Source organism: Triturus cristatus, chromosome 4_2 (genome assembly GCF_964204655.1).
Source record: "Triturus cristatus chromosome 4_2, aTriCri1.1, whole genome shotgun sequence".
Taxonomy (NCBI): domain Eukaryota; kingdom Metazoa; phylum Chordata; class Amphibia; order Caudata; family Salamandridae; genus Triturus; species Triturus cristatus.
This window is the reverse complement of record NC_140586.1, coordinates 921598902-921670990: the sequence shown is the minus strand read 5'-3', so window position 1 is coordinate 921670990 and position 72089 is coordinate 921598902.

The window sequence follows — 72089 nt, the reverse complement described above, 5'->3', positions numbered from 1 at the left end:
AGGTTTAGAAAGGGGGCGGGGTCGCCGGCGACTTCCCTGGGTCTAGCCATTTGTAATTTTTTTTATTTTATTAGAGGAGGGCGGCAGAATGGCCCCCTTTCCCTGGCCAATTTCGGCCCTGGAAAACCCATCCCTCAGTGCCCGGGCTATTTGAAATAGGGGAGGAGAACCGGCAGGCCCCTCTCCCTGGGCTGATTTTGGCCCCGGGGACCACATCCCATGGGCCCGACCTGTTAAATTTTATATTTTTTATTGAGGAGGGGAGCCACAAGGCACCCCTCCCCAGGCTGATTTCAGCCCACAGACCCCATGCCCTGGGACCAGGCCATGTCTGCTGGGTGCCCACTGAGACTCCGGGGGGAGCCCGAATGCCCCATGGTCCCTGCCAGCTTCCCGTCTCCTGTGGGAGCCGGCATTGCTTTCATACATAGGGAGCTGCTAAACATACAGCTCCCTATGTCTGAAAGAAATTCAATCAAGAGCATTTTGTCGAGCTCTCGCTTGCTGGAAGAAGTGCGTTTGCTGTGACTTGGCGGTAGCAGTAAAGTTCCTGCCAAGCCTCAGTAAACAACTATGTCCCAGGGGTGGGCAACCTTGGACATCGCAGGAGCCAGTCCTTGGGGATGGGAGTCCCCAAGGCCATTTTTGGCTCTAGGAGGGGGGCCCCGTTATCAAATGTAATAATCATGGGAGGTGGTGGTCCTGTGGGCATGGGGGGGTTCCATGAGGCCCCAAGATTTCTTTTGTATTAGCCTCAGGCAGGTGGCAGTCCCTGGGGTTTCATGGGGGCTATACGGGTCCACCTGCATTCTTTTGACAATAACCCCGTGAGACCCACCTATTACTTATCTATAAGCCCTGGAGTGGTGCTAGTCCCTGGGGCATGGGGGGTACATGAGACTCCCCCATTTCTTTAAATTAATAATGGTTGCATGCCCCGGGACCTGGCCCACCCAGGGGTTTAATAATAGATATGTGTGGGAGCCCATGCTTCTCTTTGTCTTATTTTTCGGCAGGAGCTGTGGCTGCAGTACAATTCCCACCAAAATTTCATTTTTTTGCCCTGGCGGGGTCCCTCTGGGACCCCCCCAAGAGGCCAAGGGGTCAGTATATTCCTACCCTGTCCCCTTTTCCTTTTTTTTACATTTTTTGGGGAGCTCGGTTCAAGCTGAGTCCCAAGATGGGTGCCAACACTTCCTGGATTGAACTGTTGGCAGCCAATCAGATCTCAGCACAAGATCGGGAGGGTTCGCAGAGCCTTCACGTCCCTATATATACAAATTTGTTTTTTCCTTAATATTTTAAAGACTAATGAATGGATTTACCTTCCTGCCAAATTTAGTGTAAGTCCGTTCAGCAGTTCTGGCTGTAGTAATGTCTTAAAATCTCACTGGGAATTAACATGGGGAAAACAAGTTTTGAGATCCCCTTTCCTCACGGCCCCCGCTCGACGGATCACCACAAAACCTTTAAGACAGCAGCTAGAGTGAGCATCATACTAGGTTTGAAAATTTGGTGAGGATTTGTCAAATGGTGCTAAAGTTATTGGCAAATGAAAAAAACACTCTTCCTATGGAAAGTAGGTCCTAACTATAACTACTTTCAAGAGGTAACTACAGGTAATGCTGGGTTCCAATAATAGAGATGGACGGTTACTTTGTCTTGATGAAGTGTTCTTTAAAGAGACATATCTTTAGCTATTTTCTAAATTGGAGCAGGACTGTGGTACCCCGGATAGATTTAGGGATGTTGTCCCAGAATCTGGATGCCTGTTGCCTTGTTTTTTTCTTTTTTTTCACTTCTTTGTCTTCAGTCTAATGGCTCCTGATTTTGCTTTGCATCTCAGTTGCCTTCAACACCATCGCTCATCCCACCCTCATCCACACCTAAGGATTCACTGTTAACATCTTTCAATGGTTCTCCTTCTACCTATCCAACTGAGATGGAAGGGGTAGTGATGAAGTCTGACAATTCTTCTGTGAAGTTCTTTTTCTGTCAAGGAGGCATGTAGGTGAGGGGGAATGTAGCAGACTGAGAGGTTGAGAGTGGGAAGTGGTTTGTAGAAGACTTTATGAATTTGCCGGTCACTTGTCTCGGAATGAGGACCAGGAGGACTTGTGGATGGCAGTGAGTCCTCCTCCCTTTTTACGTGTATGGTCCACAGTCCAGATGCTGGAAGCAGTAGCCTTTGGGAATGAGGACATCTAGGATATGTGGGAACTTGGGGAAGAGTCATGTTTCTGTGACAACATAAATCTTAAGATAGGGGATGAGACATGTGTTGTCTGGAGTACTGCAGATCATGTTTTAATGGGTCAGATTGTGGTTTCAGTAGTTTAATTCCTGGTGGTGGTTACTGAGATGTGTGCTAGGATTGGGTATATGTTTGTAAATGGACACAGTGAAGTTGGGTTAGGTGTTCCAACACCTAGTAGTTTTGAGTGCAGGAGCTCTAACGGCACCCATATTCGTCTCCCATATTACACAGAAAGGGCCACATTGTGGGGTACATTTTAATTGTGTTGAGCTGATAACAACAGGTGCAACCTCCATCAGAATTATGAGATCTGTGGGAATAATCTGGATCTTTTGATGAAAGAAGGCAGAATCCTCTGACAGATGTTTGGGATGTAAGGATAAATGACCCCTCCAATGAGCTTAAATGGAACAGTCCATATCATAGAATCCCCAGAAGCTTCCACTCCAGCAATGATCTCAATAGAAGGGCCCTTTTCATGGAGACTTACAGAACCCCTCACACAAGAAAAGGTTTTAGATGAAAGGGTCCAATCCATGGAAACACCGGAACATGCTGCACCCCTGTTGGGAACTCAAAGAGAAGGGTTCATTAATGAATCGTCAACCTTCACTCAAAGTATGACAAAGAATGACATGCAAGAGACATGTCCTTTTCATTGTTCCCTCATATAGAAGGGTCTATTTAATGCAGTCACCTGAGCCCTTCACCCCAGCAATGATGTTGAATGGAAGGGTCCAATTAATGGTATCGGGGATCTCTTCATACCCCTTATGATCTGAAAGGGACTCATCTATCATTGGAAAGCCAGTAGAACCCTTGGAATCTTGGAATGGCTGGTTCTCAGGTGCAAATAACACCTCACTAGTCTAAATATCAAGTTAATTTGACCTCTGAATTTACTTCAGTGGCATTTGGTTTAATTATGTAATTTCGAGTGATATACCAATGCCCAGATGAACAATTTGTACCAATGCTCGTCTAAGGGTTGAGTTCAACCTTCTAAATACCTACGCGAGAATCACAGGGTGCAGTGTGTTTATATGGCTAGAGGGCTGCCCTTTCTGGGGAGCTGTCCATCAACAGAAGACCAGTGCTGAGGGCTCCAGAGAACAAGGGCACACACAACATCACTCATCACATCACATACAACACACGTGTGGTTGGTACATGAAACCAGGCTAGGGAGATATCTTGAGGTGAAACAAGGTGAGTGATCACTTATTGGGGTGTGGGGAGGGGCTTATGTGATCACAACAACCTCCAATCACACAGTGCATGTGACACTTACCGAAGTCCCGCGACTTGTATCTCTTGCAAGATGTCCCCAAATTGCTTTTTTAAGATTTCTGTCAGCTGTTGAGAGAGAGATGAAATATGATTGATATGTCAGCGATCATACTGTACCCTGCAGGACATGGGCTATGCCCGCAAGTCAATGAGGTTTATTAGCATAGCCAGTCCACTACATACTACTTACCTCTTGCAGTGTGAAATGTGTCTGTGATTATTTACCATCTCTGGGAAGTTGCCTGTCAAGGTCCATGTAAAGTACTATTAACACTGAAACAACCTGGGTCTCAAGCTGAGTAAAGATTAAACACTAATGGCCAAAGTATACCCCATTCTTAATCTGACAGCTCTATAAGAGAGAACCTCCTTGAACAGGACCCATCAATCACTTAAGGTGGTTAGTTTTTCTTATCATTTGGGTCTGTGCACTTCAACATGCCGAACCAGTTCATGAAGCAGCGATCTGGTCACTTGCATAAAAGAAGCAACAAAAGAGGGTTGTCATCAGATCTCTCAAGGGTTTTATCTGGAATGGAATTTTACCCATAGATCCAAAACGGGAGATCCTAAAGTCAGCAGTATTAAATAATAATGGTGTGAACTAAAAATGGCTAAGGGTTCTCAGAAGTTCTTTATTGATAGAGGACCCCTATCATATTTAAAAAGCAAAATGGCAATACGGCATAAATAAGTTTGACATTATGCTATTGTCCATAGCAAGATCGGTCAACATGTTTCTGCCCTTAATAGATCAAAAGTATCAGGGCTTTCATCAGGACCTATGATACTGCTGTGGTTCAATGTGAAAAACGTGAAAAAAGAATCCAAAAGAAGGGGTGTATGAATAAAATATTCCTACCGCACCGGTCAAGTCAGAAGCAATCAAAACCGGATACCTGTGGACAAAAGAGAAATAAAAACAAAATAGCCCAGTGTCTAAAAAAGTACTCAGCCAGAGGTCATTAATCCTAAATGACTTCGAAACACGCATATAATAATGCTGTGAAGCATTCAATATAATAAATTGAATTGCACTTACCCATGTCAATTGGGTGTTGCCCTCACCTCCACCTGGTCTCAACTCAGGGAAAGGGGCCCCGTTCTAAATCAGAAGAACAGTAGGAGAAAGAGAAAACAGGTTGCACCTTGTTATACCTGAAAAAACTCCCCTCTTAGTAGCATGGCTTAAAAACATGAGAAAAGAACCCATGTATTGCAGTGAATGGCAATCTGGTCAATAAAAACCACCATAAATCAATGGTAGTACAGAAAGATGGAATGTCCGATATAGAGAAATGTAAAAAACCGGACAAAACTATCAATATGTAAAGAACGGTTAAGTGTGCGCAACCGTACTCGCTCTATTGTAAATATAGACCATTAGTAGGGCAGCATAGAGACCAAATACAAGCATAAAAGGAAAGCCTTAGAGCGTTTAAATTCTTAAGTCAAAGAGAAGTGAACAAAGGATGGCCTCTACACCCTCCCATTGGTTACGTATACTTGAAAAAGTATAATGCAGATTAAATCAAAGAGCCTAACTCGCTCGAAGTTACAAGTAGAGAAGAGTGCTCAGAAGAAACTCACCTATCCGTCGGTACCCCGGGGCGGTCTTTGAATTAAGACCGGAGGTGTCGGCGGTAGGATCTGTAACCACTATTTTTCCATATTAGGACCACAGTTGACGCAGGTGAGACAGACAAGCAGAGGTGGCTAAGCAAGTGCCTATAACGGATAATGCCGAAAACTCGCATGTGCAGTGGAGTCAATACTAGCTCTCACTCACTTGCTTACACTGCGCGTGTGTGGCATCCAGCCACTGCTTAAGACTGAATACCATACCTGCCACTTGTAATCATCTACGGTATGGAAGGGAAACGCTTCCCACGGTGGAAACAATGTGAATAGCTACACCACAAATAAAGTTTTAAAGTTTTGAAAAAAGGTTTGAGGATCGCTCGGGAATATATTAAACGAGCTATAACGCAATGTACTGTTCTATAAGTGTATAGACAGAGACAGCCAGTTAGGGCAATATCATATTTATTAGAGCACAAGAAAAGTGTAAATACTGACTGGAAAAAGTGCCTCACGTTAAAACAGTAATCGTCTCAAAGCTATTGTAACATCAAGGGGGAACAGAGCTGAACCTCATTTACAATGCCCATACCCTTGGTACATTATGATGTCATCTGCCTAGCAACAACAAGTCTATTTCATGCGTCACCCATGAGGGCTGCAAAGGCAATATCTTACAGCAACAGCCAAGGAATATCATCATTCAGACCCTCAGTATCAGAATTTAGTCTGTGCACCCATCTCTGTTCTCTGCGTAGCAGGAACTTCTGGATATCAGTTATATGAGATGGAATATGTGGTTGTTCTAGAATGACCCACTGTAGCTCATTCTCTTTGTGACCCACTTTTATAAAGTGATTGGTGAGCTTGGTCGCACTTTTCTTGCACCGGATGGTGCTCTTGTGTTCCGATATCCTCACTTTAATCTTACGTGATGTCATGCCCACATAGTTTTTATTACAGGGGCACTTTATCAGGTAGATCACCCTCTCACTATTACAATTCGTGTGTGTTTTCAGAGACCAAGGTCTGCTCGTACCTATATCTACCTCGGTTGTATGAAAGGTTTGGGGACACACTGAACAAGTCCCACACGGGAAATGACCCATGACTGGCGGTAAGCCCCATAGTGTGGTAGAGTCGGGGTTTCTCATTACCCTGGGACGTGTATGCACAAGTTGATCTTTCAAGTTAGAGCTCCTTTTGAAGGCAAAAAGGGGAGGAGGTAGAGCACTGCCCACTATCTTGAGCACTCTCCAGTTTCTCAGGATGCTCTTTTTCAGTGCATTTGAGTAATTGCAGTAGGTGTTAACACAAGTGATTCTCTTGTTATCTTTTTCATCGGACTCCGGGTCCTCTTCTCAAGCAGAGCTTCTCTATGATTGTTTATAGCTCTTTTCATGGATGTCTTTATAATCTTCATGGGGTACTGCCTCTCTTCTAGTTGTATAGAAAGAAGGGAAGCATGTTTACGGTATTTGGACAACTCAGAACAATTTCGACGAATGCGAAGAAATTGTCCGAATGGAAGGTTCTCCCTAAGGGCTCTGGGATGAAAGCTTTGAAAATGTAAGAGGGAGTTCCGTGCCATTGGTTTCCTGTAGAGTTCAGTGTTGAGAGTTCCATTGTTAGAGCCAATTCGTAAATCCAAAAAGGATATGCTTTCTCGCGAGAATTCGCAGGTGAATTTCAGGAATTTGTTCTTACTATTCAGCCAGGAATGAAAATTCCTAATCGTCTCAGTGGAGCCTCTCCAGATGACCAGAATGTCATCAATATAACGTTTCCAGGTCAGAATATGACCTAGAAACGGATTGGTGGTAGAGAGGATCTCGGTCTGTTCGATCTGATGAACATACAAATTCGCTAGGGAAGGTGCGAAAATGCTCCCCATGGATGTACCGGAGACTTGTAAAAAGAGATCCTCCTCGAATTTGAAAAAGTTTTCTTTCATGGCTATGGTTGCACATGTCATGATAAAGTCCACTGGTGTAGGGCTCTCCAGAACGGCACCTTCCAACAGCATTCTTACAGTAGATAGTGTCTCATCTTGTGGAATGCAAACACCCAGCATCATTGATTTACCATCTAACATTATCACTACCAAAGATGAGGACTGGAACAAAGTGCTTTTTCTTAAACGGACACATGCACGCACACAAGTCCATGGTGCAATTATGACCGAGTATTTGCGGTCAGATTGTGCACCGACAGGTCTAATAGTAACCAACGCCCCTAGGCTATTTTTGGACGATAAGGGTTTCCTTAGAGATTGGTCTCTGGTGGCTTGGCGCTGCACACGCGACTGGCTTATCTTGATTATAACAACAGCCAAGAGAATACCAGATAACATCCTAGTTGAGATCCAACTCCTTGAGTCCCAGATCAAATCAGTTTTAGTGACATCAAGCTTCAACAAACAGTCCAAAGAGACAGACAAAACGACTAAAGAATTCAGGGATACTATACTGGCGAGTAAGATAGTCAAATTTAAAAAAGATTTGGCTAAATTCTCAATGACCAAATTATATCCTTACACTAGTGATTCCTATACTCCCCCGGTGTTCAACCAACAAGGTAGACGACCCGGCTCGAATTATTCAACATCAGGGAGTTAGAATAACTCCTCAGACTCAGATCATGGGGGTAGTTTTCCATCCAGAGGGCGGAATTGGAACAAGAGGGGTCCCAGAAGAGGCAACTTCTATGGAGGTCCCCAACAACCACAATGGTGGCCTCCTGGTCCCTATAATTATCCACAGCCTTTCTTCCCTCATCCTGGTTTTCAGGGCCCGTTTCATCAGGACAATTTTCAACAACAGCCTTTTTTAGGGCAGGGCCAACGCCGTTCCAGAGGCCGGAGAAGATCAGCACAGCCCAGTGTTCATTGGAGTCCTCCATCATCTCGAACACGGAGCAACCTGAAAGATCCTCCAATAGCAGGCCCAAGCAACGCGACAGCCTGATTGTGAATTAAGTAAACGGATACTTAATAAAGACGAGACCATGGTCCTTGAAAAAGGACTTGGGTATGTTCCCACTTATAGGGGTGATCCTTTTCAGACCAGACAAGAACTAGCTGGGTTCTTTAGGAAAGTCAGACTACGTGCTTTCTTCAAAGATAAACCACTTGAAGATAATCAAGAGGACGGGTCCAACACTGGTCTACGTCCTAAGTCGACATTTACTCCACCAGTCCATATGATTCCGCCAGAAATACTCACTTTTGAGAGGGCAGTTCTCAGAGATGCTGAAACCATCTTTCAAACTGATAATCGCTCCTTTTCCAACTTATCGAAGAGTGAACACTTTGCCCTTCGTTCTTTAGCAGATGACAAGTCGATCACCATAAAGCCTGCTGACAAAGGGGGTGCGACGGTCATCATGGATTCGGAGGCATACAAAACTGAATGCAGGAGACAACTAAATAATACAAGATTCTATCATCCTATCAAGTTGGACCCCACAAGACTCATGGCGACCATTAAGAATCTGACAGATGAGGCCTTAGAACAGGGTTGGATCACTGGTCATGAGGCACAGTTTCTTTATACAGCATACCCGATCATTCCATATTTCTATGTATTACCAAAAATACATAAGGGGGTCTTTCCTCCTCCGGGCAGACCCATAATATCAGGGATAGGGTCTGTTCTTGAACCTCTATCAACTTTTGTAGATTTTTTCTTGAAACCGCTTGTGAGAACTATGCCCTCTTATGTTGAGGACACTAAAGATTTGTTACGCATCCTGGATGGGATGCCATTTGATGTCACCCAAGATTTTTTGGTGAGCTTTGACGTAGAGTCATTATATACATGCATTCCACAAGATGAGACACTATCTTCTGTAAGAATGCTGTTGGAAGGTGCCGTTCTGGAGAGCCCTACACCAGTGGACTTTATCATGACATGTGCAACCATAGCCATGAAAGAAAACTTTTTCAAATTCGAGGAGGATCTCATTTTACAAGTCTCCGGTACATCCATGGGGAGCATTTTCGCACCTTCCCTAGCGAATTTGTATGTTCATCAGATCGAACAGACCGAGATCCTCTCTACCACCAATCCGTTTCTAGGTCATATTCTGACCTGGAAACGTTATATTGATGACATTCTGGTCATCTGGAGAGGCTCCACTGAGACGATTAGGAATTTTCATTCCTGGCTGAATAGTAAGAACAAATTCCTGAAATTCACCTGCGAATTCTCGCGAAAAAGCATATCCTTTTTGGATTTACGAATTGGCTCTAACAATGGAACTCTCAACACTGAACTCTACAGGAAACCAATGGCACGGAACTCCCTCTTACATTTTCAAAGCTTTCATCCCAGAGCCCTTAGGGAGAACCTTCCATTCGGACAATTTCTTCGCATTCGTCGAAATTGTTCTGAGTTGTCCAAATACCGTGAACATGTTTCCCTTCTTTCTATACAACTACAAGAGAGGCAGTACCCCATGAAGATTATAAAGACATCCATGAAAAGAGCTATAAACAATCATAGAGAAGCTCTGCTTGAGAAGAGGACCCAGAGTCCCATGGAAGATAACAAGAGAATCACTTGTGTTAACACCTACTGCAATTACTCAAATGCACTGAAAAAGAGCATCCTGAGAAACTGGAGAGTGCTCAAGATAGCGGGCAGTGCTCTACCTACTCCCCTTTTTGCCTTCAAAAGGAGCTCTAACTTGAAAGATCAACTGGTGCATACACGTCCCAGGGTAATGAGAAACCCCGACTCTACCACACTATGGGGCTTACCGCCAGTCATGGGTCATTTCCCGTGTGGGACTTGTTCAGTGTGTCCCCAAACCTTTCATACAACCGAGGTAGATATAGGTACGAGCAGACCTTGGTCTCTGAAAACACACACGAATTGTAATAGTGAGAGGGTGATCTACCTGATAAAGTGCCCCTGTAATAAAAACTATGTGGGCATGACATCACGTAAGATTAAAGTGAGGATATCGGAACACAAGAGCACCATCCGGTGCAAGAAAAGTGCGACCAAGCTCACCAATCACTTTATAACAGTGGGTCACAAAGAGAATGAGCTACAGTGGGTCATTCTAGAACAACCACATATTCCATCTCATATAACTGATATCCAGAAGTTCCTGCTACGCAGAGAACAGAGATGGGTGCACAGACTACATTCTGATACTGAGGGTCTGAATGATGATATTCCTTGGCTGTTGCTGTAAGATATTGCCTTTGCAGCCCTCATGGGTGACGCATGAAATAGACTTGTTGTTGCTAGCCAGATGACATCATAATGTACCAAGGGTATGGGCATTGTAAATGAGGTTCAGCTCTGTTCCCCCTTGACGTTACAATAGCTTTGAGACGATTACTGTTTTAACGTTAGGCACTTTTTCCAGTCAGTATTTACACTTTTCTTGGGCTCTAATAAATATGATATTGCCCTAACTGGCTGTCTCTGTCTATACACTTATAGAACAGTACATTGCGTTATAGCTCGTTTAATATATTCCCGAGCGATCCTCAAACCTTTTTTCAAAACTTTAAAACTTTATTTGTGGTGTAGCTATTCACATTGTTTCCACCGTAGGGAAGCGTTTCCCTTCCATACCGTAGATGATTACAAGTGGCAGGTATGGTATTCAGTCTTAAGCAGTGGCTGGATGCCACACACGCGCAGTGTAAGCAAGTGAGTGAGAGCTAGTATTGACTCCACTGCACATGCGCGTTTTCGGCATTATCCGTTATAGGCACTTGCTTAGCCACCTCTGCTTGTCTGTCTCACCTGCGTCAACTGTGGTCCTAATATGGATAAATAGTGGTTACAGATCCTACCACCGACACCTCCGGTCTAAATTCAAAGACCGCCCCGGGGTACCGACGGATAGGTGAGTTTCTTCTGAGCACTCTTCTCTACTTGTAACTTCGAGCGCGTTAGGCTCTTTGATTTAATCTGCATTATACTTTTTCAAGTATACGTAACCAATGGGAGGGTGTAGAGGCCATCCTTTGTTCACTTCTCTTTGACTTAAGAATTTAAACGCTCTAAGGCTTTCCTTTTATGCTTGTATTTGGTCTCTATGCTGCCCTACTAATGGTCTATATTTACAATAGAGCGAGTACGGTTGCGCACACTTAACCGTTCTTTACATATTGATAGTTTTGTCCGGTTTTTTACATTTCTCTATATCGGACATTCCATCTTTCTGTACTACCATTGATTTATGGTGGTTTTTATTGACCAGATTGCCATTCACTGCAATACATGGGTGCTTTTCTCATGTTTTTAAGCCATGCTACTAAGAGGAGAGTTTTTTCAGGTATAACAAGGTGCAACCTGTTTTCTCTTTCTCCTACTGTTCTTCTGATTTAGAGCGGGGCCCCTTTCCCTGAGTTGAGACCAGGTTGAGGTGAGGGCAACACCCAATTGACATGGGTAAGTGCAATTCAATTTATTATATTGAATGCTTCACAGCATTATTATATGCGTGTTTCGGAGTCATTTAGGATTAATGACCTCTGGCTGAGTACTTTTTTAGACACTGGGCTATTTTGTTTTCATTTCTCTTTTGTCCACAGGTATCCGGTTTTGATTGCTTCTGACTTGACCGGTGCGGTAGGAATATTTTATTCATACACCCCTTCTTTTGGATTCTTTTTTCACGTTTTTCACATTGAACCACAGCAGTATCATAGGTCCTAATGAAAGCCCTGATACTTTTGATCTATTAAGGGCAGAAACATGTTGACCGATCTTGCTATGGACAATAGCATAATGTCAAACTTATTTATGCCGTATTGCCATTTTGCTTTTTAAATATGACAGGGGTCCTCTATCAATAAAGAACTTCTGAGCACCCTTAGCCATTTTTAGTTCACACCATTATTATTTAATACTGCTGACTTTAGGATCTCCCGTTTTGGATCTATGGGTAAAATTCCATTCCAGATAAAACCCTTGAGAGATCTGATGACAACCCTCTTTTGTTGCTTCTTCTATGCAAGTGACCAGATCGCTGCTTCATGAACTGGTTCGGCATGTTGAAGTGCACAGACCCAAATGATAAGAAAAACTAACCACCTTAAGTGATTGATGGGTCCTGTTCAAGGAGGTTCTCTCTTATAGAGCTGTCAGATTAAGAATGGGGTATACTTTGGCCATTAGTGTTTAATCTTTACTCAGCTTGAGACCCAGGTTGTTTCAGTGTTAATATTATTGTTCTTTAGGGGAAACACAACCTGCTGGTCTATCTTTTTGTAAAATTTTCCCTTAGACCTCCCCCCCACATTGATATGTGTTATCCATGTAAAGTACTATCATCTTTATATGAACACTCCTAAGGGCCTGTAAGCTGACACCTTATGTTACAAATATTCCTCACGTTCAGGATTTCCAGAAGCACCCTGTGAAGATGTGTGACATGCACAGGTTTTCAAGAGCACTTCTAGAAAATATGCTTTGCAATTCCTATTTCTAACAATGCAGAAGCATCTCTATGAGCGAAAGTAAACACATTGTTGCATTATGCTTGGGAAAATGTCACCCCCATCGTATAATGGCACACTTTATCTCCACTGAGAACATAATGTTCTCTGTAGAAAAATCACCACCTTTAGACCACCAATAATTTCAGGGACATACAGGGACAGGGTGCCCTTTGCATAATGCTGCCCCAGGAGCTCCCAGAAATCCTAACCTCTGCTGGACAGTCAGGAAAGATGGATAACTAATTGGATCTGGGAGCTTAATGGAATCTCTCTTGAAGATGCAGTCCTGATGTTGGGAGACAATCTCCTATACTTACCTTTGCGTCTTCCTGCTTTCCTTGTGGTCCCTGCTGGGCTGAGGTAGGATGAGTGGCTAATTATGGAGAAGCCGTCAGAGGCTTTAGGTGTAGCACTACTTTGAAAGTAGTATGAAGGAGTGGTCGTAAGTAGTCGCTATTTGGAAGAGGCATGTTCAGGGGGTCCCTTCCAAACAGTGATTCCTCATGAAATGTCTTAATGTTTTGTGACTGTATTCCAGTTTCAAACTAGTAATACATTATCACCTCGTAAAAGGAGGTGGTGGTAAGACCTCCTTAAAGTAGGTGGTAAGCCATTCGTTAATGAGACAGGGTCCCCCCGGTGCCCCTTCCCCTTTGAGAATGTTAAAAAAGCGAATAGTAAAAATGCCTTTTTAAGAGTAGAAAGGTCACAGCCTACTCTTAAAAAAAAATCAAAGTTCCACTTTTCGGGGCTTATTTTCAAGCCCCTCGCGCCACTTTAGTGTAATTTTTAACATGGGAAAAAGGACGAAAAAGTGGCGCAAGAGGCTTGTAAATAAGCCCCTTCATTTTTAGGTCGAGCCTAGCGGCAACGTGCATGCACTGCTCGTTCTGCAAGACTGCTGTAGTAGAGAATGGGAGAGAAGCCACGCCCACTCCCCCGCCCATATTTTTCATTAGCTTGTGTCATTGTCTTTTGTTCGAAACGGGTAGCCTGGTGCAGAGCGGGCGGGCCAAACTCCGGAGGAAATGTGCAAAGCATCCATGCAGTACACACAGGCGACACACAAGGCACACTACAAAAAGAGACACTACACCAGTTTAGGTAAAAAGAACTTTTGTATTGTCCAAAACCACAAGGTGTCAGGTAATCTCTACACTGCGCCAACTGGCGCTGGGTCAAATTTACAGGGGGGAATTATATACATGGCAGGGCCAATCGGGCCGCTGCCAGAACCATTGCGAAGCACAGATAGAATAAATGTACGTGAGAGGAATAAAGGTAAAATCCATCCACATTAATCCTGCAATAAAATACATCAGGGCATGACGTTAGACATTAGGCCGGAACACCTGTAACGGAAACCTCACGGCATCACAATATACATGACCGTCCTGGGCATCCCCTGAGGCAGGAAATTAGGGTAGGCAGTGCATCAACACATCAAACCCTGACATCTAAAACTAGCGCTGTACAGAGCAAAACAATAGCGCTTCCCATAGCCTTTTAACATAGCGCTGCCCATAGCACGGCGATAGCGCTTTAAAACATAGCCATTGACATAGCGCCGCACATAGCAACTCAATAGCGCGTTAAAACATAGCCTTCAACATAGCGCTGCACATAGCACGGCAAAAGCGCTTCAAAACATAGCCATTAACATAGCGCTGCACATAGCCAGGCATTAGCGCTTCAAACCATGGCATTCGACATAGCGCTGCACATAGCCACTCAATAGCGCGTTAAACATAGCCTTCAACCTAGCAGTTGACATAACGCTGCACATGGCAATTTAATAGGGCTCCCAAAATCATGGCACTTAAACATAGCGCCGCACAGAGCAATTCATTAGCTCTTCAACACAGGGAACACCTAGTGCCATCTACAACCCATATCCACTAGTTGCAACTGCCCGCTGTCCGGTGGGGCAGTTGAGTCAAGGTAAGTCGGTCCTGCACAATTAGAAGCCCCACACAGGGTATTGGTGATGTTGGAGTCCCTCTCTGGGACTCGGAAGCTAAGTCTGCCCACCGTCGCAGACCTCCCTGTCCGGTGGGGCAACTAGGGAAAGTACAGTTAGCAGAGTTACTGGGGGTGGGCACCGATAGTGTGCCCCGACACCCCCCCCCCCACCAAGGCAAGGCTGAGCCCCACTCACCGGGCTCACTGACTGACTCCGCTCCTCCCTGGGTTCCTCCTGTGGCCCTCAGGGGCTTCCACGCGGTGGGGGCAGGCACCGACAACGTGCCTCGAAGCCCCCACCCTTTTTCTCCACATACCCTCCAGGCAGCTGCTGGTAGTGCAGGGCTCTCCTCTACACACGAGGGCTCCGTCACACCGGCGCAGGGCACATGCAGGGCTCTCCGGGCGGCCTCAGTTGGACTTCACCCGGGCCGCCCCTCCTGGGACCCGGGGCTTTGGCAACGATCCCGCTTCCTCGCGGGCTTCAGACACGGCAGTAGGCGGCGCTCCTCCCGTCTTCACCCGGGCCCCCTCCTGGGACCCGGGACTTCGAGGCAGCTTCCGCAAGGCTGCAGACGTCACCTCCCCCTCGCTGATGTGCCAGCGCGGGGTAGGCTCCCGCCTGGCTTCTTCCCGGTCAGGGGAGGCAGGTCCCACCTTCCGACTTCGGTTTCGGGGTCGTTGGAGGCAGCGCGGCGGCCCGCTCCTCGGCTGCACCCTGGGCGGTGGCGATGATTTACGGCGCAGTTTGGAAGTGCGGGGTAGGCTCCCGCCTTCAGCTGAGGACACTGGCGGGGTAGGCACCCGCGTTGGGCACCAGAACCGCGGGGTAGGCTGCCGCTGGGATAAGTAAAGCACTGCGTGGCAGCACACACGCGGGGTGGGCTCCCGCTATGAGTTTAAATATTCACAGGCGGCACACACGCGGGGTAGGCTCCCGCGGGGCTCCTAATTAGGCTGGCACGCGGGGTAGGCTCCCGTTATATCTTTCAGCGCCCAGCTCTCCCTGGCCACACGCTCCTCACCTCCTTTGGGCCAGGATGTATAGCGCTTTGCCGGCGCTAGGCGGTCCCACCAGCTTTAGGGGCAGTGTGCAGTCCATTCAAGGATAGCGCTCACCAAATCTAGCGCTCTCCTTCCAGGGGCAGCTTGTGAATAGCGCTCTCCTTCCAGGGGCAGCTTGTGAATAGCGCTCTCTGGTTCCTGCCCCTTGATTGAGGGTTTCTTGAGGGGGGAAGTTGCGTTGGTGGCTGAAGGCAGACTAATTAGTCTCTGCCTGTCATCCCTGGATTCTCCTCTCGCCGCGCCAGATCAGTGGGTAGTTCAGGATCCCTCACTCACTTGAAAGGCAGCACCTAAGCCCTGTCACTTTCAGAGGCATAGGTCCCTGACTAATCCTACCGCCTAAAACTCCTGCGAGGGCTTCTCCAGGTCTGCGTTGCCCCAACTATAGCTTTCCCTCGCCCTGGGGACAGTAGAGGGGGGGGTAGGTAGGCTCAGGGCCCAGCACACAGGCCTATGTGGCGGTAACCCCTGGCAGCAGGTCCCCTCTCTCTCAGGTCCACCCTCTGACTGACCACATGGCAGCCCAGCTCCGCCCTTTATACGCCCCTCACCCCACCTTCCAGACAGTGCCAGAAGCTTCTAGAAGCGTCAGGGGAAACTGGCTCTAACTGGCCTAGGGGGAGGGGTAGAGCACCCTGGGTGCCAGGCTTCCCTCCAAAAGCTGGGGCTGCTGGGAAATAACCACTAGACTGTCAACCTAGCTCAGTCAAACGGCGCAACCACACAGCTTTGGCATCCATTTTAAATTACATCTTTAAAATGGGGAAACTCAGTCTGCACACATTCAATCTTTGCATTTCACATGCATTCACGTAACATGCGGTTTCCCATAAAAGCGAAAAAGTTTGGGAAAAAGGGCCAAGTCCAACATCTTTTTTTAAATGCTGCCTTCGGATTTGTTAATAGGCTTGTTATTCCCTCCTCAATACGGCCTTGTCTTCATTTGTAACCTCCCATGGTTACTGGCCCTTGTACTTCGGTTGTTTCACGGGACCTGTTATTTAGTCTATAAGCACTATTTACTTTAATGAGTTTCTCTTACTGCAGGCCGAGCATGTTCTGCTACAACTGAAACTGCTTGTGCTTTTTCAAGCAGCACTGCCTCCAAGTAACACGGGCACCTGCTTTCAATCACTTTAATCCGGCATTATCTCATGTCTTTTTCAACCCCCCAAGTAAAGGGGATTTAGAAATGATATGTGAATTAATTCATGTGAATTCCAGGTAGCACATAATCATGTGCTAATGGGCCGAAGCTGACAACAGGACATCTGTGTTACATGTCATCTGCACTAGAGCCACCTGATGGTTGTTCGCAAAAGCCTGTTTTATTAACACCACCACCAATACAACCACCACAAATACCACCACCTCCACAACCCCCAATTCCACCACTAATACCACCACCACCACCAATACCACCACCACCACCAATACCACCCCCACCAATACCACCACCACCAATACCAATACCCCTACCAATACCACCACCACCAATACCATCACAAATACCACCAATAACACCACCAGTACCACCACCAATACCACCACCATCAATGCCAATACCACCACCACCAATAGCATTACCACCAATCCCACCACCAATCCCACAAATGCCACCACCAATATTGCCACTACCAATACCAACACCAACACCAACACCACCTCTACCATACCACCACGAAAACCACCAATACCACCACCAATACCACCAAAACCAATACCACCACCACCACCAATACCATTACCACCAATCTCACCACTAATCCCACCAATACCACCACCACCAATACCGCCGCCACGAATACCACCACCTCCAATACCACCAATATTACCACCACCAATACCACCACCACCGACACCACCTATACCAATACCACCACAAATACCACCAATACCACAAATACCAATACCACCACCACCAATACCACCAAAACCAATATCACCACCACCAATACTACCACCAACACCACAACCACCAATACCACTAATACTACCACTACCAGAATCACCAAGACCACCACCACCACAAATACCACCAATACTAATACCACCACCAATACCACCAATAATATCAATACCACCACCACCAATACCATCACAAATACAACCACCACCACCAATACCACCACCACCAAAACCAACAATATCAATACCCCCAATACCAATACCACAACCATCAGCAATACCACCACAAATACCGCCACCACCAATACTACCACCAATACCACAACCACCAATACCAATACCACTACCAATACCACCACAACCACCAATACCACCACCAATATCACGATCACCAATACCAATCCCACCAATACCATTAACACCATGACCAAAACCACTGATACCACCACCAATACCACCGCCATCAATATAACCACCACCACCACCACCAATACCACCACCACCAATACCAACACCACCAATACCACCATCACCAATACCACCACCAATGCCACCACCACCAATACCACAGCCACCAAAACCAACAATATCAATACCACCAATACCAATACCACAACCATCAGCAATACCACCACCACCACAAATACCGCCACCACCAATACTACCACCAATACCACCACCACCAATACCAATACCACTACCAATACCACCACAACCACCAATACCACCGCCAATATCACGATCACCAATACCAATCCCACCAATACCATTAACACCATGACCAAAACCACTGATACTACCACCAATACCACCGCCACCAATATAACCACCACCACCAATACCACCACCACCAATACCAACACCACCAATACCACCATCACCAATACCACCACCAACAATACCATCACCAATGCCACCACCACCACCAATACCACCACCACAAGTACCAATACCATACCACCAATACCACCACCACCAATACCACCATCACCAATACCACCACCATCAATACCTATACAACCATCAATACTACCAATACCATCACCAATGGCACCACAACCAATGCCATCACGAATACCATCACTACCACCAATCCAGTACCATACCACCACCACCAATCCAACCACCAATAACACCACCACCAATACCACCACCACCAATACCACAAATATCAATAAAACCACCACCAATACCACCATCACCACTTCCACTACCAATACCACCACCACCAATACCAGCACCACCAATACCACCACCAATGCCACCACCAAGACCACCACCAATAACACCACCAACAATACCACCACCAACAATACCACCACCAATACCAATACCACCACCACCAATACCATACAACCAATACCACCACCACCAATACCACAAATACCACCACCACCAATAACATAAATACCAATACAACCACCAATACCACCACCAACACCACCAATACAACCAATACCATCACAAATACCACCAATACCACCACCAATAACACCACCACCAATACCACCAGCACCACAAATATCACCACCAATACCAGTACCACCAATACAAATAACACCATCACCTGTACCACCAATACCACCACCAATACCACCACCACCACCACAGCCACACCAATACCACCACCACCACCAATACCACTACCAATACCACCACCACTAATACCACCACCACCAATACCACCACCAATACCAACACCACCAATACCACCACCACCAGTACCAATACCACCACCACCAATACCACCAGCAGCAATACCAATACCACCACTACCAATACCAATACCATAAACCACCAATACCACCACCAATAACACCAATACTACCACCAACACCACCACCAATGCCACTACCAATACTGTGACAAATTCCACCACCACCAATACCACCACCATCACCAATACCACCACCACCAATACCACCACCACCAATACCAACACCAATACTACCACCAATACCACCCCTACCAATACCACCACCAATGCCACCACCACCAATACCAACACCAATACCACCACCACCACCAATACCACTACCAACACCAATTCCACCAACACTACCACCAATACCAACACCACCAATACCAAACCACCATTGCCACCACCAATACCAACACCACCACCAATACCATCACGAATACCATCACTACCACCAATCCAATACCATAACACCACCACCAATCCAACCACCAATAACACCACCACCAATACCACCACCACCAATACCACAAATACCAATACCACCACCACCAATACCACCATCACCACTTCCACTACCAATACCACCACCACCAATACCACCACCACCAATACCAGCACCACCAATACCAGCACCACCAATACCCCCACCAATGCCACCACCAAGACCACCACCAATAACACCACCAACAATACCACCACCAACAATACCACCACCAATACCAATACCACCAGCACCAATACCATACCACCAATACCACCACCACCAATACCACAAATACCACCACCACCAATAACATAAATACCAATACAACCACCAATACTACCAATACCACTACCAACACCACCAATACAACCAATACCACCACAAATACCACCAATACCACAGCCACCAATACCACCACCAATAACACCACCACCAATACCACCAGCACCACAAATATCACCACCAATACCAGTACCACCAATTCCACCACCACCAATACAAATAACACCATCACCTGTACCACCAATACCACCACCACCACCACACCAATACCACCACCACCAATACCACTACCAATACCACCACCACTAATACCACCACCACCAATACCACCACCAATACCAACACCACCAATACCACCAACACCAGTACCAATACCACCACCACCAATATCACCACCAATACCAATACCACCACCACCACCAATACCACCAGCACCAATACCACCACCAGCACCAATACCAATACCACCACTACCAATACCAATACCATAAACCACCAATACCACCACCAACAACACCAATACCACCACCAACACCACCACCAATGCCACTACCAATACTGTGACAAATTCCAAGACCACCAATACCACCACCATCACCAATACCACCACCACCAATACCACCACCACCAATACCAACACCAATACTACCACCAATACCACCCCTACCAATACCACCACCAATACCACCAACACCAATACCACCACCACCACCAATACCACTACCACCACCAATTCCACCAACACTACCACCAATACCAACACCACCATTGCAACCACCAATACCAACACCACCACCAATATTATCATGAATACCATCACTACCACCAATCCAATACCATACCACCATCACCAATCCAAACACCAATAACACCACCACCAATACCACAAATACCAATAACCCCACCACCAATACCACCATCACCACTTCCACTACCAATATCACCACCACCAATACCAGCACCACCAATACCAGCACCACCAATACCACCACCAATGCCACCACCAAGACCACCACCAATAACACCACCAACAATATCACCACCAACAATACCACCACCAATACCACCACCACCACCAGCACCAATACCATACCACCAATACCACCACCACCAATACCACAAATACCACCACCACCAATAACATAAATACCAATACAACCACCAATACTACCAATACCACTACCAACACCACCAATACAACCAATACCACCACAAATACCACCAATACAACAACCACCAATAACACCACCACCAATACCACCAGCACCACAAATATCACCACCAATACCAGTACCACCAATTCCACCACCACCAATACAAATAAAACCATCACCTGTACCACCAATACCACCACCAATACCACCACCACCGCCACACCAATACCACCACCACCACCAATACCACTACCAATACCACCACCATTAATACCACCACCACCAATACCACCACCAATACCAACACCACCAATACCACCAACACCAGTACCAATACCACCACCACCAATATCACCACCAATACCAATACCACCACCACCAATACCACCAGCACCAATACTACCACCAGCACCAATACCACCACTACCAATACCAATACCATAAACCACCAATACCACCAATACCACCACCAATAACACCAATACCACCACCAACACCACCACCAATGCCACTACCAATACCGTGACAAATTCCACCACCACCAATACTACCACCATCACCAATACCACCACCACCAATACCACCACCACCAATACCAACATTAATACTACTACCAATACCACCCCTACCAATACCACCACCAATACCACCACCACCAAAACCAACACCAATACCAATACCACCACCACCACCAATACCACTACCACCACCAATTCCACCAACACTACCACCAATACCAACACCACCAATACCCAACCACCAATGCCACCACCAATACCAACACCACCACCAATACCACCACCAGCACCAATACCACCACCACTAATATCACCACCACCATTACCAAGAAAACCCCTAATACCTATACCACCACCAATACCAATACCACTGCCCATATCAATACCACTACCAGTACTATCAATAAAGTCACAAATACAACCAATATCACCACCACCAATACCCTCAATACCATCAATACCATCACCACCTCCAATACCACCACTACTATCACCACCACCAATACCACCACCACCAATGTCACCACCACCACTAATACCACCAGCACCAATACCAATACCACCATAAATACCAATACCACCACCACCAATATCAATACCACCAGCACCACCAATAACACCAATGACACCACCACCACCAATACCACCAATACCACCACTACCAATACCAATACCAAGGCCACAAATACCATCAATACCACTACCACCACCAATACCACCACTACCAGTACCAATACCATGACCACAAATACCATCAATACCACCACCAATAACATCAATACCACCACCACCACCAACACCACCACCACCAATACCATCACAAATACCATAATTTCACAACCACCAATACCACCACCATCACCAATACCACCACCACCAACACCACCACCAACACCACCACTACCAATACCACCACCAACAATACCACCACCAACAATACCACCACCAACAATACCATCACCAATACCAACAGCAATACTATCACCAATACAACCCCTACTAATACCACCACCACCACCAATATCAATACTACCACCACCAATACCAATACCACCACCAATACCAACACCAAAACCAACACCACCACCAATACCACTACCACCACCAATTCCACCACCACCAATTCCACCACCACCAATAGCACCACCACCAACACCACCAATACCCAACCACCAATGCCACCACCAATACAACCACCAATACCACCACCAGCACTAATAGCACCAGCACTAATACCACCACCACCAATACCACAAAAACCACTAATACCAATACCACCACCACCAATACCACCACCAATACCACCACTACCAATTCCACCACCACCACTAATACCACCACCACTAATGCCACGAAAACCACTAATACCAATACCACCACCAAAACCACCCCAATATCACCACCAATACCACCACCACCAATACCAGCCCCACCAATACCACCACCCCATCAATACCACCACCACCACCAATACCACCACCACCAATACCACCAATACTACCACAAATACCACCACCAATACCACCACCACCAATATCACCAATGTCATTTCCACACCACCAACAATACCAATACTACCACCACCAATATGACCACCTCAACGCCTCTCGCTCACTAGTAATAGCAGGGTCACTGTACGAGGCTGGGGCTGCATCTGAGACCATCCCTTCCTCTTTACATGCCTGCCATAAAGCACAGCCTGCCTTGCAGCAAGAGGTGAGGCCAGGGCCCTACTACGGCTGGTGTGCTTTTTATTAGGCCAAAGATAGCAATGACATTACGCAATGCCACACTACGCACTCAAATCATGGAGAGGGCAGGAAATAGCCCTCCACCTACCGCTCTTCCTCCTGAGGTGCCACAGTGTAATCACAGAGCGACAGGTGTTGGAATGCTTTGTTAGTGTTTATAGCTCGGAACATATGTAACTCTTACTTCACACTTTTTGTCTGTGTAATTTACAACACTTACACATCTTCTTCACAGCACTATTTATCACTACTTTGAAGATGTCGCAGGCCAGTCTCTATCTCTGATATTTATAATCTAACAAGCGGTCGCGAAGGCCCTTTATTGCAATGCAATAGGTCTCGCATTTGCGAGAGTTTAAGCTATTAATATTGTCAATGACAATGCCTGTTATTTATGTTTTAATATCCAAAACATAAATGAAAAGCATTTTCATTTACAATGCTAATAGCTCAAAATCGTGTGAATGCAAGACCTATTGCATTGCAAATGCTTGATTTTTAAGCGCATGTAACAAATTGGGTTGCTGGTTGAGGGGGTAAACCCTACTCAAGCAGCAACCACAATCTTTGTCAGGTTGACATCACAAGCCTGATAGCCTGGCACAGAGCTGTCAGGCTTAACTTAGAGGCAATGTGTAAAGTATTTGTGCAGCACTTTTAACTGTAACACAGCCATAATAAACACCTCAAAAGGATCCCACACAAGATGTAAAAAATAAATTAATCAGTGAAAATAGCACCAAAAAGCACAAAACACCAACTATGGATATCTGGTTGCTCCAGACCGGGGCAAAGTCACAAATTCAGGCTGACTGCGATTGAGCGTAGGCCGGCTACAGGGATCCAGATAGGCCCTCTGAACAAGAGTACATTAAATCCTGATTGTGGAGCGTTGCAAGGTCCTACATCAAAGTTGCATCAAGTAGCTGAGGCGATTCTTCGGTTCGAGGGGCTAAGAAGCTGCAATGTGCAGTCCTGCATTGCTGTTGAGGATCCAGTTGATGAGGGCTTGCAATGCGAAGTCCAGCATCGAGGATGCATTGTAAAGTCCAGGCGATTTGTCTTTTCCAAGTAACTGCAAGGCTGCGATGCAAGAGCCTGCGTCATCATCGAGGCTGCTGTCGACGAGAGATTTGCAATAACAGGGCCTTCATCCGGAAAGTTTCACAGAGGTGGTTCTGATATGGGCTGCAAGGTGATGCACAGTCCTTGTGCTAGGAGAAATCTTGCAGCAGAGGAGATGGGTCGGTTCTGCTCTGGACTGTGCTGCACAGCAAAGGAGATGTGTTGGTTCTGCTGAATCTACAGATGTGCAGGCGGAGTCTCTTAAGGCCCAATTTCAAGGGTCCCGGACTGGGGTGGCACCACTTCGTAAGGTAGGACTCACAGATGGCAGAGTCCAGGTGCCGGGTTCAAGTTTGTTTGAGCCTTCCGTCCCTAATTCTCTAGCTGGGAGGCCAGCAATGTAGCCCTTGGAGTCACTCTGGGGTCCAGGGCTCAACAGATGCAGGTGCAGTCTTTTTCACCCAGGCAATCATATCAGCCCACAAGGCAGCAGTCCTTCAGAGAAGCAGTCCAAATGTACTGAAGGATTGTTATCTGAGATCCAATATGTATAGCTTCATTTGAATTGGGAGAAGCTTCTGGAGGTTTCCCTTTGAAGTCCCCAGGCTTCCTGCCCTGGCTCCAGACATTCTACAGGGGGTACACAGCCCTTTGTGTGGAGACAGGGCACAGCCTATTCAAGCGTAAGTAGAGCTGTGCCGAGCTCTGCCCTCTCATCATGCCAGTGATGGCCCATCCAGGCACACCTAACCTCTCTATTGTGTGTGGCTGTCTAGGAGGAATACACAGAGCCCAACTGTCAGCCAAACCCAGTCATTAATTAGATACCATTACGATTGAATTACAGGAACAGAAGTCCGATTCCAACCTTACATCTGCCCTGAAGACGACCTTATAAACACCACACAGGTCCCTAGCTACACAGGTTGAAACGCGTTGGCGAACAAGCAGAGATCGTGAACACCTCTGTAGGAGACAAATCGAGAATCAGCTCCTCCACACAAGCAAATGCACATAAAGACCACAACCTGCATTCTTGTTTAAACTATTTATAGCCACAAATATCCGACTCTGCTCAGGACCGCAACAACAGCTAGAACTATAGGAGCCAACCGGCTTAAGTTCCACAAGTCAAATAGTATCGGACAAATGACTATGGTTATGTAAAATAGATTTATTCGATAGCCTTCATGGTATTTTTGACATGTTTTGAAGTCACTGTATAAATGTAAATATATTTGTCACTGTCTTTTGTATATAACAAGTGTATGTCTAACGAGTAGTGTTCATCGAGCCAAAAAGTTGATAAGTAAAAGAAAAAATTGCTTTTCAGATCGCAGTCATTAAACAGACTAGCCGATAAAACAAATGTTGTGATCTATGGTGTCAGAGGCAAAATGTATGTTGTAAAAAGTTAGTCCAGATTCCAGCCTCTGATACACCGCATTGAATCTTCCCCCACTTTTATACCAACTTTCTAAAAGTGGCATTTTCAAAATTGTCATTTAAAATCCCACTTTACAATAAAAGAGGCACCAAACATGAAGTGGTTACCTGTTCCAATATGGAATTTACAACTTATTGAATGTAATATGGTAACTTCAATGTTATCTATAGGAGAGGTAGACCTTGCAGTATTGAAACTTGAATTAAAGAGTTATTCACTACCAGGGCATGTAAAATTTTAAGATACATGTTCAACATTATAAATACACTACCCCCTGCCACCTGGGGGTGACATATGTATGAAAAAGGAAGGTTTGGGTCTGGGAAAATGTTTCCAGAGGTGAGTGGATAAGGTTCAAAACAGTCACGCTGGGAGCGGTACGACTAGAACGCTTGTTGGAGGGAAACGAGGAGGTCATGACAGCTGAAATTTAGGACGTTTTGCAGCAGGTATGCACAGGGATTTAGTGTTAGCTGAAAAAAGTAGTCACTTGGGGTGGAGTTTTGAGAGGCTATTTGTTGGGAAGCAGAGGCGTATTTTCACTTGGGTCACAGTAGTTTTTATTTTCATTTTTGAAAGGGTCTTGAGCGCGATGTTCACAAGGAGGGCACATCAAGTTATGTGTTATGTGAACTGGGGCAGTTTCAGCGGGGAGCGTAAAAATTGCAGGACGGGGTAGTGAACAGAGTGTTTAAGAGTCAAACCAGGGCCAGCTTTAGTGCTGGTGGCGCCCTGTGCGACAATGTTTGTTGGCACCCCCCCAATGACCACCTCCACCACGGATTCTCTCACTAGCACCCTTTAACCGTAACCAAGTCTCCATAACCACACCCTCTCAGATGCATTGAATTAGTTATACAGCACCACTCATACCAGTGTAGAGTGTCCAAGCACTTTGCATCACACACACATTACACAGAGACAATCAATCGTACGTGTGTAAATCAGTGTGTAGGAAATGTTACATAAGCCAAAGGACTAAAAGTGTAGGAGTCACATGTCATCCATACTGGTAGGCAGTATAGTTTAAGAGTGCTTGGTGTGGAGAAGCACAAACTCAGAGTCGAAAAGAAACAGCATAGTTGGGAGTTTTCTTTAAAAATAAGAATCGATTTCTAGCCAAATTAACCCTTTTTGCAACATTAATCAATGCTCTAATAATGTATACTTTGCAGTGTGTATGCAGTTCTAGGATGAAAGTTAATAGCTCACTATCCTATGTTAGGACTCGAAGTTATAAATTGCAAGTAACAAAAGGATGTCTCTTTTGAAATCAGTAACCTGCTGATCTGTTTGCATCATACACACTCTGTAATCTACTTGGTACACGTTCCTTGCAGCAGGCATATTAACCCTCTGCACTAACCACCTAAAAGTCAAAACCTCAACTATACAAAATGCTGATCTCTCTTCAGGAAGATAATTAATCACACGAGTTATCTTGACATTTATGTGAGGCCTGATAATCGCTGGGGGAAAGAAAAGCTGCAGCAGGTGCTTCAAAAGCATAATAAACTTTCAAACACGGTGCCCCCAGGAAGCCAGCACCCGGTGCGGTGGCACCGATCGCACCACCCTAAAGCCGGTCCTGAGTCAAACACATGATTTAGTTACACTTTTGATGGCCACAAAGGGGTGTTTGGACTGAATGTTTGTTGTAAAATTATCGTGCATATGAACTGTTCACTGAAATATGTTCTTAACTTAAAGATACCCCCGAAGAAGGTCGTGTGGACCGAAATGCATTGAGTAGAATTAAATGTTCTGGAACTCTGAAGTTTCAAGTTATTGCCTGTGAACAAGCCTGGATGGGCATTCTCAGAGTATTAAGATGCATAAAATACAGAAACTTTATGTCTTTGATGTGATGGTGAAAAATCGATTAAACTTTGGAATAAATTTGGATGAACTTGGTCAAGATATGGAGTACGTGTGAATACTGTTTACATACGTGCATACTGCAGTGCAACTCCTTCGTGACACGGACACACCAGGCCACATACAGGATTAAAAAAATTTCTTTTGCCAGGTCAAAATGGCCATTTAAAACTGCACACAAAGGCTGCAGTGGCAGGCCTAAGACATGCTTAAAGGGCTACTTACGTGGGCAGCGCAATGAGTGCTGTAGGCCCACTAGTAGCATTTAATTTAAAGGCCCTCAGTATATGTAGTACCACATTACTAGAGACTTACATGTCAATTAATTTTACCAATCGAGGATAAGCCAATGTTACTATGTTTGAAGGAGTGTATACATGCACTTTAGCACTGATTAGAAGTGGTAAAGTGTGCAGAGTCCTAGAGCCAGCATATACAAGATCAGCAACATTGAGAGGGGGTGAACGCAAACGATTGGGGGAAGACCACTCTAATGCTGACAGGTCTAGCAGATGTCATACACAAAAGACTGCTCTAATAGAAAAAGTAATCACTAGCATGGTGGTCTGCTGACCTCAGCAGGCCACCATCCCTATGATGACTATCATCCCTTATGGGTCGCATGTTGCGACCTGCCTCATTAATAATCATGAGGTACGTTGATTTGCAACCCACTAGGTATTGCTAGTTACAAAACTAAAAGTTTCATGCATTAGGAACAATGATTTCCTAGTGGTAACTTGGAGAAAATCGCAGATTGAAAGTTGCTTTTACCAGTGTTGGCACAGCTGACCCCTTGTCTCTGTGTCGTTCTCTATGAGCCTCAAAGGAAGCAGCATGGAATTCCATCTCTTGGCAGCCTTCATGTCTGTTGTATGTTGGGGTCATTCACTGGTGTTGAAAAGCACAGGCACCTCAAAGGTCACGTTAAATCGTATTTTTCAGGTTCAGATTTGTCCATTGGACTTACAAATGAAATATGTCCTACACACCAATCTAGAGGGCACACACATTTGTGGAAAGCAGATTCATACCAACTCAATACATTTATAAATGTAGCCCCTTACTAACACAGTGTCTTTCTGTATCTCCATGATATTTGATCTTCCTTTAACCTCTTGCTGTATAAATCAAGCCATCCCTTGATGGTGATGACAATTGGGATGAAGGCTTTTACACATGTTTTACATATTGTTTCCACACACATTATCAATCAATTATTTGGTACTTGTAGAGCCCAGCTTATCACCAGTGAGGGTATCCAGGCACTAGGATGCTGGCTAGTCGAAGAGCCAGGTCTTTAGTTTTTGCCTGAAGTTCATCAGCGAGAAAGTAGGTCGTAGGTGGAGGGGACGGGCATTCCAGGACTTGGCAATGAGGAGGAAGAAGGAGCGTGCTTTGCAGTGATTATGGCAGATGTGCGGTGTCTGTGCCAGGGCGCGAGGAGGAGCGAAGGTTTCTGGATAGTTGGTGGAAGTTCAGGTGTTACTTCATGTATGCTGGTCCCTGGTCGTGGAGGGCTTGGCAGGTGTGGGTCAGTAGTTTGCATTTGAATCTTTTCTCGACGGTGAGCCAGTGAAGGTCCCTCAGGTGCTGGGTGATGTGCATCCTTATGAATGTGAGTCCTCATGAATGTTATTTGCAATGTTTGTACTTTCAACTACAATAACTGCAGATTTTACTGTGTAAAATTAACTTGATGTTTGACTATGAGTACAGCAAGTCACTAAAAGATATATGGGGCATAGTTACCGTCATCACAGGGTTTCAACTATTAGGGACGTACTTCAGAAAGAAGACATGGTGGTGATGGAGTAACACAGGCTACCTTTAGTCGTACGGGATCTGTGAAGTACCTATGCAATACCTTTTTACTCAATGCATGCTTATATGCTGGTATTCCCAGCACAATACTAATGCAAATCCTATGTCTTCCAAGCCTCTCAGTCCACACCAGGACATATTTTACAACTGCTTAAGATAGCTTTATTTATGCACCCAGATAGCTGGGTTAAAAACTTAATGAAATGGGTCCTAACTTTCCCCAGTCTTCTATACACTTCCGCTCAATCTATCACACTTCCTTGATCAAGAAACCAATTAACAAATAGTCAGCAATGGATAGAACATCTCAGTCCTTCGCTTATTCGATGGATAAGATGTGTTTATTCCTAAAAGACCTTCAATTAAAATCTAATCTATGAAGTACCTGCTCAGATTGGTTATTGTAGTGATTAGTAAGTAACATAAGTGCACTTTCACCCATCATGACACTGAGGTGACACTGTCATACTATGTGTGCATTGTGGGGTGCTAGAAGTACTGTTGACACTGGCAGCCTCGATGCAGAAGCCTCAGAAGAATGTGCACACTAGTATTGTGTTGCTGTAGTAGTTACAACTTGTGCTTTTTTGGCTATTTTTATTGGCATAGTTGACCAAATGATTGCCAGATCACAGACCTTTTGGTAAGAAACTCAGAGCACATGACAGATCGTGCTCTTGAGGCGGAAGCCGAGAGCGTTTTTACTGTGTTTTGTAGTTACTTGTTTTAAATATATTGTATTGTACTGTGGTCCTGCGTGTACTCATTTCCTTGGTACCTCGCTGATCCTGCGCAGCTGTGCTAGCGCTGCTGCAGCCGTCCTCAGCCTCAAACTTTTCCCGCCGCCATCTCGGCGAGGACGGAGGCCACGCCCCTTTGTGAGGCCACGCCCCCCGACGTCACCTTAAAACCGCTGACTTGCAACCCCACCAGCCCTAGACAGATCGTGCTCTTGAGGCGGAAGCCGAGAGCGTTTTTACTGTGTTTTGTAGTTACTTGTTTTAAATATATTGTATTGTACTGTGGCCCTGCGTGTACTCACTTCCTTGGTACCTCGCTGATCCTGCGCAGCTGTGCTAGCGCTGCTGCAGCCGTCCTCAGCCTCAAACTTTTCCCGCCGCCATCTCGGCGAGGACGGAGGCCACGCCCCTTTGTGAGGCCACGCCCCCTGACGTCACTTTCTTACACTCTATAAATAATGTGCATATCTCGGCCGCGCAGCGGACGAGCGCAGCGGGCGCGCCGCCAGCGCGCCGAAGGCGCGCTAAAGGCAAGCCCGTCTGCGCCCGTCCGCGCCAGAACGGGCCATGGGGCATGCAACGCTGACTACCACCTCTCGTACTCCTCTCAATCTCTTAAAGATCTGCAACATCTTGCGTCCTCTCCTTCTCCTACGGCTATTCGCCGTATATGTACTGCTGGCCTCTTGCATCCCGAGCATCACCACCTAAGAGGTAACACACCATCAGTAACGCCGACCAGGAATGTCACGACCATCAGGGTGTTATACTTAAACACTCGCTCCTTGGTCAAGCACTCTGTGGATATCTTTATTTTGTTAGCTAACACCAATCCAGACATGCTCCTGCTCACAGAAACCTGGCTAACATCTGAGTCCCTTCCAGATATCCTGGCTGCCCTCCCCCCCGATTATTACATCCTTCATGCCGACCGTCATGGTGACCGGCCCGGGGGTGGGGTGGCAGCCATCATATCCAAGCGCCTTAACTCCGTTTCTTCTTATTCCCTCCCTTTCCCTAAGGTGGATAACCTACTTATCAGTGTGCAAACTGATACCGGCACTCTCACCCTTCTGCTTCTATACCGGCCTCCCAATCCCATGCCATCCTTTCCCACCATCCTGGGTGAACAGTTGTCTAACCTTCTAACGCTGCACTCTAGTTTCGCCCTTTTTGGCGATTTAAACTACTGGTTCAACGACACTAATGCCGGTCCCCATGCCACTGAGCTTTTCGAGACTCTTAATAGTCTGAACCTCACGCAACAGATCACCTATCCCACCCACAAGAAGGGTCATATCTTGGACCAGATTTGGACTTGTAATCTGGGATCATCTCCACCTGATGTCTCCCCCTGTGTCTGGTCTGATCATTATCTAGTTGATACTATCATTACTATCACCGGTCAGATTCCCCCTCCTCTGATGGCTGGCGGTTTCTCACGGAAATGGAGTACTTATGACCCTCAAGGCTTTCTTACGGCCCTTGCCGATACCCGTCCAGCCTTCCTCCCCTCAAATGATATAGACAGCATCGAACATGATCTTGGCTCTTGGCTAGAATCGGCCAGCAACCTCTTTGCCCCCCTGGTCAAATTTCCTAGTACTAGGCACCGCAGCTCCCACAGATGGTTCTCTGGTGATCTCAAGCTCCTGAAATTAAAAACACGTCAATCAGAACGCACCTGGAGACGCGACTACTCCGACTTAGCTCGACAGTCCTATCTAGCTGCGCGTAAAGAATATAAAACTGCCATCAGCCTAGCCAAAATGGAACATTTTTCCCACAGGATCTCGTCGGCAGCTGATAAATCTAAGGAGGTGTTCAGAGTTATGGATGAACTCACTACTGATGATAGAACCCTCCCAGCCCAGACCCCTACTCAAGAGGCCTGTGACACCCTCAATTCCTTCTTTCTAGATAAAATTTCGAAAATCAAAAAATCCATCCCTTCCTCTCCCCAGTCCCCTCCACCGGTTCTCTGTACTAACTATTCTTCGACTTTCTCTTTTTTCCCAGTCCTGGATTCCACTTCACTAGCGGAACTGGCAATCCGGGTGAAATCTGGTTCCCCGAATGATTGCTGCCCGCCATCTGTCTTACGAAGCATATGCCTGAACCTGCCTGACTGCATTCTACCTTTACTTAACGGGGCACTTAACAGCGGCATCGTTCCGACCTCTTTCAAGGAGGCCATTCTAGTGCCTCTTCTTAAAAAACCTGGCGCCGATCCCGCGGAGCCCTCGAACTACCGCCCCATCTCCCTCCTCCCGTACTTTTCAAAATTGATGGAGGCCCATGTCACCCGGTGTCTATCAAACTTTATTGAATCATCCAACTGCCTCGAGCCCAACCAAGCTGGTTTCAGACCTGCCCATTCTACTGAGCATGTTATTCTGGCAGTCCTGGATACACTCAGGAACAACGCGGACGCCGGGCTTCCCCAAGCCCTTGTCCTCCTGGATCTATCAGCCGCGTTCGACACTGTGGACCATAACATCCTTCTCCACCGTGTCGGGCAGGCAGGCATCCAGGGTACCGCCCTCAGTTGGGTTAAGTCCTTCCTTACTGGAAGAACACAGGCGGTCCGCCTGGGGCCCTTTACTGCTACCAAAACCCCCACGTCCTGTGGAGTCCCTCAGGGCTCCTCTTTATCGCCGTTATTATTTAACCTATATCTCCAGCCCCTGATTCAATCTCTTCAAAAATGGGACATTGTCGTCTATAACTATGCCGACGACTTACAGATCATTCTTCCGCTTAATTCTCCTCATGCCATCAAAACTTTTCATGCAGTCATGATTCACATTCAAGGTTGGATGAACCAGAATCAATTGAAACTTAACCCCGGGAAAACTGAGCTTCTCCTTCCGGGACTCAGCCACACTCACTGGGGCCCGCAGTTTTGGCCCCCGGAGCTAGGCTCCCCCCCAATCCCGGTGAAAGCCGTAAAGAGTCTGGGAGTGATTATTGACTCTGAACTTTCTCTCAGAGCACAGGTGGGCTCGGTAATATCTTCCTGCATGTACCAACTGCGGAAGATCCGTAAAGTCCGCCACCTTCTTCCCTCTCTTGCACTCACCCAAGTTGTCATCTCACTGGTGCTCTCCCGTTTGGACTTCTCTAACTCCATCTATCATGGCCTTCCCTCATCTCTGACATATCGTCTCCAAGTTGTCCAGAACCAAGCGGCCCGTTTAATTTCTAACACCCCTAGATGGCAGTCTGCCAAACCTCTACTCCACAGTCTTCACTGGCTCCCGATCGACCAAAGGGCAGCTTTCAAGGTGGCTTGCCTCACATTCAAAACCCTTCATTGCCCTGGTCCCGCGTTTGTAAAATCTCTTGTTCGTTCCTACCATCCTCAGCGTGATCTCCGATCTGCCCACAGCCATCTGCTAGTCACCCCCAAAATCAGAACCAAGAAATTCGGTGGTCGCCGGTTTTCCCATCTTGCCCCTGGACTTTGGAATCCCCTCCCACTCTCCATTAAATCCTCCACCTCTCTTATGAACTTCAGGAAACTTCTTAAGACTTATCTTTTCCCTCCTCTCAGTTAGAATCCCGTTTTCTCTTGCCTCCCCCTCATTCACTCTGTCTGTCAGCGCCAGGAAGCCTCGGCGATAGTGCGCTTTATAAATCTCACCTAAGATAAGATAAGATGAGAGCAGACGTTCAGGCCAACTCATCTCTTTCAATCTTGCCTCTGTCTCTTTAAATCGCAGAAATAAGACAATGGCTGCAAACAGTAGCTCTGGTTGTGTAATGGTTGCTTAAGCTTCTTCCCATGCTCACGCACTATATTTGTTCTTCGACCAGCGTCGTTGTAACGCGACAGACAAATGCTCTAATTTCAAGTAACAAGGGTAACACTAATGTCTCAGAATTATGCAAATTACACTGAAATGATTAAACGTTCACCTGGGCCTATGGGAAAAGCGTATGGGCAAACTGAGGCTTATGCCAGATGTTATACGAAGGCCACCGTACACAGCGGACCTTCCTCTGACTCAACTGAGGTTCTGAGGAATGTTACACCAAGGCCACCGTACACACCAGACCTTCATCTGACTCCACTGAGGTACTGAGGAATGTTACACCAAGGCCACCGTAAACAGCCGGCCTTCATCTGACTCCACTGAGGTACTGAGGAATGTTACACCAAGGCCACTGTACACACCAGACCTTCCACTGACTCCACTGAGGTTCTGAGGAATGTTACACCAAGGCCACCGTAAACAGCCGGCCTTCATCTGACTCCACTGAGGTACTGAGGAATGTTACACCAAGGCCACTGTACACACCAGACCTTCCACTGACTCCACTGAGGTATAGAGGAATGTTACACCAAGGACAAAGTACACGGCCGACCTTCCTCTGACTCCACTGAGGTTCTGAGGAATGTTACACCAAGGCCACCGTACACAGCCGACCTTCCTCTGACTCCACTGAGGTACTGAGGAATGTTACACCAAGGCCAAAGTACACAGCAGACCTTCCTCTGACTCTACTGAGGTACTGAGGAATGTTACACCAAGGCCACCGTACACACCAGACCTTCATCTGACTCCACTGAGGTACTGAGGAATGTTACACCAAGGCCACTGTACGGGGAACAACCTTTACAACGCAACTGTTACAACGCACTACACTTACAACGCATTTTTTACAACGCATAAGCCATTACAACGCACTACACTTACAACGCATGACACTACAACGCATTTTTAAAAAATACCTTTACAACGCATACCATTACAACGCCTACCATTACAACGCATAATATTACACTACACTATCCAACACTTACCCTACTGTTGCACCCCCTGGAGTTAGATTAGTAATTTTTACCCCTATACTATCCAACACTTACCCTACTGTTGCACCCCCTGGAGTTAGAATAGTAATTTTTACCCCTATACTATCCAACACTTACCCTACTGTTGCACCCCCGGAGTTAGAATAGTAATTTTTACCCCTATACTATCCAACACTTACCCTACTGTTGCACCCCCTGGAGTTAGAATAGTAATTTTTACCCCTATACTATCCAACACTTACCCTACTGTTGCACCCCCTGGAGTTAGAATAGCAATTTTTACCCCTATACTATCCAACACTTACCCTACTGTTGCACACCCTGGAGTTAGAATAGCAATTTTTACCCCTATACTATCCAACACTTACCCTACTGTTGCACCCCCTGGAGTTAGAATAGCAATTTTTACCCCTATACTATCCAACACTTACCCCACTGTTGCACCCCCTGGAGTTAGAATAGTAATTTTTACCCCTATACTATCCAACACTTGCCCTACTGTTGCACCCCCTGGAGTTAGAATAGTAATTTTTACCCCTATACTATCCAACACTTACCCTACTGTTGCACCCCCTGGAGTTAGAAAAGTATTTTTTACCCCTATACTATCTAATACTTACCTTAAATGCAATTAAATATTATGCGTTGTAATGGTATGCGTTGTAATGGTAGTTTTTAAAAATGCGTTGTAGTGTCATGCGTTGTAAGTGTAGTGCGTTGTAATGGATTATGCGTTGTAAAAAATGCGTTGTAAGTGCATGCGTTGTAAAAGTGTGCGTTGTAACGTCATACATCCCCACTTTACACACCAGACCTTCCACTGACTCCACTGAGGTTCTGAGGAATGTTACACCAAGGCCACCGTAAACAGCCGACCTTCATCTGACTCCACTGAGGTACTGAGGAATGTTACACCAAGGCCACTGTACACACCAGACCTTCCACTGACTCCACTGAGGTATAGAGGAATGTTACACCAAGGCCAAAGTACACGGCCGACCTTCCTCTGACTCCACTGAGGTTCTGAGGAATGTTACACTAAGGCCACCGTACACAGCCGACCTTCCTCTGACTGCACTGAGGTACTGAGGAATGTTACACCAAGGCCAAAGTACACAGCAGACCTTCCTCTGACTCTACTGAGGTACTGAGGAATGTTACACCAAGGCCACCGTACACACCAGACCTTCCACTGACTCCACTGAGGTTCTGAGGAATGTTACACCAAGGCCACCGTACACAGCCGACCTTCCTCTGACTCCACTGAGGTACTGAGGAATGTTACACCAAGGCCACCGTACACAGCCGACCTTCCTCTGACTCCACTGAGGTACTGAGGAATGTTACACCAAGGCCACCGTACACAGCCGACCTTCCTCTGACTCCACTGAGGTACTGAGGAATGTTACACCAAGGCCAAAGTACACAGCAGACCTTCCTCTGACTCTACTGAGGTACTGAGGAATGTTACACCAAGGCCACCGTACACAGCCGACCTTCATCTGACTCCACTGAGGTTCTGAGGAATGTTACACCAAGGCCACCGTACACAGCCGACCTTCCTCTGACTCCACTGAGGTTCTGTGGATAATCCGCCTTCAAAGGTGGCTGATCAGCTGTAGGGTTTAGAGTGGCTGATCCAACAATGTGACTGATAGAGTAAAGACAATAAGGAAATGCCTGTAGATCAATAGACTGCTTCTTGCATGCTGGGGAGCAACTCCCAGCGTGTTAGGGAAAATAGGCATGAGAACTTCCGGTTGATGCAATTCAACAGAGAACCCCACTGGATTTTCTGGCAAGGGTTTCCTGTCCAGAAAGGTTGCAATCTTCCCAAGCTGGAGACAGCCAAGTTAGTAAAGAAACCTCTACAGCTCGAAAGATAGTGAATATTATAGCGCCCAGAGGGTAAAGTGGGCTGGTTCTATGAGAGAAAAAAGGTAAAGAAGAAAATACAATTAAAACAGAAGCACAGGTGCACCACACAGATTCAATCAAGTCGGTTACAACACATGTATAGTCCAAATCCAATCAATAAGGAAGAGCAAGTTCCATGGTATCATCTCTTTTTTCTATTTTCATGCTAGGAACACAACACAGCCGACGCGTTTCGTCCTGACACAGGACTTCTTCAGGGCATTAAGTGTAATAAAGGATCAATGAGCTTCCATCGATTATAAGGAATATCATGAAGGAGATGTCCTTAGGATCAAGACCCCAGCCAGGAATATCTATAAGCCAAATCAGGATGCTAGGGGAGAAGTAGTGGCAATTTCCTTACGGATAGAACAGAGCCGATCCGAGAAAAAAAGTATATATAATATATTGTGATCTGATAGTCACGATCTGAAATAAGGTAGCAGCAGCAGGTCTTCCTCCAGTCTGGGTGAAGAAAAAACAAGCCTTCGAGCCAGTGTGCCTGCTACCTGAAATAAATGTAAATGTGTGCAATTGTTTAATCAGCAAATAAAGGCTGCTTGGGAGCCAGTATAGGTTTTAAATGATGGAGTCACTTCAGACTCCATCTATGGTCACAAAGACTGATTGCTTCTGAGAGGTGGTGTAAGGGTGCTTCCAGCTGAGGTCTGAAGTGCGTCCTTCTCGTGGACACAACAGATGTTTGCACTAGATATGGACTGATTAAATAATACTAAAATAAATATTTTGAATGTGCTTGTTTTTATCTCAAGCATAAAAGGGCCTGATTTAAACTTTGGTGGATGGGTTACCGGTCACAAACGTGGCGGATTGATCCTGTCCAAATTATCACAGGTGCCACAGAATATCTTGCGCCTGCAATAAGGAGACAGAACATCGAACACGTGTGTGATGGGGCAGCTCATCCCTCCAGCCATACATCTATGTTATACTGTGTGTTATACAATTTTAAAACAATGACTTACGTATTTACAGTGCTTTCAGTCGCAGTCTGGGACCTTGTAGCACTATAAAACACACAGGCCACCATTCCCCAATGCACCAAGCAGGGTCCATTTCTGTGACTTCCTGGCTACACACACAGACATCTGCAGGGATCGCATTAACCGACTGAGCATTCATAATGTAAAATAGTGCATTTCACACTGAAGAGTGTAGCTTGAATTTATTTTTCATTTAAGGTGTATGCGTTATTTTGTATGCGTTTACCTGAAGTTGACAAACTAACAAAACAGCTGCAGAATAATGAGTACCTTTTATCTACGTCTTTGACCCCGCCCCTGACTCATTAACCCTGCCTGTGGCCCTCAGGATCCGTTTCTGTACCTCCGACGCTACCACGCTGGTGGATGGAAAGTCTGCACTGAAAACTCTCCATCTCACCCTGACTCCCTGCATCTGCTCGAGCAGCGCTTTGACTGAATCTCTTCACTCTAATCTCACTCTCAGCGACAGTCATGGATGTCATTCTGTTTTGCCGGGGGTCTCAGCTGCGACCCCTGCTTTGCCTCTCACGATCCCTGGCCTCAGAGGCGGCAACATCAGTACCAGGAACACTGGGGCAGCTCGTGCGTAGGGACGTCAGGGCTCCACTTTCCTTGTTTTCTGTCAAGGTTTTATTACACTAATAGTGAATAATATGTAGTTCACTATTAGTTTAATAAGGAATGGAGACAATTAGCTGAAATATGATCCTCACTGGCAGCTGAGGGAAGTAAAAAAAACATTTTAAGTATGTTGTGTGCATGCTTGCGGGTGAGACTGAGTGTGTGTATCGGTGAGCGTGTGTGCATGTGTAAGCATGTTTGTGAGTAAAAGTAAAGTGCAAATAGCGCGTGATGTCACTTTCGCTACCCCTGGCTTGTTGCTGAATTAACGTTCATGGCTACCGTGGATTCAGGACATGCAAAGCACTCACCAGGGTCTTCAGCTCCCGGCTGTAACATTTGAACTCTGGCGAGGAAGTATTCAGCAGATTCTCTGTAAAAGTCAGGCTCTGAATCCTGAGTGTCAGTGGCACTGAGGGACCTCTTGAAGGCTTTGGAGACGTTGTGGTGGATAACTGGGTGCCTGCAGTCTCCGGAGCTGCAGGGGTCCCAGCGGCTGAACTGGCTGCAGCCTCCCCAAGAGATACAGATGCTGCAGTTCTTCCAGCTGTTGTGTCGCTTGGAGATGTACCAGCTGCTCCAAATGTTTCACTGGCTGCAGGTGCTGTGCGTCTTCCAGTCACTAAACTGGCTGCAGGTGGTACGCTTGTTTTCATTACTGCATTGGTTGCTGGTGTTGTGTTTGCTTTTTTCACCACCCTGGTTGTGGGTGTTGTTCTTCTTTCGGTTAGTACACTGACTGTAGTTGTGTTGCTTGTGTCCGTTACTACTCTGGCTGCAGGTGTTGTGCTTGTTTCAGTTACTATACTAACTGCAGGTGTTTTGCTTGTTTCAGTTACTACTGTAGTTGCAGGTGTTGTGCTTGTTTCAGTTACTATACTGACTGCAGGTGTTGTGCTTAAATCCGTTACTACATTAGCTGCACGTGCTATGCTAGTTTGTGTTTCTGCACTGGATGCAGGTGTTGCGCTTGTGTCCATTGCTACAGTGACTGTGAGTGTTGTGCTTGTTTCAGTTACTATACTAACTGCAGGTGTTTTGCTTGTTTCAGTTACTACAGTGGTTGCAGGTGGTGTGCTAGTTTCCATTGCTACAGTGGTTGCAGGTGGTGTGCTTGTTTCAGTTACTATACTGACTGCAGGTGTTGTGCTTGATTCAGTTACTATACTGACTGAAGGTGTGTGGCTTGTTTCCATCACTACACTGGATTCAGGTGCAGTGCTAGCTTCCATTACTGCACCGGTTGCAGGTGCTGTGCTTGTTTCAGTTGCTACTCTGGCTGGAAGTGTTGGACTTGTTTCTAGTACTTCACTGTTTGCGGGTGCTGTGCTTGTTCCAGTTACTAAACTGGCTGTGGGTGGTGTGCTTGTTTCAGCTACTGCACGGGCTGTATGCAAGTTGCTTGTTTCCGTTACTACAGAGGTTGTCGCTGTTGTGCTTGTTTCCATTACTACACTGGTTGCAGTTGTTGGGCTTGTTTCCATTACTACACTGACTGCAGGTGTAATGCTTGTTTCCATTAATATACCGGCTGCTGATGGTGTGCTTGTTTCTTTTACTATGCTGGTTGCAGGTGTTGTGCTTGTTTCAGTAGCTACACGGGCTGGAGGTGTTGTGCTTGTTTCCATTACTATACTGGATGTGGGTGTTGTGCTTGTTCCAGATACTACACTGACTGTAGGTGTTTTGCTTGTTTCTTTTACTACACTGGCCGCAAGTGCTATGCTTGTTTGTGTTTCTGCACTGGTTGCAGGTGTTGTGCTTGTTTCTGGTACTATACTGACTACAGGTGTGTTGCTTGTTTTAGTTACTACACTGGCAGCAGGTGTTGTGTTTGTTTCTATTACTAGGGTGACTGGAGGTGTTTTGCTTGTTTCAGTTACTACTGTAGTTGCAGGTGTTGTGCTTGTTTCCATTACTATACTGACTACAGGTGTGTTGCTTGTTACCATTGCTACACTGGTTGCAGGTGTTGTGCTAGTTTCCATTGCTACACTGACTGCAGGTGTGCTGCTGGTTCCCACTACACTGGTTGCAGATGTTGTGTTGGATTCCCTTACTGCATCGGCTGTAGGTGTTGTGCTTGTTTCCGTAATTACACTGGTTGCAGGTACTGTGCTTGTTTCAGTTGCTTGTCTGGCCGGAGGTGTTGTGCTTGTTTCCATTACTACACTGGTTGCGGGTGTTGTGCTTGTTCCAGTTATTATACTGGCTGCAGGTGTTGTGCTTGTTTCAGATGCTGCACTGGCAGTACGTGTGTTGCTTGTTTCTGTTACTACAGAGGTTGCGGCTGTTGTGCTTGTTTCCATTACTGCACTGGTTGCAGCTGTTGTGCTTGTTTCCATTACTACACTGGTTGAAGCTGTTGTGCTTGTTTCCATTACTACACTGACTGAAGATATTGTGCTTGTTTCTGTTAATACACTTGCTACTGGTGTTGTGCTTGTTTCTGTTACTATGCTGGTTGCAGCTGTTGTGCTTGTTTCCCTTACTGCACTGGTTGCAGCTGTTGTGCTTGTTTCCCTTACTGCACTGGTTGCAGCTGTTGTGCTTGTTTCCAATACTACACTGACTAAAGGCATTGTGCTTGTTTCTGTTATTACACTGGCTACTGGTGCTGTGCTTCTTTCTGTTACTATGCTGGTTGCAGATGTTGTGCTTGTTTTAGTAGATACACTGGCTGGAGGTGTTGTCCTTGTTTGCATTACTATAGAGGTTGTGGATGTTGTGCTTGTTCTAGTTCCTGCGTTAGTTGTGGGTGTTGTGCTTGTTTCCGTTACTACACTGTTTGCAGGTGCTATGCTAGTTTGTGTTTCTGCACTGGATGCAGGTGTTGCGCTTGTGTCCATTGCTACAGTGACTGTGAGTGTTGTGCTTGTTTCAGTTACTATACTAACTGCAGGTGTTTTGCTTGTTTCAGTTACTACAGTGGTTGCAGGTGGTGTGCTAGTTTCCATTGCTACAGTGGTTGCAGGTGGTGTGCTTGTTTCAGTTACTATACTGACTGCAGGTGTTGTACTTGATTCAGTTACTATACTGACTGAAGGTGTGTGGCTTGTTTCCATCACTACACTGGATTCAGGTGCAGTGCTAGCTTCCATTACTGCACCGGTTGCAGGTGCTGTGCTTGTTTCAGTTGCTACTCTGGCTGGAAGTGTTGGACTTGTTTCTAGTACTTCACTGTTTGCGGGTGCTGTGCTTGTTCCAGTTACTATACTGGCTGTGGGTGGTGTGCTTGTTTCAGCTACTGCACGGGCTGTATGCAAGTTGCTTGTTTCCGTTACTACAGAGGTTGTCGCTGTTGTGCTTGTTTCCATTACTACACTGGTTGCAGTTGTTGGGCTTGTTTCCATTACTACACTGACTGCAGGTGTAATGCTTGTTTCCATTAATATACCGGCTGCTGATGGTGTGCTTGTTTCTTTTACTATGCTGGTTGCAGGTGTTGTGCTTGTTTCAGTAGCTACACGGGCTGGAGGTGTTGTGCTTGTTTCAGTAGCTACACGGGCTGGAGGTGTTGTGCTTGTTTCCATTACTATACTGGATGTGGGTGTTGTGCTTGTTCCAGATACTACACTGACTGTAGGTGTTTTGCTTGTTTCTTTTACTACACTGGCTGCGAGTGCTATGCTTGTTTGTGTTTCTGCACTGGTTGCAGGTGTTGTGCTTGTTTCTGGTACTATACTGACTACAGGTGTGTTGCTTGTTTTAGTTACTACACTGGCAGCAGGTGTTGTGTTTGTTTCTATTACTAGAGTGACTAGAGGTGTTTTGCTTGTTTCAGTTACTACTGTAGTTGCAGGTGTTGTGCTTGTTTCCATTACTATACTGACTACAGGTGTGTTGCTTGTTACCATTGCTACACTGGTTGCAGGTGTTGTGCTAGTTTCCATTGCTACACTGACTGCAGGTGTGCTGCTGGTTCCCACTACACTGGTTGCAGATGTTGTGTTGGATTCCCTTACTGCATCGGCTGTAGGTGTTGTGCTTGTTTCCGTAATTACACTGGTTGCAGGTACTGTGCTTGTTTCAGTTGCTTGTCTGGCCGGAGGTGTTGTGCTTGTTTCCATTACTACACTGGTTGCGGGTGTTGTGCTTGTTCCAGTTATTATACTGGCTGCAGGTGTTGTGCTTGTTTCAGATGCTGCACTGGCAGTATGTGTGTTGCTTGTTTCTGTTACTACAGAGGTTGCGGCTGTTGTGCTTGTTTCCATTACTGCACTGGTTGCAGCTGTTGTGCTTGTTTCCATTACTACACTGGTTGAAGCTGTTGTGCTTGTTTCCATTACTACACTGACTGAAGATATTGTGCTTGTTTCTGTTATTACACTTGCTACTGGTGTTGTGCTTGTTTCTGTTACTATGCTGGTTGCAGCTGTTGTGCTTGTTTCCCTTACTGCACTGGTTGCAGCTGTTGTGCTTGTTTCCCTTACTGCATTGGTTGCAGCTGTTGTGCTTGTTTCCAATACTACACTGACTAAAGGCATTGTGCTTGTTTCTGTTATTACACTGGCTACTGGTGCTGTGCTTCTTTCTGTTACTATGCTGGTTGCAGATGTTGTGCTTGTTTTAGTAGATACACTGGCTGGAGGTGTTGTCCTTGTTTGCATTACTATAGAGGTTGTGGATGTTGTGCTTGTTCTAGTTCCTGCGTTAGTTGTGGGTGTTGTGCTTGTTTCCGTTACTACACTGTTTGCAGGTGTTGTGCTTGTTTCCATTATTACACCTGTTGCAGGTGTTGGGTTTGTTTCCGTTACTACACTGTCTGTGGAAGTTAGACTTGTTCCAGATGCTGCCCTGGCTGGAGGAAACAAACTTGTTGCATATGCCACATCTGTTGTAGCTGATTCATGTGTTCTAGATGCTTTCAGTATCACTGATGTAGCACTAGTTGTTGGCTCTGTACTTGTCATAGATGGTGCTCTACCTGCAGTTGTTCCACTTGTTGCAGATGATTTACTTGTTACAGATTCTCCACTGGCTGCAAGTGTTTTACCAGTGTTAGATGCTGCACTAACTGTGGGTGTTGTACCAGTTTCAGACACTACACTGGTTGTTAGACCTGTTTTAAGTGTTGCACCAGCTGTGGGTGTTGTAGCTGTTTCAGATACTACACTGGTTGTTATACCTGTTTTGAGTGCTGCACTAGCTGTGTGTGTTGTACCTGTTTCAGATACTACACTGGTTGTTATACCTGTTTTGAATGCTGCACTAGCTGTGTGTGTTGTACCTGTTTCAGATACTACACTGGTTGTTATACCTGTTTTAAGTGCTGCACTAGCTGTAGGTGTTGTACCTGTTTCAGATACTACACTGGTTGTTAAACCTGTTTTAAATGCTGCATTAGCTGTGGGCGTTGTACCTGTTTCAGATATTGCTCTCATTGCTGGTGTAGTACTGTATCCAAATGCTGCACTATTTGTAGGTGTTGTAATTGTATTAGATGATTCACTGATTGTAGCTGCTGTATCAACTCCAAGTTCTGCTCCACTTTTTTCAAGTGTACTTGTGTCAGATTCCTCACTATTTGTTGTTGTTCTAGCCTTTTTAGATGTTGCAGTAGTTGATTTACTTGCTTCATTTGCTCCACTAATTGTGGGCATTGTACGTGTTTCAGATACTGCACTAGTTGCAAGTGGTGTACCTGTATCAAATACTGTACTAGTTGTACCTGTTTCAGATTCCTCATTGCTTGTTACACCTATTTCATGTGCTACACTAGTTGTGGTTGGTGTACCCATTTCAGATTCTACACTGGCTGTTGGACTTAGTTCAGATGATACACTAGATGTTGTTGTATCTGTTTGAGAAGCTGCACAGTTTGTGGGCGTTGCCGTTCTCCCTGTTTTAGATGCTGCACTGCTTGTTGTGCTTGTTTCATATGTTGCACTAGATGTTGGTATTGTACCTGTTTCAGAAACTGCGCTGGTAGCTGTTGTTGTACCTGTTTCATATGTTGCACTTGTTGACATTGTTGTACCTGTATCAGATGTTGCACTGAGTGTAGCTGCTGTATCTGTGCCAGACCCTGTTCCGCTGTTTACAAGTGTTGTACCTGTGTCATATGCTGCAATATGTGTGGTTATACTACTTGTTTCAGATGCTGCATTGCCGGTTGATGTTGTGCCTGTTTCAGATGCTACCCTAATGGTAATTGCATCTGATTCAGAGTGGGTACTGTTTTTGGCCACAGTGCCTGTATCAGACAAAGTACTAGCTGAATATGGTGTATGTGCTACAGATGCTGCTCCACTGGTTGCAAGTGTGGTACCTGTGTCAGATGCTGCAATATGTGTGGTTATACTACTTGTTTCAGATGCTGCATTGGCTGTTGATGTTGTGCCTGTTTCAGATGCTGCCCTAGTTGTAGTTGCATCTGTTTCAGAGGCTGTATTGGTTTTGGCTGCTGTACCAGTATCAGACAAAGTACTAGCTGTATCTGGTGTATGTAATACAGATGCTGCTCCACTGGTTGCAAGTGTAGTACCTGTGTCAGATGCTGCAATATGTGTGGTTATACTACTTGTTTCAGATGCTGCATTGGCTATTGTTGTTGTGCCTGTTTCAGATGCTACCCTAATTGTAGCTGCATCTGTTTCAGAGGCTGTACTGGTTTTGGCTGCTGTACCTGTATTGGACAAAGTACTAGCTGTATCTGGTGTATGTACTAAAGATGCTGATCCACTGGTTGCAAGTGTGGTACCTGTGTCAGATGCTGCAATGTGTGTGGTTATACTACTTGTTTCAGATGCTGCATTGGCGGTTGATGTTGTGCCTGTTTCAGATGCTACCCTAATGGTAATTGCATCTGATTCAGAGTGGGTACTGTTTTTGGCCACTGTGCCTGTATCAGACAAAGTACTAGCTGAATATGGTGTATGTGCTACAGATGCTGCTCCACTGGTTGCAAGTGTGGTACCTGTGTCAGATGCTGCAATATGTGTGGTTATACTACTTGTTTCAGATGCTGCATTGGCTGTTGATGTTGTGCCTGTTTCAGATGCTGCCCTAGTTGTAGTTGCATCTGTTTCAGAGGCTGTATTGGTTTTGGCTGCTGTACCAGTATCAGACAAAGTACTAGCTGTATCTGATGTATGTACTAAAGATACTGCTCCACTGGTTGCAAGTGTGGTACCTGTGTCAGATGCTGCAATATGTGTGGTTATACTACTTGTTTCAGATGCTGCATTGGCTGTTGGTGTTGTGCCTCTTTCAGATGCTGCCCTAGATGTAGTTGCATCTGTTTCAGAGGCTGTACTGGTTTTGGCTGCTGTTCCTGTGTCAGACAAAGTACTGGTTGTATCTGGTGTATCTATTCTAGATGCTGCTCCACTGGTTGCGAGTCTGGTGCCTGTGGCAGATGCTGCACTGGTTGTGAATGTTCTACTTGTTTCAAATGTTGAAATAGTTGTGGATGATGTATCCATTTCAACTGATGCACTGGATATGAATGTTTTACTTTTCCTGAATGCTGTACTATCTGTGGGTGTTACAGCTGGCCCAGATGCAGCACTGGTTGTTTTTGTTGTACCTGTTACAGATGCTGCTGTAGTTGTTGTATTTGTTTCAGATGCTGCACTGATTGTTGGTGTCACACCTGTTTCAGCTGCTGCATTAGTTACAGTTGCTAGATCCACTTCAAATGCTGCTGCACTAATAGTGAGTGTTTTAATTGTTTTGGATCTTGCACTAGATGTGGTTATTGAACCTGTTTCATACGTTTTGCTGGTTGTTGTTGTTTTACCTGTTTCATCTGCTCCACTGGATGTGAGTGATGTGCTTGGGGCAGATGCAGCGCTGGCCGTGGGTGTTATAATTGTTTCTGATGACACATTTGTACCTGTTTCAAAGGCTACACTGGTAGTAGTTGCAGGATTTTTTTCAGATGCTGCATCAGATGTATTCACTGCAGATGCTGCAGCACTTTTGTGAGTTTCATCTATTACAGAAGAGACACTGATTATAATTGTTTGAGTTTTTCTAGATGTTGCATTTGTTAATGGTTTTGCTGCACTGGGTATTGGTGCTGTACCTGTTGCAGATGCTATAATAGTTGTAGTGCCTGTTTCTGAGCCTGCATTGGTTGTTGATGTTGGACCTGTTTCAGAAATTATGCTAGTTGTTGGTGCTGTACTTGATGTATCTGTTCCACTAGTTGTGAGTGTAGTACTGGTTTTAGTTGTATCTTTTCCAGATACTACTCTAACTGTGGGTGCTGTGTTTGGCATAGAGTTGGCACTGTCTATGGGTGTTGTATCTGATTGAGATACAAGATTTGTACATGTTTCAGAGATTACACTGACTGCTGAGGTAGTACCTACTTCAGATGCTGAACTATCAGATGCTAAATTAGCTGTACTTGTAGCCAACCCCATTGCCACACTGCTTGAGGGTGTTGAATCTGTTACAGGTTCTGCACTTATGGTTGTTTTTCCTGTTTCAGATGCTGCGCTTATTGTGAGTTGTGTACCTGTTTCAGATGTTGCACTAGGAGCTGGTATTGTGCCTGGCTCAAACGCAGGGATGAGTTTTATTATCGTTTCTGGTCCAGATTCTAGCATGGGTGTGGTTACTTTGCTTGTTTCAGATGCTGCTTTGGTTGAGGGTGTTGTAGCCTTTTCTGACGCTTCACTGCATGTAGCTGTTGCATCTGCTGCTGATGCCGCAGTAAGAAGTGATAAATCTTGTACCGATGCTGCGCTGGTTATGGATGCCTTTCTGGTTTCATATGTTGCATTGCTATTGAGTATTGTAGCTGTTTCTGAATCTGCGTTTGCTATCGTTGTGACTGTTTCAGATGCTTCATTGTGTGTAACTGTTGTATCTGCTGCAGACGCTTTTGTTGTACCTGTTCCAGATACTGCCCTGGGTTTGGCTTTTTCAATTATTTCAGAAGTTGTACTGGTTGCGGGTATTGAAGCTGTTTTAGATGCTTTGTTGATTGTAGTTGTTTCTTTTGCAGAGGCCACAGTGGCAATTGTTGTTGTTACTGTTCCTGATGCACTACTGCTTGTACTTGATGCAGGACTGTCTGTAGGTTCTGTCCCGTCTGCAGATACAGTGCTTGCGCCTGCTGGGGGTGATGCTCTAGTTCCAGTCAGGATAGTTATCCCAGGTGTATCGCTGGCTGCAGTTACAGATGCTGCTGCTGAAAGAGTTGAGTCTGTTTGCATTGCCACTGACTTAGGCATTACCTGATCTGCAGATGGGAATTCAGAAAAGAGTCAACATTAGCCTAAATCATCATTTTGGACATCCAGTGTGATTTTACTATCCTTCCCTTTATGATGCACATTACATTAATAGTAAAGGCCTGATTTAGAATTTGGTGGACTGGTTACATCGCCACAAACGTGACAGATATCTCATTTACTGTTTTGGAAGCGCCGTAGCATAGAATACCATAGGTTGTAATAAGACAAACGTAATAACTGGCACATTTGTGACAGAGCAACCCATCTGCCAACGTCTAAATCAAGTTCCAACTTTGTCCTTTACAATGCAAATTACAGAAACACTGAGTTTTCCCTCTATGATCCATATACAATAACGAGCTGACTGTCATTCTACGCGTGACATTTACGTACATGAATAGAAGAGAGGATTTGAGGTTAGCCACAATTCCAAAACAATTCATAGTCTGACAGTCTACACTTGCTTAAGTCTCTAATCTTCTTTCATGCAGTTAAGATTAGAAGATAGAAATAAAAGAAGTGTAATGTATTCTCAATTTCTTCCTAGGTGCTTGCCTTAATTGGTTAATAGTTAGGAGCAAATTTTATCACAGGTCTCTTTTTGAACATTTTGTGAAGCTGAAGGCACCACGATGAAGAAACATTGAGAAACACCATAAAGAAGAAAGGTAAAAGTGGTCAAAAAGTAACTGCAAGGCAATTTGACTCTAGATCATACCATATAAATGATTTTCAATTGTTATGCCTGGGACCAGAGATTCGTGTTTGGCCACCTGCCTGAGAATCAATGATAACAGCTATTATGTCCTACTGTTTCCCTTCAGTATTTCTATATTGTCTGTGATGGTCACTAACCCCCACTTCTTCCTTAATCCCAGCCTGGTTAATTCGAAGGTCAGGTCAAAGGATCGGTCTGAAAGAGATCCTTCCACCACCCTGGGTGTTTGATATTGATCTTCTGTCTGCTTATCCTCCCACCACCCTGGATGTCTTGGGTGTTTGCTATTGATCTTCTGTCTGCTTACCCTCCCAACACCCTGGAAGTCTTGGGTGTTTGCTATTGATATTCTGTCTGCTTATCCTCCCGCCACCCTGGAAGTCTTGGGTGTTTGCTATTGATCTTCTGTCTGCTTATCCTCCCACCACCCTGGATGTCTTGGGTGTTTGCTATTGATCTTCTGTCTGCTTATCCTCCCACCACCCTGGATGTCTTGGATGTTTGCTATTGATCTTCTGTCTGCTTATCCTCCCGCCACCCTGGATGTCTTGGGTGTTTGCTATTGATCTTCTGTCTGCTTATCCTCCCGCCACCCTGGAAGTCTTGGGTGTTTGCTATTGATCTTCTGTCTGCTTATCCTCCCGCCACCCTGGAAGTCTTGGGTGTTTGCTATTGATCTTCTGTCTGCTTATCCTCCCGCCACCCTGGATGTCATGGGTGTTTGCTACTGATCTTCTGTCTGCTTATCCCCCCACCACCCTGGATGTCTTGGGTGTTTGCTATTGATCTTCTGTTTGCTTATCCTCCCACCACCCTGGATGCCTTGGGTGTTTGCTATTGATCTTCTGTTTGCTTATCCTCCCACCACCCTGGATGTCTTGGGTGTTTGCTATTGATCTTCTGTTTGCTTATCCTCCCACCACCCTGGAAGTCTTGGGTGTTTGCTATTGATCTTCTGTTTGCTTATCCTCCCACCACCCTGGATGTCTTGGGTGTTTGCTATTGATCTTCTGTGTGCTTATCCTCCCACCACCCTGGATGTCTTGTGTCTTTAATATAAATCTTCTAATATAAACCAATGCAATGGAGGGACCCTATACACTACCCTATACAAAAAACCCAGTGAGACCAATTCTTTACTGAGATATAACAGCCACCATCCACGTGCACTTAGAGACAATCTAACTTTTGGATAATTCTTACGGTTACAGAGAAGTTGTAAACTGAAAGAAGATTTATTTTAAGAAGGCTGATATACTCAAGAGCAAACTTCTAGAGAAGGAGTACCTCTAAGAAGATAGTTAAAAGAGCAATGAAAAGGGCCTGGTTCTGCCCCAGGGATGCCATTCTTACCCACGAAGTAAGAGAAGAAAGTAAGAAAATAGTAATGGTCAGCACATTTTCATCTATCAGCAATGAGATTCAGAAAATCATTCACAAGAATTGGCATTAGTGCAACAAACATGCAAAGAATCACCATTGTTTGCATTTAAACACAACAGGAACATCAGATATCATGTAGTCAGGGCACACAGGGACCCTTCGAGGAATGACAACATCAGGGTACAATGGGGCTTCCCTACATTAGTTGGACATCACAGATGTGAGGATTGTGTAGCATGTGCATTTACCGCTAATACTAATTGTTTGGAGATGAATAATAAGAAATTTACCTTCAAAGCGTTCTCTAATTGCAATCATAAAAATGATTTTTATGTGATCAAATGCCCTTGTATGAAACTATATGTTAGACAGACATCACAAATGATAAACCAATGCATCGCCCAGCATCGGAGTCGTGTCAGATGCAAGTTGGAAGGTGCCCCCCTTGTCCGCCACTACCAAGCGCTGCAACACACCGAGGACGAGCTATATTGGCTTGTGGATGAAGTGGTCATGATGGATAACCGAGGAGGAAACATCAGCGACCTACTAAACCACAGGGAATGCAAATGGATGGACATACTTAAAAGTACTTGCACTGGGCTGAACGATGTAGATGAACTGAGACACCTTTCCATTCTTCCTGGACAATAAAGGTAGCCAATTGTGGACTACGTTCTGGACAAACACACAGCTAGGGGGTGTTCACCGACTGCGTGACTGTATCACCATTGGTAGCAATATGAGAGACATTGGGGATGTACGCCATTATGATTGGTGCACTTGTATGATAAATATGTTGCACCATTGAGCCCCTTACACCAGAGGGTGGTCACACTAAATTATTCATCCTTTGCAGTTTTACAGTGAACCCCTCGAGTGACTAGTTGTGATATGCATTGGTAATGAGGTGGACTGGATGCCACCTATACTTATATTTATTCATATAGATAGATATCTAAACGAACAGCAGATGGATGTATGCGCCTCCTTAGTGGGTATGTGAGTGATGTTAGCTATTCCACAATGTAAATACAGATACAAATAGACCCCAAATACTATAAGCGTCATAGAAAACATGACTGATGTGGACATGAGATTACTACTCCAGGATAGTGGTTGCGAGTTGCGGTCTAGTCTTTATTGACAGTAGAGAGACTAAGAGAGGTCTACTTCTGGCAACATCTGGCTGTCCATTGCTTTACCGGTGAGGCACGGAGATGGAGTCTTAACAGAACGCGTCCGTAATTTCATAGTGAGGACCGGGGCACGAGTCTGGGATACAAGCGGGTGGACGGCGTCCACCTACTATTTTCACAGGGTGGACACTGTCCACCCGGCCAAGAAGTTGGCCCCACTGAAAAATATGTTGAATTCGTCCCAGTGTAACTTGCAAACACCGGGACACACTCAGCAGCGCCTGCACATTGTTATCTGCTTTCGATCCATAACAACGTGCAGGTGGGGAGGGGGCTTCCTTAGTTAAGACTCCTGCTGGGCCCATAACAAAGGCCTAATCTGAGGGGTCATCCGGCCTCCTTTTGTGATTCTCTTGGCTGGCAGCAGTCAGGAGCCTCACATCTGATGCAAATACAGCAGATGGGAAACAAAGGCCTGTGAGAAGTTGGCCTGGTATATGCTGTCCACTAGTTATAGTAGGCACCTTGCACCAGTCCAAACAACCCTTATTGATGAATAGGTTTAAAGACAACCTTTATTGAAAGCTATCCTAGTGGTAGCTATGGAGAGCAGCCTTCAGGCTAAGTCTTGAAGGAGTGTAAAGCAGCTTGGTTTACCAGATTATAACCTCCTGAATGGCTATATGAAAGGAGAACCACACAAGGTATATATATAAAATATATGTATTTATTTCTAAACACTCTCTACTAACCTCTTTATGAAGTTAGAGAGCAAGGCACACAATCATACAGTTACTAAACAACAGTAAATAGCACAATATACAATGGGCCCCAGGGGCAGGCCAAACCATATATTAAGGAAGTGGTATAAGAACCACGACTTGACTAGACACAGTGCCTAGAGCACGTAGAATTGCTGGGACCCCAAGGGACCACCCAAGATAGTGACACAAGAGACCCACGGGGGACGTGTGCAGTGTGAGAACACAGCCGCGAACCCCGTACTATTCTACGGGAAAGTCACGGTTGGAATTTTATAGGTTTAGGACACTTAGGAGATGACTTTGAGCAAACCCCTTTTGACTTAGGGGGTTCTAGGGCCAATACCCATGGGAGCACTGGAGTACTGAAGTTACCTCACCCAGGGAAGCCGGGTGCATAGGTGTCAAATGGTGTTGGGAATCGTCGTTGATTTCAATGGCGATCTGCTGCAAAGTGCTGCTGCCGGGAAGAAGAAAAGTGTCTGGTGTGATCTAAGCCTGGATTGAAGATCAGAAGAACCTGAAAGCAGAGGGGACAGAGTCTGGGTCACTTGCCAGTGACCAGGGGCACGATAGACGAGTGCCTACTGATGTCGGGTGTTTCAGGTGCCAAGAGGTGAAGCTTGACTCTGCAGCCACGAGAACCAGGAGGTGTCGACGAAAACCAGGAGCTGTATTCGAGCTGTCCCATGAAGGATGTCGAGTGCTGCGGTGTCAGTGCTCGGATTGAACCCAACAAGCCTTGGCAACAGCAACCCACGCAGGAAGAGAAAAGATGCTTCGGTGTGGACCAGCAAGGTCCTGGGGACTCCCCAAGCAATGGAGAGTTAGGGCACGTCTGGAGCAACCAGGTAAGCCCAATCAGAGTTAGAGTTGCCTTCACAAACACCCACCAGTCGACGGACCAGTGATTGCGAAGGTACCTCAAGAGGAATCACACAATACCAGCCCACGGGACACTCGGTGAGTGTAAGCCAGTAATCTTCAGTAGAAACACTGCTCGGGGTATGGACTACAAGTAGCCCAAAGCACAGCCTCATAGACACCTGAGGCCTGAGCCGGGTGTGACAGGAGAACGTGCGGTTAGCGAGGTATTGGAACAACTTTAACTTGCTTCTATCTTCTTTTAACTCTGACAGCTGCTCTTGCGAATTTGCACATAGATTATACTGGCTTGCTAATTTGCACATTCATTTTACCTGTTGAAGCGGGGGGCCGCCATCTTGGTTGTACCGGGGTCGGCGCTCTAGGCTTCCTCAACTTCCTCTACTTAAGGCCGATGCCAGCGCGAGCGCGCTCAAAAGACACCTGAGGCCTGAGCCGGGTGTGACAGGAGAACGCGCGGTTAGCGAGGTATTGGAACAACTTTAACTTGCTTCTATCTTCTTTTAACTCTAACAGCTGCTCTTGCGAATTTGCGCATAGATTATACTGGCTTGCTAATTTGCACATTTATTTTACCAGTTGAAGCGAGGGGGGCAGCCATCTTGGTTTTACCGGGGTCGGCGCTCTAGGCTTCCTCAACTCCCTCTACTTAAGGCCGATGCCAGCGCGAGCGCGCTCAAAAGATACCTGAGGCCTGAGCCGGGTGTGACAGGAGAACGCGTGGTTAGCGAGGTATTGGAACAACTTTAACTTGCTTCTATCTTCTTTTAACTCTGACAGCTGCTCTTGCGAATTTGCATATAGATTATACTGGCTTGCTTATTTGCACATTTATTTTACCTGTTGAAATGAGGGGGGCCGCCATCTTGGTTGTACCGGGGTCGGCGCTCTAGGCTTCCTCAACTTCCTCTACTTAAGGCCGATGCCAGCACGAGCGCGCAGCGGGCGCGCCGCCGGCGCACCCAAGGCAAGCCCGTCTGCGCCTGTCCGTGCCAGGCCCAGGGGCCAGCCACGCCGGCGAATTTACCTCATACTCGGCCAACTCCCTCAGAGATTTGCAACTTTCATACCCCCCGCCCTCTCCCGCTACTTCCAGACGAATCACTACAGCTGGCCTTGCGCGCTCTGACTCACACCTCCCCAGTCGGTGCATGCCCCCCGCTAAATCGGTCAGGAATTATACCCCCATTCGGGTGTTGTATTTGAACACCCGTTCCCTAATTAAACACCAAGCCGACATTTACATCCTTCTATCTAATGAGAAACCAGACGTACTTCTGCTCACAGAAACCTGGCTGACTACAGATTCTCTCCCTGACATTTTGGCAGCCCTCCCTCCAGACTATTACATCTTCCATGCCGACCGTATTGGCAATCACCCTGGGGGTGGGGTGGCAGCCATCATATCAAAACACCTTAACTTCACCTCCAATTCCTTCCTTCCCCTTCCGGAAGTAGACAACCTAATCATTAGTCTGAAAACCAACACAGGAGCCTCCTCCTATACCGGCCTCCACACCTCATGCCGTCCTTTGCTACCGCCCTGACCGAACAGCTCTCTGACCTACTGACATTGCATCCCATGCTAGCTCTCTTTGGTGACCTTAATTATTGGTTCAATGATGTCAATGCTGGGCCCCACGCCACAGAACTTTTTGAAGCCCTTCACAGCCTTAACCTGACCCAACAAATCTCCTCGCCCACTCACATCAAGGGCCACATCCTGGATCAAATCTGGACCCAAAATCTAGCACTCTCCCAGCCTTCTGTGTCCCCTTGCGTTTGGTCAGACCATCACCTAGTCGACACCACCCTCACTGTCACTGGCAGGACCCCCGCCCCTCTGATGGCTGGTGGCCTCTCACGCAAATGGAATTCCTACGACTCCCAAGGCTTTTTTACGACCTTAGCCAACACCCGCCCAGCTATTAACACTTCCGCCAATATCGACACGGTGGAAAGTGATATTGGCACCTGGCTAATGTCGGCTAGTGACCAATTCGCCCCCCTCACCAAGTTCCCCCGAACCAGACACCACAACTCCCACAGATGGTTCTCTGGCGAACTTAAGAAACACAAACTGATGGTGCGCCAGCTGGAACAGACATAGAGACGCAACTACTCTGAGCCAGATAGATTACTATACACTACAGCCCGCAGAGAATACAAAAACGCAATCTCCTTAGCCAAATCGGAACATTTTTCTAACAGAATCCTCTCTGTGAACAATAAATCAAAGGAGGTCTTCAAAATCATGAACGAACTTACCTCAGATGATAGAACTCTCCCGGGTCAGATCCCTACTCAAGATACCTGTGACGCTCTTAATCTTTTCTTTACCGAGAAAATCAATAAAATCAAGGACTCCATCCCCCCCCTCCCTCCGATACTCTCCCAGACTTCCCTTCGAACAATTCATCGACCCTCACTCACTTTCCCACCCTCAACTCCAATTCACTAGCTGAGCTTGCGAACCGGGTAAAATCAGGCTCTCCGAACGACTGCTACCCTCCCTCGGTCCTGCGGGACATCTGCCTCAAACTACCCGACTGCATTCTACCCCTATTGAATGGCTTCCTCAGCACCGGTATTGTCCCCAGCTCCTTCAAAGAGGCCATTTTAGTGCCGCTCTTGAAGAAACCTGGTATGGACCCGGCGGAACTTTCTAATTACCGTCCCATTTCGCTTTTACCTTATTTTTCCAAATTAATGGAGGTCCACGTCACCCTGTGTCTCTCCAACTTCATCGAGACCTCCTGCCACCTGGAGCCCAATCAAGCCGGCTTTAGGCCAGCCCATTCCACCGAGGCTGTTATCCTAGCAGTTTTGGACACACTGAGGAGGAACGCTGATACAGGGATCCCCCAGGCCCTCGTACTCCTGGATCTGTCCGCCGCGTTCGACACGGTTGATCACAACATCCTTCTTCACCGTTTCGAGCGGGTAGGCATCCAGGGTCCTGCCCTCAAATGGACTCAGTCCTTTTTGATTGGCAGAACACAAGCCGTCCGCTTGGGCCCCTACACAGCGCCCAAAACCCCTACAACCTGTGGAGTCCCTCAGGGTTCTTCCCTGTCACCCCTACTATTCAACCTTTACCTCCGTCCCCTGATCCACTCGCTTCATAGCTGTGTATAACTACGCCGATGACCTGCAGATCATCTTCCCACTCAACTCCCTGGACGCTGTGAACAACTTCCATTCTGCCATGATACACATCCAGGAGTGGTTGGACTACAATCAGTTAAAATTAAATCCCGGCAAAACGGAGCTTCTTCTTCCCAGTTCTAGCCCCTCCCATTGGGGCCCGCAGTTCTGGCCTAATAACTTAGGCCCCCCCCCGGTCCCTGTGAAATCAGTAAAAAGTCTTGGTGTGACCATCGATACCGAACTTTCCCTCAGATCTCACGTGGGCGCTGTGATCTCCTCATGCATTTTTCAGCTTCGTAAAATCCGCAAAGTCAGTCACCTACTACCTCCAGCTGCTTTGGTCCAGGTAGTCATCTCCTTGGTACTATCCCGCCTGGACTTTTCCAACTCCTTGTACTACGGTCTCCCGAAATCTTTGCTGCATCGCCTTCAGGACGTACAGAATCAAGCAGCCCGTCTCATCCACAACACTCCCAAATGGCAGTCGGACAAACCTCTGCTACACAAACTGCACTGGCTACCTATAGAACAAAGGGCGGCCTTCAAGTTGGGCTGCCTCACGTTCAAATCCCTCCACTGCCCCAGCCCAGCCTTTCTGACAACTCTCATCAATCCACACCGTCCAACGCGCAATCTTCGCTCAGCCCTCCTCAACCTGCTCGCTGTCCCCATAACCAACAAATTCGGCGGCCGTCGGTTTGCCTACCTTGTCCCCAAATTCTGGAACCCTCTTCCCCTAACCATTAAATCCAGTAGCTCTCTCCTTCATTTCAGAAAACTGCTCAAAACCTTCCTTTTCCCCTCACCCGGCTAATTCCCGCCTCCTCTGACCCCCAAATTCCACTTAACATAATATAACAGGATCGACAAGAACCATATGCACTTACAAATGTGCACAGTGTCCAGGGGTTCCGGTTCAACGGTCCCCACGAGGGCTACGGGTCTCAGCTTTGTTGGGAGCTCAGGTCGGCCTCTAGGAAGTCTGGGAACCCACCTCCTGTGTTACAAATTCTTCGTAGTCCGGCGGTAGCTTCGAAGATGCAAACTGGTCAGATGCGTCTTAGGTGCCTGCCTTGCAAGAGAGTAAATCCTTTACTCCGAAGGAAATTCTTCAGTCATCTAGCGCCTTGTAGATCATCGAAGTTCCAGGATTATGTATCAGAGCTTCGTCCAGGTACATCTAAAGTCCTGTAGCCAGGGGTTCCTATCTTATACCCAAAGAAGGGGTGGGACAAACTCTAGGGGCCCACCTATGGAAGGGTCAGGAAAGAGGGGTGGCTACACCCATTTCCTTTGTCCAGTTTTGCACCAGAGCAGGGGCTGGTAGCCCCTGCAACCGGTTTGAGCTAGACTATGCACAGGGACTCCAAATGTGCCCCCAGTGCTGACTTCAAAGCAGTCTTGGAGTGCACCCACACAGCCCCAATACACTAAAGCCTGTCTGGGAGGTGGTCACACCTCCCTGTGACAGGAAACCTATTGTCCAGGCCTCCCCTGCCGGAGTTTCGTCCAGCAGCAGGAGGGCAGGCTCGTGTCTGTGGCTGGCAGCATCCATTTTGTGATGCCAGGGCTCTGTTAGCTGGTACCGGGTATATCGGTGCTGTCATGTCTCTCCATCTAGAAGGGTGGGACTCCAAGGTGTTTGACACCAAACACGACATGTTTCCATGCAGCCATTCCAAAGTTAGCACAAACACCCCAGAATAAAGGTTCCGAAGGCTGCAGAGGGGCTCTGCTCATGCATGGGCACCCTCTCACATAAAACCCAGCACCCTGCCTTCAGGATTGATAAGGCCTGTCATAGGGGTGACTGATAGGTTTATATATGCAGTGATATGGAGAGATATAGTGATCCTATATCTCAGTAAGGGGTGCATGCACCACCTTACCCAAGCTGCTGTAGCAGTCCTGTTGTGTCATTTTGGAAGGCTTTCCAGGGGTGGCATAATACATGCTGCAGCCCCTGGTAGGCCTCTGGGGTACCTATGCTCTGGGTACATAGTATACCATATACTAGGGACTTCAGAATCCAATCTGGAGTGTACCTAAAGTACTGGTAATCAATTTAGAGAGGAAGCAGCTAGGCTGGGGTCCTGGTTAGCAGGGCCCCAGCCAGACTAAAGTCGAAAAACAGTGAAACATCAGCAAAAAGTGGGGGTAACCATAAGAAACAGATCCTACTCTCCTACAAGGCTCACACCTTGTTAGCACTTAACACATACTTAAGAGAGGCAGCTTTGTTCAGTCCCTGTTTAGGAGATATACAGTACCTTGGGACCCTCATGGGTGAGTAGCGCGCTTTATAAGCCCCCTGATTGATTGATTGATTGATGTCAGATGTGTTGGTCGTTCCCAGTATTTGCAAAAAAATGAATAGCATTTATATAGTGCGTACTACCCCTGTGGAGGTGATTTAATAATTTCAATTTCACTATTTTTTCTTGTAAAACACTTTGGGTAGAGGAAGTTTACGCTGATAAAAGGCAACTTTGTTTTATGTGTAGCTTACGATAGTGTGAATCTTCTGCCTATCTCAGGAGGGTTTCCCTGTATACTGAAAATGTGCTCTAATGTACCCATGATAGACCTGTTAAACATATATGTGAGGGCTTAAGATCTGATGTCAGTTCCTTATATCCCCACCCATTCCCCTACCCCTCCGCTCCCTCCCTCTGCACTTCCTCCCTTATCCCGTTCCCCCACCCTGCCCCATCCTCCCACACTCCCTGCTCTCCTTGGTACTATCCCGCCTGGACTTTTCCAACTCCTTGTACTACGGTCTCCCGAAATCTTTGCTGCATCGCCTTCAGGACGTACAGAATCAAGCAGCCCGTCTCATCCACAACACTCCCAAATGGCAGTCGGACAAACCTCTGCTACACAAACTGCACTGGCTACCTATAGAACAAAGGGCGGCCTTCAAGTTGGGCTGCCTCACGTTCAAATCCCTCCACTGCCCCAGCCCAGCCTTTCTGACAACTCTCATCAATCCACACCGTCCAACGCGCAATCTTCGCTCAGCCCTCCTCAACCTGCTCGCTGTCCCCATAACCAACAAATTCGGCGGCCGTCGGTTTGCCTACCTTGTCCCCAAATTCTGGAACCCTCTTCCCCTAACCATTAAATCCAGTAGCTCTCTCCTTCATTTCAGAAAACTGCTCAAAACCTTCCTTTTCCCCTCACCCGGCTAATTCCCGCCTCCTCTGACCCCCAGACTCTCCTCTGTCTTTCAGCGCAAGGAAACCCTCAGTGTCAGTGCGCTTTATAAATTCCACTTAACATAATATAACAGGATCGACAAGAACCATATGCACTTACTCCCATTTTCCGACCCTCCATCCCACCCTGCCCTCAATAACCCTCTGCACTACCTCCCTTATCCCGTTCCCCCACCCCTCCCCATCCCCACACACCCTCCGCACTCCCACCCTTTTCCTTCGTGCCTCCCAACACTCCGTGCTCCGCTCTCCTCTCCCTGGAAAATAAACTTGATTCTCTCATCTCTTCTATCTCCCAGCTTGTAGGGTCTATCTCACTTTTAAGCGCCAAGATGTCCCCGTTCCCTAATATCCTCCCGAGGAGTTCCGTGCTCCCGCGCCCCAATAAAGCCAACCACAGTCTGTCCTCTGCAGACATTTCCAACTTACTAGCCAGCTACAAGTCCACCAGCATCACCCCCTCGCCACCATCCTCTCCTAAGAATTCTACGCAGTTTACTATTCATACTATCTCCTCTGTCAGAACCTACCAGCCTCCCTCTTACCAGACACGCTCATTCAAGATTCTCATCCCTATCTCCCTTAACAGCCCTAACACCCCTGTCACCAAAACAGTTGCGTCAGAGCTGCATTGCTTGCTCCACAACTGCAGATCTGCAATCAAACATAAATTGGAAATCTCTGACATTATCACCCTCCAGAATCTTGACATGTTCTTCCTCACTGAGACCTGGTTTAATGACTCCTCTCATACTTTGTTTGATCTTCTGGTACCCACCGACTACTCTATCATCAGAAATGACAGACCAGACAAAATTGGGGGCGGTGTTGCTATCATCTTCAGGAATTCCCTTCAAATGAAAGCCTTCCCTACCATCCCTTTCTGTACATTTGAATGCCTATCCCTAGAACTTCAAATACATCATGGCTCACCCTTTAGATCGCATGCCATCTACCACCCGCCTGGTAACTTCTCTGCCTTTGTGGAGGAACTCACTGACTTCATCAGTGACCAATTTTCCCAAAATGACAGGCAGAACTCCCTGGGTGATTTTAATCTCCATTGGGGTTCTCTGGAAGACTCGGCTGCCAACAAGTTTGCCACCTTTCTCTCAGCCAATGATCTATTCCAACATTGCTCAGAAACCACTCATTCCAAGGGCTCAATTCTGGATCTTGTCATATCCAAAGCAGACCTGCTGACTACTGCTCCCCCTATCCATGTAGACTGGTCTGACCACTTCCTTGTTCCCTTCCGTTTTCACCTTTCGCACGTTATAACGCTCGGTCAACCTAAAAGAGCTACTACCTGGTTCTGCAACACTAAAAACATTGATCTTGTCACTTTTTGTGACTCTGCTAGGCGGTCACTTCCTAGACTTGACCCCAACATGGATGTCAATATTCTCACCTCTCAGTGCCTCTCAGTCCTAGCAGTCGAAATTGATAATGTAGCTCCACTCCAAGGCAAAAGGAAAAGACCCACTCCCTCAGCACCGTGGTTCAATAAAGCCCTCTACGATGAGAGGAAAAACCTTAGAACCCTGGAGACACATTGGAGAAAATCTCCTTCCACCTCTAATCTCTCTCATTTATGTTCAGCAAGATCCAAATACCACAATCACATCTTCCATGAAAAAGCATCACATTTCTGAACCCTCCTCGACTCAGCCAAAAACAGACCCAAAAACTTTTTGACCTCATCAAAAACCTAATCTGTTCTCCCCTAACTACTAAGCCTGAGGACTCAACAAAGAAAGCAGACGATTTTGCTATTTTCGTTGATGAAAAGGTCAAAGCACTGGTGAATCAGGTCGCCCACCCCACCCGCTTTGAGGAGCGGAAATCCTTAGTCACCTGACAACACTTTGACGCCATCTCGGAAGATGAACTCCTCAAATGCATCCTCGAAACCAAACCATCCAACCATTCTTCTGACCCCATCCCTAGCGGCATCGCCATCGATTTCTACACCCATACTCTCTCTTACTGGACCAGTTAATCTCTTCCTCAGTCAAGGCTCCCTCCCTGTCGCCCTTAAATCAGGACAGGTTACCCCTCTTCTAAAAAAAACCTCCGCTGATGCGAACGACCTCAACAACTTCCACCCTATCACCAACCTCCCTTTTCTGTCAAAAATCACCGCAAAATGTGTTGCGAAACAACTGGCCCTACGTATTATGGACAATAATCTCCTCGACGTTTTCCAATCTGGCTTCATCCAAAATTGAAGCACTGAAACAGTCCTGGTGCAAGTGATTGATGATGCGCTGCATATACTCGACTCTGGGGAATCGTGCCTTCTGATTCTTCTAGACCTCTCTGCAGCCTTTGACACTGTTAATCATAGTACCCTCCTTAACACTCTTCAACAGAGAATGGGATTGGATGGCACAGTCCTTAAATGATTTGCCTCTTTCCTCTCGGACAGATCCCAAGTGATTAAGATACCGAACAGTCTTTCATTCCCATTGGCTGTAGGTCAAGGCGTCCCTCAATGTTCTATCCTAGCACCCACCTTGTTTAATCTCTACCTGGAACCATTAGGGAACCTCCTAATCAAATCTGGGATCCATTACTATCTATATGTGGATGACACACAAATCTACTTCTAGGTGTCTTCCGCACATGATCTTTCACTACTCAACTCTACTCTCAACTCCATTTACAACTGGATGTTAGGTCACCAACTCATTCTAAATCCCGCCAAAATTGAATTCCTCCTCATTTCTACCTGTCTCTCACCTCCTCCCGTTCAATCGTGGATGGATCAGCTGAACTTACTAAACAGCAAACCCATCATTGTCGACAACGCTAAATCCCTAGGTGTCATTCTCGACAAAAGACTCAAGCTAATCTCCCACATCAACTCTATTGCCAAGAACGCACAATACCAGTTGCACCTCCTGTGGGAGATCCGTCGGTACTTCCAGGAGAAAGACTTAAAAACATTGGTACAATCGCTGGTTCTCTCAAGACTGGATTATTGCAATTTTCTCCTGACGGGCCTACCTAAATCCCACCTCTCCCCTCTCAAATCCATCCTCCATTCAGCAGCTCGCTTCATTTCAGGGTCTAAACGAAGCGACCACGTCACCCCTATCCTGTCCACTCTTCGATGGCTTCCGATTGAGGCAAGATCCATTTACAAAACTGCCTGCATCACGCATAAAGCCTTACACACGCCCTCCCCTCGTTACCTGGCAAACAAATTGAAATTGTCCGGAGGCTGTCGACCCTCTCACAATGCGGAAAAGCTTTTGCTTGAGCCCCCCATCTTCAAAAGGGAAAGATCGATGGCATAATCCTTCTCAGGCAATGCGGTGAGAGTCTGGAACTCACTTCCCCCATTGCGCCGTGCCACCTCCTCTACCAGGATCTTCAAAGCTGATCTCAAATCTCGCCTCTTCCAAAGACACTTTGAGAACTAATACTTTCATTCTCAGGCCCCTCTTGGAAGTTCACTCCTCATTGTAAAATTTTGTATTTTTTCCTGCACATTCCTCTCTTCTGTGTGCTTTATTGGAATTTGTTTCTATGTAACCTTCATTTTTAGTCTCCTGTTTTTCTTTGCAATGTTTTATTGTGTTCTACTGTTCTTTTGTAACGTAACTGGCTCTATTGTACAGCTCTACAGTTTTTCTTTGCAATGTTTTATTGTGTTCCACGATTCTTTTGTAATGTAACTGGCTCTATTGTACAGCGCTCTGACACCTTCGTGTAATGTCCGCACTTTATAAAAATGCATCAATAAATAAATAAATAAATCACACACCTGTGATATCACATGCCCGTGATGTCACTTGCATACTGATTAACTAGGTTAGTCCCCCCTCTTATTTTTTCAGGACTGGTACCCTGGTGAGTACAGAGACATATTGTGGTTGGAATTTGACATGACTACATGTAGCTGTCGATAAATAATGATATCTCGACATGTATTTGCAGAATATCGATACAGACGAATACGTGTGTTTACATAGCAAATCACTTGAAAGGAAGGTAATATTTGGACATGTGGAGTAATTTTTGATTTGTGTGTGTTCTCCTTTACTTTCACCTGCATGCTACCTGCTTTCTTTGTATTACAAGACACTCCCGGCACGTGATGTTACGTATATAACACAACGTCAGTGTTCTCATAAGTTGGCTTGATCTTTTTGGGGCGATTTTTTCACATATATTGATTACCGGCAGTTAAGCAAGTCGGGCCTTATTGATAGATATGTTGGCATACACATGGATACATGGATTCATTGGACCTTTAGATGTCGACCCTTGATCTGCATAGAGGGTTGACCAAGGTATTGTTAGATGAACTCTGATCTCAGATGGAAGCATGAGGGATCCCACACACCTGACTACATCAGCTGTTGTAGCTATCCGCATAGGTTATATCACAAGTGTTTTTTTAATGCATGCCATGCACTTTTGAGACTTGACCACTGTGCGTGCCTATATTGTTAGGTACCTGCATGCAAGACCTAGTTGGTGCACGATCATGTGGGGCATACAATGTGGTTTTTGGACCATGCTGGACAATTTCACTATATGTAATGTTTCAGAAGCACACACAGGCAGACTGAGATATGCCCAACGGTGTGCGTGCTGAAATCGCTCTACCACCTGTAATTAGTTTTCCACTGAGGGGTGGGCGGAATTTGCGTAGTCGCGCTATGCAAAGCTCCGCAAAATGGTAAAAAATCTCCGCGAGCACGCAGAGTTCCGCGACCACACGGAATTGCTTATTCTGCCCGTTCACGATGCTTTTTACCTGTTCGCGAACGCTGTTTGCGTGCTTGGGGCGAAATATCTCGCAAACACACATTTAGAAAGCACAAACGAGCAAAAAATTACATGAAGCCGTGGATCGCTTAATTTTTGGCAATTCCACGTTCTCCGCGGAACGCGAAATTACCCAAATTCTGCAAATTCCGCGAGCGGAACGGAATTTACCGCACAGGCCTAGAAAGGATACAGTATAACGAAACGAGTCCCAAGACTGATAAATACCTTGACTAATGAAAAGATTTCTCTTGGTAAGTTAGGGTGACATGGGTCACATATACTTGACAAATTTCGTGAAATTAGACTGACGATCTTTCTTGGGTTCCGTCCCTTAAATATATTTTCAGGTAATAAGTCAGACGACTATTGTCCTGAGGAGACCCCAAGATTCCACGGGGGTCAAAACTTAGACAAATGGTTTCACTTGGTTGCTTTGAGAACTAACTGATGCACATGTTGTCATGGAATATACACATGTCTTTCCTTGTAAATGCATAACCAGTGAACTTTTATATCTTGATTCATATGTGTATATTTTGATATATCGTTGTCACACGTGAGCACTGCATTACCTGCACTTACGTTAGTCATTATACTATTACATGCATAGAGAACATTTTTGAAAATAATACAAATATTATCACAGAAACCGTTGTCAGTATATATTTTCCTTGATCGTTGTTTGTATTCGTGTTGATAGGAAAGATTACCAAAGTGCGTAGGGACCACCAGGTGTTTAGAAATATCACATTAAATGAAGGCTGCCCCGAATTGATGTAAGAGGGCTGCCTACAGGAGTCTGAGAAGAGTCCCACGGTGGACACTGTTTTGCATATAAATAATATTGACCCTGGTTCCCGTGGGCATGTAAGGGGTTGTCCTTGTGAGAATACATACATCTGTGATGAAGAAGGCATCAAGCTTGTGATCATTGAGGAGGTCTGTCATGTCAGGTGCATGGAGCACTGCAAGGGTAAATGAGTATGAGTTAGAATGTTTGTTCTGTAGTTTAAGAGTTTGTGGTAGTTAGTGGGTGTGTTTGAGGCTGGGTTTATGTGTTATCCGAATGGTATGTGAGTGTCTGGGTCATCTACATCTTGGTGTGATTTTCAGTTTTATTTTGTTAGTTTCACTGGAAAAGAGGTTCTGGCCCAAGCCCCTATCTGGCCCAAACAGACAATACCCTTGTCCCATCCTTTGATGAAAACTCCAAAGCGATTAGATGCTCTGAAGAGCTGATTGAAGTAGTGAGAAGGCAGGAAGTGATGGATGATGGGAAATTAAGTCTTCTTGCTTGGACTTTTCATTTAAAGATAGGTTTGGTGGGAAACCAGTGATGTCATTTTCTGTTCAGATGGAGGAGGGGAAATCCAGTGATGCCCGTGCAGATAGGTAATGGGAAGTGAAGTTTTTTTGCTAGGCATCTCCTTGAAACCAATGATGCCACTTCCTGTACAGATGGATGATGGAAATTCCAGTGATGACCCTTCCAGTGCAGATGGATAATGGAAACCCAGAAATATCACTTCCTGTAAAGATGGAAGATAGGAAATTGAGTCTTACTTGGACTCTCCTTTTAAAGATGGCTTCGGCAGAAAAGCAGTGATGCCACTTCCTGTGCAGATGGATGATGGGAAATCTAGTGATGCCACTTCCTGTGCAGATTGATGATGGGAAATCTAGTGATGCCACTTCCTGTGCAGATGAATGATGGAAAATCGAGCAATATCACTTCCTGAGCGAAGGAAAAATGGCAAATCCAGTGATGTCTCTTCTTGTGTAGACGGATAGTAGCAAATGAAGTGTGCTTGCTTTCCTTCTTTTTTTAAAGACTATTTTGGGAGGAAACAAGTGATGTTACTTCCTTTGCAGACAGGTGATTGGAAACATCAAGCTATACTTGATCAATGTGAGGCCGTGCTGCCTCTAGTTGCATATGTTATTTATGTAGGCGAAGATATACTTGCTGCAGATTAAGGTATACTACCTTTAGATTTGGCAGGTAAAATTGTATTGTTTGTAGGTGAAGCCATAGCCAATTAACGTGAGGCTGTACTGGCTTCATGTGTTTTGGGTAAAGTTGCATTAGTCGTAGGTGAGGCTGTACTACTGCAGTGTCTGTTAACGGTGCTGTACTGGTTGTGATGGGTTCACCTAGTACTAAAATGTTTGCAGTGAATGATAATGGCTGTGATAAAGTTTTTGTTATGGTTATACCTTCCTCAGTTGAAAGTGTACTGCCTTCTGTTATTGCAAAGGAAGTTGTTTGTAGGTGAAGCTATTCTCGATTCACGTGAGGCTGTACTGACGTTGCTGATGGTGTTCGATGTTGCAGTTAATGTTGTACTGGTCGCCAGTGAGGGTTAGTTAATGCTGCTGATCTGATTGTGATGTGCTCATCACGTGTTGAAATGCTTCAAATTATAATATTTGTGATACAATGTTTGTACTGGTTGTACATTGATCAGGAGCTATGAATGATGGTGCCAGAGCAGGTCTGTGGTGGGAGTGCAGGTTGCGTACCCATCCTCAGCCTGTGTGATTGGTGTAAAATACAAAAGCAAATTGATACAAAGAGAAATGGGGTACCAGGCCCTATATGACCAGAGTTGGCAAATAATGTTCCCTGCCTGGATTCCTTCTTTGACACGGTGCGCCTCCCTAGTCTCAAAGAGTCAGGCAGGGATCTACTCATGGGTGAAATCACTAAGACAGAGATTGCGCAGATCATCTCTAGATTCCCATACCACTATGCCCCCAGGGAAGACAGCTTCCCTGCAGAGTTTTATAAGTGGGCAGGTGAGGAGGTGGTGGACTACATCTACGAGGCCTCCCGCAAAGCTGACTAGTCGGGCTCCCTCAGTTTAATCTCCACAGGGCTGTAATTGCAGTCCTTCCTAAACTTGGGAAGGATCCCCTACTCTGCGGGAGATACATGCCCATTTCCCTGCTTAACAGGGACATTATGATACATGCCAGGCTAATTGCAACCTACCACTGAGCGGTGATCCCATCCCTAAATCATCATACGCAGGTGGGGTTCTTCCCCAGGCACTCCTCCAGGAACCACCTTCACACACTTGCTCATGCCCTGTGGTCATCCAAGGACATGCACAAGGATGCCCTTGCCCTCTCCCTGGATGCCGAGAATGCGTTTGTTAGGATCGGGTGGGGATACCTAATTCCAACCCTTCGGAGATACGGTCTGGGTGAGGACTTCATAGCTAAGGTCCAATGGTTCTATGACTCGCCCACTGCCCAAGTTAACTGCTGGCGATTTCTTTTTCACCCTTTTCCAGTTCGCCGGGGGACATGGCAGTGTTGCCCGCTGTCACCCCTCCTGTTCCTTCTCACCTTGAAACCCATTGTTATGTTATGTTATCATATTTCTAAAGCACACAGCTGCCCCAGCAAAGGGGCGTCCCAGCGCAGACAGCAGAAAACTGCAAGGCAACCAGAAGGAAAGCCTATGACGGAGGAAAGAGGTATGTTTTAATTGTCTTACGAAATAACAGATAATTATCCATGCAACAAATATGCAAAGGTAGCCTGTTCCAAAGTTTAGCTGCCAAAGTAGAAAAGGAGCGTCTACCTGCACGCACTCTCCTCACCCGAGGAACAACTGCCAGATGCTGCCCCATCGACCGAAGTTGGCGGGCCAGAATGTACGGTGCAAGTAGGTTGGCCAGGAAGCCTGGCGAAGAGAGCTTAGAATTTTAAAAGCGAAGCAGAGGGACTTGAACTCTACACGTTTGGCCACAGGCAGCCAGTGTAGCTGACGAATAGCGCTCGTCATGGAGCACATTCTGGGCATGCCAAGAAGAGTTCTGGCAGCAGCATTTTGAACCCTCTGCAGTCTAATAATTTCAGCCTTATTAGTCCCCAAATAAAGTGAACTAGCGTAGTCCAAACGCGATAAAATGGAAGCCTGCACAATGAGCTGCCTAATGGGCGGGTCAAAAAACCCCAACAGTGGTTTAAGCCCATGCAATATGCCAAAGGAGGTCCCTGCCACTTTCTTGGTTTGGGTCTGGAAGGTAAAAGCAGAGTCCTCCCAGACGCCTAAATTGTTTACCACCTGTTTAGGGGCGGGTGCACCTCCCAGGGTGGTCGGCCACCAGCGTTCACTCCACAGCTCAGGGTCTCTCCCTACCAGCAAGACCTCCGACTTGCTGGCATTGAGCTGGAGACAGTTGGCACTCATCCACTCAGCGATCACCTCGAGGTCGCTCCGAAATTTGCAAGCGTCCCGTTCATGGTCATTCGTGAGTGCGACTACCAACTGAGTATCGTCTGCATACGATACCACTGTGAGCCCTTTACTCCTGGCCAGCACTGCCAGAGGTGAAACATAAAGATTGAAAAGTGTAGGGCTCAAAGCTGAACCCTGTGGCACCCCATGTTTGGAAGTATGAGACATGGAAGCAAAAGGGGAAACTGTTACCTGGAAGGTCCTCTTGGTACGAAAAGAGGCAAACCATTCCAGGGCTGAATCTACAATGCCCACTTCCTCCAACCGCTGTAGCAGGATCTTATAAGAGATCGTGTCAAACGCAGCACTGAGATCTAATAAAATCAGTGCCGATGTACGGCCCTCATCTAGCGCCCTCCACAGGTGTTCGGGCACAGCTAGGAGAGCCATTGCAGTGCTGTGGCCAGAACGAAAACCATTCTGAGTGGGGTCTAGTATGTAATTATCCTCCAAAAATCTAGATAAAATGGAGTTAATATAGGCCTCAGAAATCTTGGAAACCCAAGGCAGGAGAGAGATGGGACAAAAATGCTCTGGCTTCGCTATGCCAAGGTCAGGTTTTTTTGACAATGGGATCACTCTGGCGTGCTTCCAAGTCCTGGAAACAACTGCCCTAGATAGAGACAGATTGATCAGCTGGCCCACAGGCGCAAGGAGCACCGACAATGATTTTACAAATTGCTCAGGCTTAAGAAGATCAGCCGGGGAACCAGATTTGACCTTACTACAGAGCACATACACATTGTCTTGCGAGATCGTCGGGAGAGTAGCCAACCTGTGCATCAGAAAAGGTTTAGGCAAAAGTTGTGGCGCCTTTTCGGCAATCCCCGTATCTAACCAGCATTCCCATTCCCTGGGGATGTCGGCCATTTATCTTTATGCCAATTACATCCTGCTTACCTTCTCAGACCTATCTCACTCCCTCCTGGCCATCTTGGAAGTTATCTCTGGCTTTGCGGTGCTCTCGAGTTTCCAGGTCAACTGGGACAAAAACAAGGAATTGTCAATATCCAGGGTGACCACCAGTGAAGCGCTATCCGCTTATCTTGTTCAGTGGAAGTCCTTGTGCCTAAAGTACCTGGGGGTGTACAACAACCAAGGGCTGAATCTCATAGTGGCAGATAATCTCGGTCCCCTGTTGGACTTTGAGAAGTGGGCCCAACTCAACCTCTCATTGTGGGGCAGGGTGCAGGTGGTCAGGATGGTTACTCTGCCATGATACACCTATGTCCACAGAATGCTTCCCTTGCTAGTGCCTCTCACATTGCTGCGATCCACGTACATGAGCATACGGTCCTTTAGCTGGGGGTCCTCCCAGCTAGTAGCAAACGCCTGGTCCTGTGGAGGCCTGGGTCGCCCCTCGGATGAGTATTACGCCCTGGGCCTTAACTTGGCGCATCTTGACTACATGTTCCCTGGTAGGCCAGACCCACCGTTGTGGGTACAGACGGAATGTACCTTGCTGGACTGCACACAGGGTATGTACCTCCTCTATAATAGTGATGCAACCATACTGGGTCCCGAGAATCCGATGCTCTAATTTTTTCCAAATCGTGGCAGTGGGCCCACCCCCTTCTCAAGGCGGACCCTCTCCTCCATGAACACGCGCCTCTATGGGGTAACGCTGGCCTCCGCATAGGTGGTGAAGTACTGAACTGGGGGGGGTGTCGCTCTAAAGCATCCGCCCCCTCCAACAAGTGCTTGATCAAGGCGTCCTCAAAACCTTTACGCCACTTTCCGAGGAGTTCAGCCTCCCACCCATCAGTCCTGCTCACCCACTCCTCCTTCCCTTTTCCCCCTAACCTCCCCACTGCCTACTGCTTCTTTGTTCCTTTCTCATTGTCCTGCCTATCTTCCATCCCCCGGGCTTGTGGGGTTCCTCACTCTCCTCCCTCCCCCTTCTCATGTCATGTTCTCTTGCCGGCTGCGTCACTCTGTGCTGATCATCATGGGTGGCATTGTGGAATTGTACATTTGTCCTGGAGTTGTTCCTACTGAACTACTGTGCGCACTGGATTTGATGGGCTGCCGCATGCAATGTACCTAGTGCTGTGCCTATTTTGCAATGTACGGTTGCTTCAGGTATCATGTGTCAAGTTCTCCACCCCATTTCCTTACCCCCTGCTTTGTTTTAACCCTTCAATAAAGAATTGTAAAACAAAACAAAAAGAGGAATGGGAGCCATGATTACTGGGTAAACTATATACAATTAACAATTTTAAGGGCCTTTGAATGACTGAGCAGTGACTGAACTGAACACCAGAAGAAAGCAGATCTTTCAGGCTGAGGGGTGTATTGGGATAGAAACTCTTTGGAAACTTCTAATACAGATTTTTGCTTTTTTAAGTCTGATGTTAGCCACCTTTTGATTTTAATAGAATTATGTTTATAATATGCTTACTTATAGGGTCTTTCAGCAAACCTTCTTAATCTATTGGTTTGTAATTAGGCCATTCACTTTTCTTCAGCCCGTTACAGCATACATCATAGCACAGTGGGTCAGTCTACTTCAGTCATTGGCTAACTTCACTGTGATTGGCAGCATTCTGCCCTTTTATAATCAGCACGCCAGCCCACTAAGTAGCTCCCTTCAATGCAAGGGACTGCTAGGGCAATGTTTGATTTTTACCCTCATGGTGCTGCTCTCCACCCCACAGTCAGCTCCTCTCACCTCTGCATGCATCTTTCGCCCATAGCACAGAGTTCAAAAGGCAGATATGTCACTTTTTGTCAGTGTTGTAAAGAGAGGAAGACATACCTGCCAGCAGGAGGAGGAGGGGGAGGAAGGCAGCCGACTGTGGCACCCGCCTCATTGTGACAGCAGAGTCTCAGAAGTCTTTACAGAACATGATCCTGAAGCCTGCAATGGAAAGAAACAGAAGTGAGGAGCAGTTTGCACAGATGTGATGTTTCAAGGTCACGTGCATGAGTGAAGTAACTCCCGGTACCAGCAGGATGTGAGGGGAGTGAGGGACAGTCTGACAGGTGGTGTGAAGTGGTTGCCCCAGCATCACTTGTAAATACCAGAGATGGGCTGGAGAGTCTGCTGCCACCTCTACTCAGTGCTCACCATAACCACCGAACATGTCCTATGGGTCTCCTCTACTAACTGCTCACCATGACCACAGGACATGTCCTCTGGGTCTCCTCTATTTAGTGCTTGCCATGACCACTGGACATGTCCTATGGGTCTCCTCTACTCAGTACCCTGACCACCGGACATGTCCTATGGGTCTCCCCTACTCTGTACCCTGACCACCGGACATGTCCCATGGGTCTCATCTACTCAGTACCCTGACCACAGGACATGTCCTATGGGTGTCCTCTACTCGTGCCCTGACCACCGGACATGTCCTATTGGTCTCCTCCACTCAGTGCCCTGATCATAATACATGTCCTATGGGTCTCCTCTACTTAGTGCTCACCATGACCATAGGACATGTACACTGGGTCTCCTCTACTTGGTGCTTGCAATGACCACCGGACATGTCCTAGGGTCTCCTCTACTAAGTGCCCTGACCACAATACATGTCCTATGGGTCTCCTCTACTTAGTGCCCGCCATGACCACCGGACATGTCCTCTGGGTCTCCTCTACTTAGTGCTCGCCATGACCACCGGACATGTCCTCTGGGTCTCCTCTACTTAGAGCTCTCCATTACCACCGGACATGTCCTCTGGGTCTCCTCTACTTAGTGCTCACCATGACCAAAGGACATGCCCTCTGGGTCAACTTTGCTTAGTGCTCAACATGACCACAGGACATGCCCTCTGGGTCACCTTTACTTAGTGCTCACCATGACCACAGGACATGTCCTCTGGATCTCCTCTACTTAGTGCTCACCATGAACACAGGACA